Source organism: Rattus rattus, chromosome 5 (genome assembly GCF_011064425.1).
Source record: "Rattus rattus isolate New Zealand chromosome 5, Rrattus_CSIRO_v1, whole genome shotgun sequence".
Classification (NCBI taxonomy): Eukaryota; Metazoa; Chordata; class Mammalia; order Rodentia; family Muridae; genus Rattus; species Rattus rattus.
Window position 1 is genome coordinate 63,939,349 of NC_046158.1, and position 72,089 is coordinate 64,011,437.

At 35.8% G+C, this 72,089-nt stretch overlaps 2 protein-coding genes and 1 pseudogene across 2 annotated transcripts; all 3 read right to left on the minus strand.

Annotated features, from left to right (window-relative positions):
• Window positions 1–16,214: 16,214 nt before the first annotated feature.
• LOC116900859 (olfactory receptor 8H1-like) lies at window positions 16,215–17,927 on the minus strand. Its single transcript, XM_032902546.1, has 2 exons — window positions 17,921–17,927; window positions 16,215–17,173 (listed from the first exon to the last, which is right to left on the minus strand). Exons 1-2 carry the CDS (start codon window positions 17,925–17,927, stop codon window positions 16,215–16,217), a joined length of 966 nt encoding a protein of 321 aa, XP_032758437.1.
• Window positions 17,928–22,916: 4,989 nt separating this feature from the next.
• Window positions 22,917–38,903, minus strand: LOC116900860 (annotated as a pseudogene).
• Window positions 38,904–44,165: 5,262 nt separating this feature from the next.
• On the minus strand, window positions 44,166–45,113 carry LOC116900306 (olfactory receptor 8H1-like). The gene has a single exon (XM_032902062.1). It carries the CDS (start codon window positions 45,111–45,113, stop codon window positions 44,166–44,168), a length of 948 nt encoding a protein of 315 aa, XP_032757953.1.
• Between the last annotated feature and the right edge of the window lie 26,976 nt (window positions 45,114–72,089).

Below are 72,089 nucleotides of genomic sequence, written 5' to 3' on the forward strand. Positions count from 1 at the left end.
GAGTAAGGAGGGCTATATGGAGTATTCCAAGTATTATACTTGGAAAATTCTTTTATATAGTCAAATGTTTCTAAGGAAGAGTTTCTTTTCAACATTTTGAAGAAATTTGATATAAATCACATACGGATAAATATATTTTTTCGACCATGCAATTAATCAGTAATTAAAGGTTTCACACTATATACAATAGGCAAGAATAACATAGAAATGTTTATGGTCCAATATTGTAATCATCTTAAATGTTCTTAAAGTGAACTAAAATTTATCTTACCTGTGAAGCCAACAATTTCATGTTTATTAGCTTGAACAATATAGTAAATGTAGAATGTTTATATCTACTTAAACAAATGGTGATGAATGCCCAAGAGATTAACCAAGGGGAATATTTACTAATTACGTACTGGTTTTAAATAGCAACATAATAGAGTATTTCATCATAAAAGAACTATTATTTTCGAAATGTAATGCAGATCAATACTCTTGAAATAAATTAAACTTTTAGTTTCTCATTCTGAATTTTAAATTGTTTAATTATTAGTGAGAAAATAAACTGACATGGTAAACATTATGATATGGCTTTGAAATTTTGTTTTAAATTTCACTTCCCAGAAACTTGATTTCCTCTCAGTGGTAAAAAAAAGATGTTAAATGTTTTGTCTAGTTGGTAATTAAGGTAAGGTATAAAGAAATGCATGTACAGAAATGTCATGGTAAATATAATGATACAAAGCAGTTTCTCTCTTAATTAATATCCCAGATGCTTTTTACTATATTCAAAATTAAAAAGTAGATAATATAACATTCACATTTTATAGAAATGAAATTGTAGCTTGGCATGCTAGTATATGCTATGTTTGCAATTTGAGCAGTTGTGAGGGTAAGTCAACAAGACTCTATTGTTCAGGAGTGCAGTATATATTAGCAAATCAATTTAAAATACGAATATAAATCTTGAGGTAGTGTAATTATTAAGCATTCAGCTAAATATCTGGACTCATAAGCAAATTTGAAGTTTCTCTCTCAAAGAGATAAATATGAAGTACTGTTGAAAATAAATATTACCAGAAAGAAAAATATGAGAAAATAAAAATACATAAAAGTGTCACAGGTTTGAACATAATTTAGATTGATAGAACAATGAAATGCATATATACAAAGAGATCAATTGTTTGCCAAAGGTTAACTTGTTAGTATATAAAATTGAGAATAGTTAATAAACATCTTGATTTAATGATAAGCATACAGAAAGATTATAGAGGAATAAAGAATGTTATACATATAAACATCCATTGTAATAATTAAAAGAAAATGAATTAAAATTAATATAAAATGAAATGGAACTGAGGCAGATCTGGCAAAATGGTGTTGTTTATTAATAAACTCCCAATATTCTTTAAAACAGCTCATAAGAAACAAAAGTGTTAAAATACTCCATAAAACAATAACAAACCAAATGAGAAATTAAAATAAAATGATTATATAACATAATAAAGCTCAAGATATCCTACGATGATTTAGTAAATTAATCAATAAATGTGCTGGATAATGCATTGCACAAGGATAATAGACAAAAATCAAATGGGAATATCAATGGATGTTAAACAAACTGTTGACAAACTTAAGCATTTATTCACTGAATAAAATACAAATTTCACATATAAAGAATGTTCCTCTTCATAAGAATGGCCTTTTAATGGTAACAGTTAACACAGTGCAAGAAGTGCCAAAACCTTGTAAGATCTGAGATAATTCAAACATGCCCATATTATATTCTGTGGAATAATTTGAGAAGTATTGGTATTAGGTCTTATTTAAAAAATCTGAAAGAATTCTCCTCTAAAACCATCTGGGCTGGACTTTTTTTTGATAGGAGACCTTTTATGACTGTTCCTAATTCTTTAGGAATTATGGAACAGTTTAGATGGTTTATCTGATCCTAATTTACCTTTGGTATCTGGTTTCTGTCTAGAAAACTGTCCACTTAATCCAGACTCTCCAGTTTTCTTGAGTCTAGGCTTTTGCAATAGGATATGATGACTTTTTGATTGTCCACAGATTCTGTTGTTCTGTCTTCCTTTTCATTTCTGGTATCTGTCCAGAAAATTGTCCATTTCATCCAGATTTTCCAGTTTAGTGGAGTATAACTTTTTGTAGTAGGATCTGATAATTTTTTTAATTTCCTCAGCTTCTGCTATTATGTCTCCCTTTTCATCTCTGATATTGTTAATTTGAACAATGTCTTTGTGCCCACTAGTTAGTTTGGATAAGAGTTTATCTATTTGCTGATTTTCTCAAAGAACCAGCCCCTTGTTTTGTTGATTCTGTGCATAGTTATATTGATTCTACTTGGTTGATTTCAGCCCTGAGTCTTATTATTTCCTGCCATCTACTCTGCTTTGGTGTATTTGCTTTTGGTTGTTGTTGTTCTAGGGCTTTCAAAAATACTAGAAGTTGTATCAAGTAGTCATGAAAAGCAAGCTGTAACTGTTGGTGTGAGGATTGCATGTGTGCTTTCCCCCAGGGTCCTGTAAGTTCATGGACCTGTTCCTAGTGTTAATTACAGGAAGCTGATTCAAGCTTCAGTGCTGAGGCTCTACAGTACAAGTTCTCAGGAACCACCAGAAGCACTACCTGCAGTTTCTTCTATTCCAACCCCAAATAAATTTCTTTCCCAACCCTTAGTAAAATAGGAAGAAAGGAAAGAAAAAAGAAAGAATGAAAGAAATGGCAAGAAAGCACAAACAAGGAGACGAGAAAATGTCAATTTTTTTCCTACAGTTGGCTGAATTTTGCAGATAGGAAGCCATAAATTTTGAATAAAATAAAGAGATTCAGTAAAGGTACAAAACTCAAAACCAGTCTACACAAATCAATTACTTTGCTGTATGTAAGTACCAAATTATCAAATAGGCCAAGAAAGAATTCTCCTTCACAACTCCTCCAAAATTATAAGGAGTTATTGAGATAAAGTAATGATTTGATGATATGATGAATGCATTTTACCTAGAACATGGAACAGAAAACATTATTTTGGTGTATCTTAAATATGCTATGAACATTGCTAGTATCTGTGAGTATAAACTTTTGAGGTAGAGGGACTTCAATGATGTCTTTGAACATCATATGGCAATATTTGAGTTATGAATCAATGATCACAACACATTATATCTAAATTTCTCTGCACATATGATATCCCTGTCTATTTCTCTCTCCATCCTTTCTATTTCCTCTCTCACTCAGTTCCCTTAATGCATCCATCTCTGATATCTATTTTATTCCCCTTCTGAGAAAGATTCAAGCATCTTCATTTGGGCATCCCTGTTGTTTTGCTTCTTGGGTCTGGGGGCTCTATAATGGTTATCCGGTAAATTATTGATAATATCCACTTATAAGTGAGTACATACCTTACATGACATTTTGGGTCAGGGTTACTTCATTCAGAAAGTTATTTTCTCATTCCATGCATTTGCCTGCATAATTTATAATTTCCTTGTATTTAATACCTGAGTAGTAATCCAGTGCGTAAACGAACCACATTTTCTATAGCTATCCATCACTTGAGAGACATCTAGATTACTTCTAGCTTCTGGATATGGCAAATATAGCTGCTGTGAGTATAGCTGATCTTGTGGTATGGTGAGTGTCATTTGGGTATATGCCCAGAAGAGATATAGCTGGGCCTGGAAGTAGAACTGTTCTCAGTTCTCTAAAAAATTACCAAATTTATTTCCAGGGTGGTTGCAGAAGATTTATCTTTCAACTGCAGTGGAGGCATGCTCCATTTGCTCCACATCTTTGGCATCATGCCTTGAAGTTCTGTCATAGAGGCCATTTCTTGCCTGATTAAAGTTATGCATAGATTTTTAATAATGTTTACATCTATGGTGAAGCATGTTTTCTCCCTAACTTCTCAGACAATTTACCGTTTGTGTAAACAGGGCTATTGATCTCCTTGAGATTATTTTGTGTCCAGGAACTTTGCTAAAGTGTTTATCAGCTGTAGGAGTCTTCTGGTAGAATTTTAGAGGCCACATGTGTATACTATTGTATCATTTTCACATAGAGACTAAGATTTATTCCTGTATCTCCCTGATTTCTTTTAGTTGACTTTTATTGATTTAGCTAGAACTTCAAGTACTGTATTGAAGCAATATGGAGACAGCCTTGTTTTGTCCCTGATTTTAGTGGAATTCCATTAAGTTTTTCTCCATTTAATTTGATGTTGGCTAGTGGCTTACTCTATATTTCCTATTTTCTTAAAATTTTCTCTGATTCTTCACTGTATCTGCCATTGAATTACATATTTCTTTTAAAAGTATGTGCTACATTTTTGAAAACTAACTTTACATTTATTGTTTGGAATTAAAGATGTAAATTAAAGTCATGACTATATTCCAGCAAGAAAGATTAAAGTTATGTTCTAAGGACTGAGCCACATCACTAGAAACAGATTTTCTCCATAAATAACAAAATCTCTGGATTCACAGTGTGAACAGATATCATGGAAGAAGTGATACTAACTCTGTGTTTTAAATGAATTGCTAATTATTTAAAATATAGACTTAATTGTAAATATAATAATTCTATTTGTGTTCATCTTTTTCTTTGCTTAGAGTATCTATGCTTGTTTATTTGAAAACAAACATACTCATGAAAAAAAGTTCGTAATTAAAACATTCCCTCCATGAAGGAGTGGTTTAATATATGAAAATCTTACTCCACCACATGAATAAACTTAAAAATATTATTCTCTCAAGTGCTGTTTAATAAGCCATAGATAAAACTAACACTCTACATGTTAAAAGTTTTGAAGAGATCATGGATACAAGGCAAATGCCTAAGATTCCAATAGCCTGGGTTCACTCTAGTTTCTCCTGGGAAACACACACTAGACTTTTTTACTTAAATCTCTCTTATCCCAATCGCATTAAGTGGTTTTATATATAAAGTTCCTTGAATGTTGAATAAACATATACAAGATGGACAGACTGCATATATATTTAATGTATATATGCCTTTGACCTTAACAAAGCAGCTGCATGCGCTATATATTCAACACCCGATATTCATGCATACAAGATATTTCATCAGTATTATTTTAATGAATATCATAATTAAAGAACTATGACAGTGATTTCCAAAGGCAAAAAAAGAATATTTATCAATACTTTTTCTAATATTTTTTTCCTTTTTTTGCCTCCATCTTTATTAACGTGTATTTCTTATTTACATTTCAATTGTAATTCCCTTTCCCGGTTTCCAGGCCAACATCCCCATAACCCCTCCCCATCCACATCTATATGGGTGTTCCCCTCCTCATCCTGTCCCCATTACCGCCCTTCCCCCCAAAATCACTTTCACTAGGGGTTCAGTCTTGGCAGGACCAAGGGCTTCCCCTCCAACTGGTGCTCTTACTAGGCTATTCATTGCTACCTATGTAGTTGGAGCCCAGGGCAGGTCATGTATAGTCTTTGGGTAGTGGCTTAGTCCCTGGAAGCTCTGGTTGGTTGGCAATGTTTTTCATATGGGGTCTCCAGCCCCTTCAAGCTCTTTCAGTCCTTTCTCTGATTCCTTCAATGGGGGTCCCGTTCTCAGTACAGTGGTTTGCTGCTGAAATACGCTTATGCATTTGCCATATTCTGACTGTGTCCCTCAGAAGACATCTACATCCGGTTCCTGTCAACCTGCACTTCTTTGCTTCATCCATCTTATCTAGTTTGGTGGCTGTATATGTATGGGCCACATGTGGAGAAGGCTCTGAATGGGTGTTCCTTCAGCCTCTGTTCTAAACTTTGTCTCCCTATTTCCTCGCAAGGGCATTCTTGTTCCCCTTTTAAAGAAGGAGTGAAACATTCACATTTTGGTCATCCTTCTTGAGTTTCATGTGTTCTGTGCATCTAGGGTAATTCAAGGATTTGGGCTAATATCCACTTATCAATGAGTGCATACCATGTGTGTTTTTCTGTGATTGTGTTACCTCACACAGGATGAAATTTTCCAGTTCCATCCATTTGCCTATGATTTCATAAAGTCATTGTTTTTGATAGCTGAGTAATATTCCATTGTGTAGATGTACCACATTTTCTGTATTCATTCCTCTGTTGAAGGGCATCTGGGTTTTTTCCAGCTTCTGGCTATTGTAAATAAGGCTGTCATGAACATAGTGGAGCATGTGTCTTTGTTATATGTTGGGCCATCTTCATGGTATATGCCCAAGAGAGGTATAGCTGGGTCCTCACTTAGTTCAATGTCCAATTTTCTGAAAAACCTCCAAACTGATTTCCAGAATGGTTGTACCAGTCTGCAATCCCACCAACAATGGAGGAGTGTTCCTCTTTCTCCACATCCTCGCCAGCATCTGCTGTCACCTGAATTTTTGCTCTTAGCCATTCTGAATGAATGAAACTCAGGGTTGTTTTGATTTGCATTTCCCGTATGACTAAAGATGTTGAACATTTTGTAGGTGTTTCTCAGCCATTTGGCCTTCCTCAGCTGTGAATTCTGAACCCCATTTTTGAATAGGGGTTTTTGTCTCCCTGCAATTTAACTTCGTGAGTTCTTTGTATATTTTGGATATAAGCCCTCTATAAGTTGTAGGATTGGTAAAGATCTTTTCCCAATGTGTTGGTTGCCCTTTTGTCCTAAGAACAGTTTCCTTTGCCTTTCACAAGCTTTGCAGCTTTGTGAGATCCCATTTGTCAATTCTTGATCTTAGAGCATAAGCCATTGATGTTTTATTCAGGAAATTTTCTCCACTGCCCATGTATTCGAGATGCTTTCCCACATTTTCTTCTATTAGTTTGAGTATATCTGATTTGATGTGGAGGTCTGTGATCCACTTGGACTTAAACTTTGTACAGGGTGATAAGAATGGATCGATCTGCATTCTTCTTCATGCTGACCTCCAGTTGAACCAACACCATTTGCTGTAATTGCTATCTTTTTTCCTTTGGATGGTTTTGACCCCTTTGTCATAAATCAAGTGACCATAGCGGTTTGGATTCATTTCTGGGTCTTCACTTTTATTCCACTAGTCTATCTGTCTGTCTCTGTACAGTTTTCATCATTACTGCTCTATAATACTGCTTGAGTTCAGGGATGGTAATTCCCCTGGACGTCTCTTTATTGTTGAGGATAATTTTAACTCTCCTGGGTTTTTTGTTATTCCAGATGAATTTGCAAATTCTTCTGTCTAACCCTCTGGCGAATTGGGTTCGAATTTTGATGTGGATTGCATTGAATCTTTAGATTGCTTTTGGTAAAATGGTCATTTTTACTATATTAATCCTGACAATCCATGAGCATGGGAGATCTTTCCATCTTCTGAGATCTTCTTCAGTTTCTTCCTTCAGAGGCTTGAAGTTCTTATTGTACAGATTTTTTACTTACTTGGTTAAAGTCACACCGAGGTACTTTATATTATTTGGGTCTATTATGAAGGGTGTCGTTTCCCTAAATTCTTTCTTGGTTTGTTTCTCTTTTCTGTAGAGGAAGGCTACTGATTTATTTGAGTTAATTTTATACCCAGCCACTCTGCTGAAGGTGTTCATCCGGTTTAGTAGTTCTCTGGTGGATCTTTTGGGATTACTTAAATATACTATCATATCATCTGCAAATAGTGATATTTTGACTTCTTCTTTTCCAATCTGTATCCCTTTAATCTCCCTTTGTTGTCTGATTGCTCTGGCTAGAACTTGAAGAACTATATTGAATAAGTAGGGAGAGAATGGGCAGACTTGTCTAGTCCCTGATTTTAGTGGGATTGCTTCAAGTTTCTCTCCATTTAGTTTAATATTAGCTACGTGTTTGCTATATGTGGCTTTTACTATGTTTAGGTATGGGCCTTGAATTCCTATTCTTTCTAGAACTTTTATCATGAAGGGGTGTTGAATTTTGTCAAATGTTTTCTCTGTATCTACTGAAATGATCATGTGGTTTTTATCTTTCAGTTTGTTTAGATAGTACATTACATTGGTGGTTTTCCATATATTAAACCATCCTTTCATCCCTGGCATGAAGCCTACTTGATCATGATGGGTGATTGTTTTGATGTGCTCTTGGATTCGGTTTGCAAGAATTTTATTGAGTATCTTTGCCTTGATATTCATAAGGGAAATTGGTCTGAAGTTCTCTTTCTTTGTTGGGCCTTTGTGTGGTTTAGGTATAAGAGTGATTTTGGCTTCATAGAAGGAATTTGGCAGTGTTCTATCTATTTCAATTTTGTGGAATAGTTTGGATAGTATTGGTATGACGTGTTCTATGAAGGTCTGATAGAATTCTGCACTGAACCCATCTGGACCTGGGCTCTTTTTTGTTGGGAGAATTTTAATAACTGCTTCTATTTATTTAGGAGTTATGGGGTTTTTAAATGGTTTATTTGTTCCTGATTTAACTTTGGTACCTGGTATCTGTCTAGGAAATTGTCCATTTCCTCCAGATTTTCAAGTTTTGTTGAATATAGGCTTTGATCTGATGATTTTTTAAAATTTACTCTGACTCTGTTGTTTTGCTTCCTTTTCATTTCTGATTTTGTTAATTTGGACACACTGTCTGTGCCCTCTGGTTAGTCTGGCTAAGGGTTTATCTATCTTGTTGATTTTCTGAAAGAACCAGCTTTTCATTCTGTTGATTCTTTGTATAGTCCTTTCTGTTTCTACTTGGTTGATTTCAGCTCTGAGGTTGATTATTTCCTGCCTTCTACTCTTCCTGGGTGTGTTTGCTTCTTTTTGTTCTAGAGCTTTTAGTTGTGCTGTCAAGCTGCTGATATATGCTCTCTCCCTTTTGTTTCAGCAGGCACCAATAGCTATGAGTTTTACTCTTAGCACAGCTTTCATTGTGTCCCATAAGTTTGGGTATCTTGTACCTTCATTTTCATTAAATTCTAAGAAGTCTTTAATTTCTTTCTTTATTTCTTCATTGACCAGATTATCATTGAGTAGAGCGTTTTTCAATTTCCATGTATACGTGGGCATTCTTCCCTTATTGTTATTGAAGACTAGCTTTAGCCCGTGGTCGTCTGATAGGACGCATGGGATAATTTCTATCATTCTGTATCTCCTGAGGCCTATTTCATGACTGATTATATGGTCAATTTTGGAGAAAGTACCATGAGGTGGTGAGAAGAAGGTATATAATTTTGGTTTAGATAGAATGTTCTATTAATATCTGTTAAATCTATTTGGTTGATGACTTCTCTTAGTCTGTCTATGTGTCTGTTTAATTTCTGTTTCCATTATCTGTCCATTGATGAGAGTGGGGTGTTGAATTCTCCTACTATTATTGTGTGACGTGCAATGTGTGCTTTGAGCTTTAGTAAGGTTTCTTTTATGTATGTAGGTGCCCTTGTATTTAGAGTATAGATGTTTAGGATTGAGAGTTCATCTTGGTGGATTTTTCCTTTGATGAATATGAAGTGTCCTTCCTTATCTTTTTTTGATGACTTTTAGTTGAAAATCAATTTTATTTGGTATTAGAATGGGTACACCAGCTTACTTTTCAGACCATTTGCTTAAAAATTTGTTTTCCAGCATTTTACTCTGAGGTAGTGTCTGTCTTTGTCTCTGAGGTGTGTTTCCTGTAGGCAGCAAAATGTTGGGTCCTCATTGCATTTCCAGTTTGTTAATCTGTGTCTTTTCATTGCGGAATTGAGTCCACTGATGTTGAGAGATATTAAGGAAAGCGGTTGTTGCTTCCTGTTATATTCGTGATTGGATGTGAGATTATGTTTGTGCTTGTATTCTCTTTGTTTTGTGGCAAAACGATTAGTTTCTTGCTTTGTCTAGGGTGTAGCTTGCCTCCTTATGTTGGGCTTTACCATTTATTATCCTTTGTAGGGCTGGATTTGTAGAAAGATATTGTGTAATTTTTTTTTTTTGTCATTGAATATCTTGGTTTCTCCATCTATGTTAATTGAGAGGTTTGCAGGATACAGTAACCTAGGCTGGCATTTGTGTTCTCTTAGAGTCTGTATGACATCTGTCCAGGATCTTCTGGCTTTCATAGTCTCTGGTGAGAAGTCTGGTGTGTTTCTGATAGGTCTGCCTTTATATGTTTCCTGATTTTTTTCCCTTTCTGCTTTTAATATTCTTTCTTTGTCGTGTACATATGGTGTTTTGACTATTATGTGACGGGAGGATTTTCTTTTCTGTTCCAATCTATTTGGAGTTCTGTAGGCTTCTTGTATGTTTATGGGCATCCTTTTCTTTATGTTAGGGAAGTTTTCTTCTCTGATTTTGTTGAAGATATTTATTGGTCCTTTGAGTTGGGAGTCTTCACTCTATTCTGTATGTATTATCCATAGGTTTGATCTATTCATTATTTCCTGGATTTCCTGCATGTTTTGGGCCAGTAGCTTTTCCTGTTCTACATTATCTTTGACCATTGTGTCAATGATTCCTATGGAATCTTCTGCTCCTGAGATTCTTTCTTCTATCTCTTGAATTCTGTTGGTGATTCTTGTATCTGCAGCTCCTTTTCTCTTCCTTTGGTTTTCTATACCCAGGGTTGTCCCCCTTTGTGCTTTCTTTATTGCTTCTATTTCCATTTTTAATTCCTTCACCTGTTTGATTGTTTATTCCTGTAATTCTTTCTGGGATTTTTGCATTTCCTCTATACAGATTTCTGCTTGTTCATTTGTGTTTTCCTGCATTTCTCTAATGGAGTTATTTATGTCTTTCTTGAAGTCCTCCATCATCATGATCAAATGTGATTTTAAATCTAGATCTTGCTTTTCTGGTGTGTTTGGATATTCAGTGTTTGCTTTGGTGGGAGAATTGGCCTCCAATGATGCCATGTAGTCTTGGTTTCTGTTGTTTGGGTTCCTGTGCTTGCCTCTTGCCATCAAGTTGTCTCTGGTTACCTTGTTCTGCTATTTCTGACAGTGATTAGACCGTCCTATAGGCCTGTATGTCAGGAGTGCTGTAGACCTGTTTTCCTGTTTTCTTTCAGCCAGTTATGGGAACAGAGTGTTCTTCTTTCAGGCGTGTAGTCATTCCTGTTTACTAGTCTTCAGTTGTTCCTTGGGCATGTGGCAGGACACTTGGAGCAGAAAAGTTGGTCTGACCTCTGGTCTGAGGCCTGGAGTTGCTTCTCAGAGCAGGGTTTCAGTTCTTCATGAGGGAAGCAACCAGAAGGGCCTGCCCCACCTTTGCTTGGTACCCTGTGCACAGGGGGCCCAGATGGCTCTAGGCATTTTCCTCTAGAGTCAGAAATGTGGGCAGAGGGTAGTCTCCTCTGGCTTCCCAGGCATGTCTGCTCCTTTGAAGGTCTAGCTCTTCCTTCCCTTCCTTCCATGGAATTTGGGTGCAGGGAGCTGTTTGATCAGGTCCCTTCAGATCCGGGTGGTGTCTGGACTGCAGCATTGAGTGCCCGTATCTTCCTGTTCCCAGAGGCCCTATACATTTTCTTCTTGGTCCAGGGATATGGGCCGGCATGGGCAGTACTGACGGTCTCTCCTGCCCTGCAGTCTCAGGAATGCCCATCTGTTTGGGCAGTGAGCTCTCTCTCCCTTGGTGTTTGGGCTGTTATTATTATTATTATTATTATTATTATTATTATTATTATTAACATCATCATCATTATTAAATCTTTTTTACAGTCGAATCCATTTCTCCTCACAGTCTGCCATCTGACTGTTCTTCATTCCTTTCCTACTCCCCTTTCTCGAAGATATCCCCACCTTATCCCTTTATTCTCCTGGTGGTTTTTCAGAACATTTTTCTTTTTTTCCACATAAGCCTTGTGCTGCATATTATGGCCTCTGAATTTCTGGGGGAATGAATGTGTGTGTGTCTGCATAGATGTGTTTTTTGTTCTTTTTCTTTAGCTCATTTTATGTACTTTGTCCTAGTCTGTTTTTCTAATTGTTTGAGTTTACTGTTTTTTTTTTCCTAATGAGGGAGAGAAAAAAGGATATGGATTTAGATGGGTAGGGAAGTAAAGTGATAAGCAAAAATTTGAAATAGAAAAAAGTAATAAGATTATTTTTATCAAAACATTTCAATATGTAGTATGCAAAAATGCATTTGTGCAACAGGAAAAAAGGAAAATAAAAAAAATATTTTCCATTTTACTAGATTACATATTTTAAATTATATCCTTATGATTAAAAACAAACAGATCAAAAACTCAAGGCCTATACCTAAACATAGTAAACATAATAGATAGTAAATCAGTAGCCAACATCAAAATAGAGAAAAACTTGAAGAAATCCCATTAATGTCAGGAATTAGACAAAGCTGAACACTCTCTGCCTACTTATTCAATATAGTACTCAAAATCCAAGCCAGAACAATCAGTCAACAGAGGTCAAAGTGATAGAAATTGGAAAGGAAGTAGTCAAAATATCACCATTTGCAGATAATATGGTAGTATACTTAAGTGACCCCAAAAGTTCCACCAGGGAACTGCTAAGCCTGATAAACAACTTCCACGAAGTAGCATAAAATTAACTCAAACAAATCAGTAATCTTCATCTACTCAAAGAATAAATAATCTGAGAAAGAAATAATGGAAATGACACCCTTCACAATAGTAACAAATAACATAAAATACCTTGGTGTGATTCTAACCAAGCAAGTGAAAGATCTGTATGACAAGAACTTCAAGTCTCTGAAGAAAGAAATTGAAGAAAGATCTCAGAATATGGAAAGATTTCTCATGATCACAGGTTGGCAGGATTAATGTAGTAAAAATGTCCATCTTGCCACTCCTGGGCATATATACAAATGATGCTCCACTATACAACAAAGGCACATGTTCCACTATATTCACTGCAGCCTTATTTACAACAGCAAGAAGCTGGAAAGAACCGAGATGTTCTCAATAAAAGAATGGATACAGAAAATGTGGTACATTTACACAATGTAGTACTACTCAGCTATCTGACTTCATGAAATTCATAGAAAAATGGATGGAACTGGAATATATCATCCTGAGTGTGGTAAGCCAATCACAAAAAGAAACAAAACAAAACAAAACATGGTATGCACTCACTGATAAGTAGATATTAGCCCAAAAGCTCGAATTATCCAAGATACAGTCTACAGACTGCATGGCACTTAACAAAAAGTTGACCAAATTGTGGATGCTTCAGTCCTTCTTAAAAGGGGGAACAAAAATTTTCATAGGAGGAGATATGGAGACAAAGTTGTTGGAGCAGAGACTGAAAGAATGGCCCTTCAGAGCCTGCCCCATTTGGGGATCCAGTTCATATACAGAGAGAGCCACCAAAACTAGACAATAATGATGAAGCCAAAGAGTGCATGTTGACAGGATCCTGATATAGCCATCTCCTGAGAGGCTCAGCAAGAGTGTGGCAAATACAGAGATGAATGCTACACAGCAAAGCATTGAATTGATAATGGGTTTCTTGTTGGAGGAGTTAGAGAAAGGATTGAAACAGCCAAAGGGCTTGCAATCCTATAAGAGCAACAGTACCAATGAACCAGAACTCCCAGGGACTAAACCACTATTAAAGACTATACACATGGACAGACCCATGGCTCCAGCTGGATATGTAGCAGAGGATGACCTTGTTGGGCACAAATGGGAGGAGAAGCCCTTTGTCCTGCCAAGGCTTGACACCAAGGGTAGGGGAATGTCTGGACGGGGAGGTAGGAAGTAGGGGTGTTTGGGGAGGTTGAACACCTTTATAGAAGAAGGTGGAGAGAGATGGGATAGAAACCTTTGAATGGAAAACTGCAAAAGGGAATATCATTTGAAATGTAAACAAAATATATCCAATAAAAACAATGCTGAAAATAAGAAAAAAAAACAAATTGTATGGATTAATATGTTAACTTATTTTTCATCAGGAAAAATATTTTGCATAGTACATTGCAGTCTTTAAAACTTATATTTAGGGATGGGGGAAATGAAAAACTATAAACGAATGCATTATATGAAAAATTATTTTCAGTAAAAACTCAGTTTTTTCAATATTTGAATACATGTAGATACGGCATAAAGAATTTTAGCTTCAACTAGTTCACAAATTGACCTATATGAATTGTAGTATATATGGCTATAAATAAATGTAGTAGACAAGGCAAGCATTTTATATTTATTGGAAGTTGCAGCTATATAGCCACATATAATCTCTTCTAGGTGACCAGTATTTTGTAGAAGATTCCTAGTTTTATATTTATATTAATTGAAATGTAAGTTTCTTTTCAATTCAGAAGCTATTTACAATGTAACATATATTACTGACCTATGTGATCAAGAAAAAAATGTACTAGAAATTTTCTAAATTGTGGAAAGAAGCATATGGGTAAAGAAAAAAGGAAAACCACATGTTAAATGAATGGAAAATAAGAGAAAACCTGAAATTGCACAATCAGGGTTAGAAATGACAAAATCCAATTAATGTATGAATTACAAATGTTTTAAAAGCATTACTTTGGGCTGGAGAGATGGCTTAGCCGTTAAAGGCTAGGCTCACAACCAAAAGTAAAATCATTACTTTAAGAAAAAAATTGAATAATAGGAATATAAAAATAGAGTCTAGAAAACACAGATACTAGATAAATCATAAATCCTTTCTAAAATATTGATGTATAATATTGTCAGTTTGTAAAGCAGCTTCTTATTAAAATGTGACTATATACATATTACACAATTTGAAGTAAAAATAATCTTGATCCTATGTCTGATAGATTTTATTTCAGTCAAGAAAACATAAATTTATTATCAGTTAAATAATATAGACCAATAGAAGGGACCACCATGTAGGCACATAACAAGACCCCTTGTGTAGGGTAACAGAGATACTTGTATTCATGGAATCCCTGACCAGCAAGCATAGGCAATAAATTCATCCTGGGTTCAATAAGACAAGCATTCTCAAAAACTAATGTGCAGAACAATACATAAGGACACCTTACATCAATTATCCTTTTTCTCTTCCTCATGCATCTTCAAGCACATATGTATGTTCAAGCACACATGCATCCGAAGGAAAAAAAGCACATACATAGGACATGGATACATACACACACACGCACGTTATACAATTTATTTTAAAACAATTTAACATACACAATTCATAGTATAAATGAATACAAAGAGTATTACAATTAAGTAAGTCTAAGAATTGTATGTCTGTTATGGGTTAAATAGGTATACACCAAAGGGACAGTAATGCATGTAGATATTGAATGTGATAGATTTACAGTAGGTCATGTCTAAAGCAGCATGCGATAGAACTGTTGATCTGCCCCAGTCACTAAGTAGATATTTGTTCACAGTTTGCTATGATAAAGAGATAATCAAATGGTAAAATTTCAAGTGAAAGAAAAATGATATTAATGAGTACAGAGAAAAATGACAAGCATTCAGCTTTTGACTGAAAAGAACATGCGTTCGAGTGTCAATACTTTTTAACTTTTCACCTTCTGAGTTATAAATGTTTTCAAAATTGTCACTAGCATGTTATGATTTACAAAAAAGTATGATTTTCCTATAACTTAATGCTACAGCAGACTTTTAGGTAAAATTCAAATTTGGAAATAATTGAGTATATTCTTTAAGGTAATCACATACTTGTGAATTAAATTATCCAAAAGTAACTTATAAAACACCTCAGAATATTCTTGAAGAAATGATAACCCTTGAAAATATTTCAGGAGTTGAATTTATTAATCACAATAATCACATTTTATTAGTTTCTAAAATATATTAATTCTATCGTTTTATCACATATATGTGGAATTATTGTTTATGTTGTACTGCTGAAGTAACCTAATACTAAATTTAGTTCCTTGTGAAAAACTACTAAAGAAATAGACTTCAAATTATATGGTGAGTAATTTCTAAAAATATAGTCATTGCCCCTGAAAATAATCATTGACTAAATTAACTTCTCATTATATTTAATCAAAAATTTAACATTTGAAATTTTATATGATCTGATTCTAAGAATTTTAAAAATGTTTTCTTAAGTTACAAATGAGTATTCTTTAAAACAAAACACTCACACAAAACAAAAACAAAACACAAACAAACAAAAAAAACAAAGCAAAGACAAGCTTTACTATATAAAATTCAGGCAGGGAAACTGACATCTAAAACTGCATTCCGGGAAATTACCAATCTATGCTCGTATAAGAGAAGACCCAAAGAAATAGAAAAAATATAAACAATTGTACTTGTCTGTAGAGACTCACCAAGGAACATGGAAGTATAAACAATGTGACTGATGATATATATCACTGTTATCTTATCTTCCTAGATCCTTGTCTTTTCTTCACTAATCTAACAACAGCACTTTTGACTTCTTTGTTTCTGAGACTATAAATAAGAGGATTTAGCATGGGGATCACAATTGTATAGAAAATAGAAGCTACTTGATCCTTTCCTAAAGAATAGGACTTACTTGGCTTTAAATAAGTAAAAATCAGAGTGCTGTAAAACACAGTCACTCCGAGGAGATGAGAAGCACAAGTGGAAAAAGCTTTTTGCTTTCCTGAAGTGGAATTTATCTTCAAAATAGTAGAAAGAATGGATACATAGGATACAGATATTGTGATAAGGGACCCCAGGATTGTGGAACCTGCAAAAATGAATATAATGATTTTAACTACATGTGTGTCACTGAAAGACAGAGATAGAAGAGGAGATGTGTCACAGTAAAAATGATGGATGATGTTGGACTTGCAGAAATGCAGGTTAACCATGCCAAACACAGTGACAGAGGAATCCACAGCTCCAATTACATAGGAACCAGTGAGGAGAGCAAGGCAGCACTGTGAAGACATAATAACTGGGTACTGTAAAGGGTTACAAATGGCTATGTAGCGGTCATAGGCCATTGAGGAGAGCAGAAAACATTCAGTAGCTGCTAAGAGGATAAAAATGTACAGTTGGGTGAAACAATCTGTGTAGGAAATGCTCTTGTTTGTTGTTAGCAGGCTCTCTAAGGTTTTTGGTGTGATGGCAGTTGAGTAACTGAGGTCAAGAAATGACAGATGTGTGAGGAAGAAATACATTGGAGTGTGAAGCTGAGTATCTAGACGAATGATCAGTATCATGCCTATGTTCCCCAGGACAGTGGCCAGGTATATCAGGAAAAATAGTACAGAGAGAACCAGCTGGATTTTTTTGGAATCTGTCAATCCCATGAGGATGAAGTCTGGTTTATTTGTGTGATTCCAGGTGTACGTAGTCAACGATCCTAAAAGTTGAAAAATCAAAGGTAATGCATTTGTTGTATGGTGACAGCGATGTTTGTGGACATGTTTGTAATTGTACTTTAATAATGACCAAATAAACTAGAAAATTTAGATTTCCAAATAGGAGTGTTAAGCATAATATGATTATAATATTATAAGTGTGATTATGTACTGTAAAACCAAGAAAACTAATGCTAATCTAAATAACTTCTTTTTAAAAATTTAAACTGCATGAAATGTTATGTATGTGCTGATATTATTTCCATTTTTTTACTAGAAGATGGAAAACAATCAGTTAATGTATGAATTCATTGAACACAACACAAATTCACATTGAGTCCATGATCATGTTAAAATTGTGAGACATAAAAAGATCTTAGTCACAATCTTAGTCCAATAAATTTAAATAAAATGTCACACAGTTAATTGACAAAGATAGAAAACAACTTCATTATTTTCCAACTCTTATCAATATCAATTAACTCTTACTATATTTTTGAAAGTTAATAGACTATATTAAGACAAACAAGTATTTAAAACTGAGTTATCTTCTGACAATTCCAAACAAATCTTAACTAAAATTATTTTATCAAGTTATGAATGATCACCAGTATAATCTCCTTCCATCCACTCTAAGTTTGCCACAATCCTGTTACTTTTGTACATGCAAATTATATGTGTACACCTATACTTTAAAATATAATCTTTATTTTATTTGCTTCAACCTTCACAATTTTAAAAATACTTACTCTCCATGCCAAAGTTGCCAGAGAAAATACAGGGAAAATATTTCCAAAATCATGTGTCTGAAAACATTCAACTCCCAAATTTTTCCACAATTGAAATAGAAAGTTTACTTAAAGATCTGAACACATCAGCCCTAGATTTTTGGTTTTCCTTGGTATTTCTTTTTACATTCTTTTGTGTAATCATTTTTTTTTAAAAATCAGGTCTTTGTCAAAATCAATTTTTAAAGGAAATTTATCATTTGAATGTATTCCATGTGTGAGTATATATATAAGGACCGAAGTCTGTGATTTTCTCTCTAGGTTACGACTGTGGGAATTATCATGTAATGTCATGAGCATCATGCAACATGGTCATTCTCAGGAGGCAGTTTCCAAGCCAAGTTTATTGGCAAGCTTTCAAGGACTAGGGTCAAAGGACTAATTCACCAATCATTTTGCTTATTCCTGACAACCTTATAAAAACAACATAATAACTGTTTATTTTGATGAGCTACATTTATTCAGTCTCATTAATTCATTTAATTTATAACATCATATTAATACAACATTCTACTCATATTATGACAGTTTTAAGTAGTGTGGATAGAAGGGAAATTTATTTTTTAAATTTAAAATGCTTACTTTGTTAAGATCATTGTTGTATAATATAAATATTTTTAGAAAAGTATTAAATTAAATGATTTTGCTAGAGTTAAAATATGTTGATTAAAAACAATAAAATCTGTGGTCTTATCACTGGTAAATGTATTTCTCACCTCTCATCAAGGAACTTCCCTTTGCAGCAGTAAGATAACACTACAGGAAATTACAACCTATGTAATTGTACTGTTCAGGAGCCCAGTCCAAACTAATAAATTTACAAAACAATTCAAGGCTAAGGTTCATGAATTATTTCCAAAAGACAGGATAGAAATATTAGAAGGGTCAAAGAAATCAGGGACTTGTTATGAGAATTGTGTCCTTAAGGTATTGCAAGCTAAACTTCAAAAGGTCTGCTTAACATGAGCTGAACAAAATAATATACCATCTTGGATATGGGAAGCCATTCCACTCTTTGACATGTAGCCCAATGACTGCACATGATACAATACAACAGTCTACCAGCCATGCTCATTCTTGCTCTATTGAAAATATCTAGGAAATTAAAAACCAACAAAGAAAAGAAAACAAAAATCTGTGTGTTCTTCAACTGATGAATGGATAATGAAAATTTGACACATATTCACTAGCGATGTTACTCAATTCTAAGAAAGTAAAATCACAAACCTTCCAAGAAAATGAATGGAACTATCAAAAATCATGTTGAATCAGGTACACTATTAATTTATATCTAGAAAGATATATGCCTCATGCTCATGTTCTTTCTCATCTGAGCCTCCTAATTTCAGATCATAAGATGTTACTATATATCCATGATTAACTGAAGAACCTGGGAAAAAATGGGAACATTGAGATTCTGGAGGAATAGGGAGCAAAGGAGAAGGAAATGACAGTGTACAAGTGATCTGTTGGGAGAAACAAGCTTCAATTGCAAAAGAGCTAAAATAAATATAGAAGGTTAGGAAGATAAAAAAGGGTAGAATGATAGGAGGAAGGAAGGATGTCTGATAATATTATAAGAAAATGCCAACCAACCAGAGCTTCCAGGGACTAAGCCACTACCCAAAGACTATACATGGACTGACCTTGGGCTCCAACGGCCTAGGTAGCAATGAATAGCCTAGTAAGAGCACCAGTGGAAGGGGAAGCCCTTGGTCCTGCCAAGATTGAACCCCCAGTGAACGTGATTGTTGTGGGGAGGGCGGTAATAGGGGGGGATGGGAAGGGGAACACCTATATAGAAGGGGAAGGGGAAGGGTTGGGGGATGTTGGCCTGGAAACTGGCCAACTGAAATTACATTACTGAAATGTAAATAAGAAATACCCAAGTTAATGAAGATGGAGAAACAAAAAGATTTTGGCTGGGCAATAAACTCAGATCTACTCCCCCCCGAAAAAAGGAAATAATACATTTAAATATTTACCTAAAAAATACTTATAATACATATAAACTTATATGTAAATAAAGCACCTCCACATCAAACCAGATACGCTCAAACTAATGGAAGAAAAAGTGGGGCAGAATTTAGAACACATGGGCACTGGGGAAAATTTCCTGAACAAAACACCAATGGCTTGTGCTCTAAGATCAAGAATTGAAATGCAGGACCTCATAAAACTGCAAAGCTTCTTAAGGCAAAAGACTGTCATTAGGACAAAGGGGCAACCAGCAGATTGGGAAAAGATCTTTACCAATCCTACTTCTGATAGAGGGCTAATATTCAAAATATACAAAGAAATCAAGAAGTTAGACTACAGAGAGCCAAATAACCTTATTAAAAATGAGGTACAGAGCTAAACAAAGCATTCTCAGCTGAGGATTTTCAAATGGCTGAAAAGGAGCTAAAGAAATGTTCAACATTCATCAGGGAAATGCATATCAAAACAACCCTGAGATTCCACCTCACACCTGTCAGAATGGCTAAGATCAAAAACTCAGGTGACAGAAGATCCTGTGAGGATGTGGAGAAAGAGGGACACTCCTCCATTGTTGATGGGATTGCAAACTGGAACAACCACTCTGGAAATCAGTCTGGAGGTTCCTCAGAAAATTGGACATTACATTACCTGAGGACCCAGCTGTACCTCTCCTGGGCATGTACCCAAAAGATACTCCAACATACAATAAATACACATACTCCACTATGTTCATAGCAGCCTTATTTATAATAGCCAGACACTGGAAAGAACCCAGATGCCCTTCCACAGAGGAATGGATTAAAAAAATGTGGTACATCTACACAGTGGAGTACTACTCACCTATCAAAAACAATAACTTCATGAAAGTCATAGGCAAATGAAATGAACTAGAAAATATCATCCTGAGTGAGATTGCTTAATCACAGAAAAACACACTTGATGTGCACTCATTGATAAGTGGATATTAGCTAAAAAGCTCGAATTATCCAAGATGCAATTCACAGACCACAGACCACAGGTAGCTCAAGAAGAAGGATGACCAAAATGCCCATGCTTCCACTCCTTAAAAAGGGAAAAATAAATAATAGGAGCATGGTATGGAAGCTAAGTTTAGAGCAGTGACTCAAGGAATGGCCATTCAGAGCCTGACCCACATGTGACCCCATATATACACATACACACGCACACACACACACACATACACACACACACATACACACACACACACACACACACACACACACACAGAGCCACCAAAACTAGATAAGATTGATGAAGCTAAAAATTGCATGCTGGAAGGAACCATATATAGATCTCTCCTGAGAGTCACATCCAGAGCATGTCTAATAAAAAGGTCAATGCTAGCAGCAGACCAGTGTACTGAGAGAAGGACCCCCTTGGGGGGGAATTAGAGGAAGTATTGAAAGAATTGAAGGAGCTTGCAACCCCATAAAAACAAAAATGCCAACCAACCAGAGCTTCCAGGAACTAGACCACTACTGAAAGACTATATATGGACTTATCCAGGGTTCCAACTGCATAGGTAGCAGAGAATAGACTTACTGGGACAACAGTGGAAGGGGACCAACTGCTATGGTTGGATCCCAGTGCAGAGTAATATGGGCAGGGCAGTAAGGGCACTTATGGGGGGAATACCCATATGGGGGAGGGTGAAGGGAGGGGATGGGAGCTTATGGACAGGAAACAGGGAAGGGGAATAACATTTGAAATGTCAGTAAAGAAATATATCTAAGCAAAAAATTAAAAAAATAAGGTCTTGTATTTCTTTAGGAGTCATGGGACTGTTTAGAATATTTTTCTGGTCCTGATTTAACTTTGATACCTGGTTTCTCACTAGGAAATTGTCCATTTCATCTATATTTTCTAGTTTTGTGAATATAGGCTTTTGTAGTAGGATCTGATCATTTTTGGATGGTTCTCAGAGTCTGTTTTATGTCTCTCTTTTCATTTCTGATTTTGTTAATTTGGAGACTGTCTCATGCTCTTTGGTTAATCTAGCTAAGGGTTTATCTATCTTGTTGATTTTCTCAAAGAAACAGCTCTGGGTTTTGTTAATTCTTTGTATAGTTTTTTTTTCTTTCTGCTTGGTTGATTTCAGCCCTGAGTTTGATAATTTCCTGCAGTCTATTCCTCTTGGGTGTATTTGGTTCTTTTGTTTTAGAGATTATTTTTTTATGTTTATGCCAGTATTTTATTAAGACAGGGTGTCTCATTGTGTAGCCCCGTCTGGCTTCACACTGCTTCCTGAGTGGGCTTCCACATCCAGCATACATGCCAACATGTTATTAGTTCCTCCCCATGTTTAATTTGTTCAACCTTTTAGCCAATGTTGCGGTTTTACCTCTATTTACAAACCTGATGGTACAGTCATAGTCCTTGAGCTACTACCATACTCAAAGGAGATCAAGAGGCTTTCAGAATTTTATTTAAAAATAAATGATCCAGAATTGATGAAAAAGGAACAATCATCAAGAATATAGATGTCAGACATTGGCCACCCAAGAGGGTAGCTGGAGAAGCATGCCTTAGGCCCATGAGAGGCTTGTATAATTCTCGATAGATCACTTTAAGTTATGGCTAACACAGCTGTTATCCATTGACCTAGCTTCTGCACCTATAGAACATGGCACAGAGAGTTTAGTCTTGCAAGGCATCGGTTGAAGGAGCAAATGTACACACAGGTCATTTATAGCAGTGCTCTTGGTCAACAAGCATCTGCATATGATCTCAATTCAAGGTCCATGACAGATCACCTCTACTGCATGTGAAATGGGCTTCCATCTTGAAAATGTAGCTACTTCAGCACAAACCAGATTTACCTAATAATGATTGGTACACAGCCCCATCCCACCCCTTTATGTGCAGCTGAAAACAGCAGGCTAGTTACATAACAGCGAACTGCTATTGCTGACTTTATTACCATATATAGAGTTATAGCTATTGTCACTGGATTTATATATTAAGGAAATTATATATAGAATACTGCAAAGATACATTAAAAAGACTGAAGTTTGCCCCTTTTCTGCTCAGGAGGTTCCTTTACTCCCAAGCTTCAGAGTATGTCCTCCTGGCTCCACAATGCACTGCCACTATTACTGTTTCTCCTCCTTCTGATCTTCCTTCTGTTCCCCAGTGCTAGAACTTCCAGAACCTTCCCGTTCAGATGCCACCTTTTTATATGCCATTTCTAAGAGTGTCAATGATGCCTTCTGAAAGGAAGATGCCACCTGCCTAATGTTTTCTCCTGTTTCACTGTCCTTTCGAGCAAGGAGTTCTCTCATTTTGGAAGTCTCTTCCTTTAGCTTGTTGCACTCGTCAGCAGGCAACTGGACCTTGAATTCTTCCATCTTCGTTTCTGTGTCATGAATAATTCCTTCAGCCATATTAACTGCTTCAACACGTTCCTTCTTTCTCCAGTCTTCTTCAGCATACTTCTCTGCATTTTTAACCATATTTTCAATATCATCTTTGCTTAATCCACCAGAAGAGCAACAATCTGTTGCTCTCGTCTTGTTCCTTTATCTTTGGCAGAAACGTGCACAATCCCATTTGCATCAATGTCAAATGGATCTTCAATCTGAGGCACTCCACGAGGGGCTGGGGGAATTCCAATCAAAGTGAACTGTCCTAGAAGTTTGTTGTCTCCGGCCATCTCTCTTTCCCCTGACACACTTTAATCTCTACTTGAGTTTGTCCATCAGCAGCAGTAGAAAACACCTGGCTCTTTTTGGTTGGAATAGTGGTGTTCCTATTAATAAGCTTGGTAAAGACACCTCCCAGTGTCTCAATACCTAGAGAGAGGGGAGTTACATCCAAGAGTAGCATATCTGTAATATCACCAGCCAACACACCCCCTTGAATGGCAGCTCCAATGGTTACAGCCTCATCAGGATTAACAGCTTTATTCGGGGCTCTGCCACAAAGATCTTGCACAGTCTGCTGAACTTGGGCATCTTCGTCATGCCACCAACCAGAATCACTTCTCCTATGTCACTCTTGCTGACTTCTGCATCCTGCATAGCTTTCTGACACGGAGCAATAGTTCTCTTGATTAGATCTGTGACAATGCCTTCAAACTGAGCTCGCGTCAACTTCATATTCAAATGCTTTGGTCCAGAAGCATCCATTGCATCCATTGTAAGGTATGGCAAGTTGATGTCAGTCTGTACAGATGAGGAGAGCTCACATTTAGCCTTCTCAGCAGCTTCCCGAACTCTCTGAAGAGCCATGTCGTCTTTGATCAAATCAACCCCTGTCTCCCTCTTGAACTCCTTGACAATGTGCCGTACAAAGCTTGGTTAAAGTCTTCACCTCCTAAGAAAGTGTCCCCATTGGTGGATTTCACCTCAAACACTCCTTTCTGAATTTCCAGGATAGAAATATCAAAGGTTCCTCCACCGAAATCATACACAGCAATGACTTTGTCTTCGGATTTGTCCAGACCGTGAGGCAGAGCAGCATCTGTAGGCTCGTTGATCACTCAGAGCATGTTTAGCCCAGATATCTGGCCAGCATCCTTAGTGGCCTGTCACTGTGAGTCAAGCAGCTATTGTATGCTCTCTCCAGTTTCATTTTGGAGGCACTCACAGCTGTGTGTTTTCCTCCTTAGTACTGCTTTCTTTGTATCCTATGATTTTGGGTATGTTGTGACTTCATTATCATTAAACTCTAAAGTTTTTAATTTCTTTCTTCATTTCTACCTTGACCAAGTTATCATTGAATTGAGTGTTGTTCAGCTTCCTTGTGAATGTGGGCTTTGTGTCATTTTTTTGTTATTGAAGGCAAGCCGTTGCCCATGGTGATCTGATAGGATGCATGGGGTTATTTCAGCATTCTTGTATCTGTTGAGGCCTTTTTTGTGACCAATTATATCATCGGTTTTGGAGAAGATACCATGAGGTGCTGAGAAAAAGGTATACTCTTTTGTTTTAGGATGAAATATTCTATAGATATCTGTTAAAGCCATTTGGTTCATAACTTCTGTTAGTTTCTCTGTGTCTGTATTTAATTTCTATTTCCATGATCTGTCCATTGTTAAGATTGGGGTATTGAAGTCACCTACTACTATTGTGTGAGGTGCATTGTATTGTTTGAGCTTTAGTAATGTTTCCTTTATCAATGTAGGGGCCTTGCATGTTGATCATATATAATCAGGATTGAAAATTCATCTTGGTGGATTTTTTCTTTCGTGAATATGAAGTGTCTTCTTTATTTTTTGATAAGTTTTGATGGAAAATATAACATTTATGTTTGTACCAATCTACATTTTTTATTCACTGGAGGGAATTTCTCAACATAAATATCGCTACTGAATTGAATGTTGAATTTACTGAATTTTACACTATAATTTAAAAATTATTCAATTTTAAGGAATTGGAATTAAGTAGGAAAATTAATGAAGACATTACTCATATTCAAGAAGAAAAGCAAGCAAGCCAGTCATCACATATTTTGGAAAACAGTTAATATTTTAAAGAATAGTAGCGGGGAATAGATGTGGAATGATATTTGTCTAGGTGTGGAGTAGGCATTCAGTTAACATATATATATATATATATATACTAAAAGGAAATATTTATGTATTCCTAGTGAGTTGAATATAAACTTCTATTTTTTAATTTAAAGAGATTTTATTTCTATCTGTATTTGAGACGAGGTTTCTTTATGTAGCCCAGGTTGTCCTGGAACTGGATATATTGATAATTCTTGACCTTAAACTCACAGAATCCCACCTGCCTCTTATTTCCTGGATTTAAAGGTGTGTACCTTTATATTTTTCTTTTATTTACTCCTTTGCATATTATTGTTTCCCCTTCTAAGAAGCTCTGAAGCAGTCAAATTTAGGTGTTACTTCTTCATCTTCATGTGGTCAGTGAATTGTATCTTGAATATTTCAAGTGTTTGGGCTAATGTCAACTTATCAGTGAGTACATGCCATGTATGTACTTTTGTGATTGGGTTACCTCACACAGTATGATATTTTTTTAGTTCCTTCCACTTGCCTAAGAATTTCATGAAGTCATTGCTTTTAATAGCTGAGTAATATTCCATTGTGCAAATGTACTACAGTTTCTTTATCCATTCCTCTGTTCAAGGACATCTGGGTTCTTTCCTGGCTATTATAAATAAGGTGCTATGAATATAGTGGAACATGTGTCCTTGTTATATGTTGGAGCTTCTTTCAGGTATATGTGCAGGAGTGGTATAGTTGGGTATACAGGTAGTATTTTGTCCACTTTTCTGAAGAACTGCCAGACTACTTTCCAGAGCACTTATACCAGCTTCCACTCCAACCAACAATGGAGGAATGTTCCTCTTTATCTAGAACCTTGCTAGTATTTTCTGTCAGGAGTTTTTGTCCATTTTGATTGATGTGAGGTGGAATCACAGAGTTGTTTTGATTTACATTTCCCTGATGACTAAGTATGTTGAACAATTTTTTAGGTATTTCTGAGCCGTTCCATATTCCTCAGTTGAGAATTCTTTGCTTAACTCTGTAACCCTTTTTTTAATAGGATTATTTGATTCTCTGGAGTCTAACCTTTAGAGTTCTTTATATGTATACATTGGATATTAGCCCTCTATCAGATGTAGGATTGATAAAGAACTTTTCCCAATCTGTTGGTTGCCATTTTGTCCTAATGACAGTGCCATTGGCTTAAAGAACCCTGCAGTTTTATGAGGTCCCATTTGTAGAATCTTGATCTTAGAACACAAGCTTTTGTTATTCTGTTCAGGAAATTTGCCTTGGGTAATTTGCCATAAGTGTAATTTGTCTGTTGTTCTCTTTCTTTGTTGGATCTTTGTGTGTTTTAGTTTTATCTAGATTTTCCAGTTTTGTTGAGTATAGGCTTTTGTAGTAGGAACTGATGATTTCTTGGATACCCTCAGTTTCTCTTGTTATGTCTCCCTTTTCATTTCTGATTTTAATTTGTTGCCTGTCTCTGTGTCCTCTGGTTAGTCTAAGGGTTTATCCATCTTGTGATTTAGTCAAAGGAAAAGCTCCTGGATTTGTTGATTCTTTGTATAGTTCATTTGTTTCTAGTTGGTTGATTTCAGCCCTTATTTTGAAAATTTCCTGCCTTCTACTCCTCTTTGGTGTATTTGCTTCTTTTTGTTCTGGAGCTTGCAGGTGTGCTTTCAAGCTCCTAGTGTATGCTCTCTCTCTCTCTCTCAGGTTTCTTTTTGGAGGTGCTTAGAGCTATGAGTTTTCCTCTTAGTACTGTTTTCATTGTGTCCCATAAGTTTGGGCATATTGTAACTTAATTCTCATTAAATTCTAAAAAGTCTTTAATTTCTTTCTCTTTTTCTTGACCAAATTATTATTGAGTAGAGTGTTGTTCAGCTTCTATGTGTATGTGGGCTTTGTGTCATTTCTGTTGTTATTGAAGGCAAACCTTTATCCATAGTAATATGATAGGATGCATGGTATTATTTCTATCTTCTTATATCTGTTGAGGCCTGTTTTATGACCAATCATATTGTCAATTTTGGAGATGGTATGATGAGAGGCTAAGAAGAGAGTATATTCTTTTGTGTTAGGATAAAATGTTTTACACATATATGTGAAATCTATTTGGTTCATAATTTCTATTAGGTTTACTATGTGTCTGTTTAGTTTCTGTTTCCAGGATCTTTCCATTGCTGAAAGTGGGGTTTTGAAGTCTCATACTATTGTTCTATGAGGTGCAATGTGTGCTTTGAGCTTTAGTAATATTTCTTTTATGAATGTGGGTGCACTTGCATTTGGAGAATAGATATTCAGAATTGAGAATTCATCTTGGTTGATATTTTTCTTTGATGAATGTGATGTGTCCTTGCTTATTTATTTATCTTTTTTTCTTTCTTTTTTTTTTTTCAGGGCCTTGCGCTTACTAGGCAAGTGCTCTACCATTGGGTTAAATCCCCAACCCCTGCTTATTTTTTTTTTTGATAACTTTTACTTGAAAGTCAATTTTAGTCAGTATTAGAATCGTTATTCCAGCATGTTTCTTTGGAACACTTGCTTGGAAAGCTGTTTTCCAGCCTTTTACTCTAAGATGTGTTTCCCGTATGTAGCAAAATCCGGGTTGTCTTTACATATCCAGTCTGTTAGTCTATGTCTTTCTATTGGGTCATTGAATCCATTTATGTTAAGGAATAGTGATTGTTGCTTCCTGTCATTTATATTTTTGCAGTTTCTAGGGTTTAGATTCCTTCCTTATGTCAGAGTTTTCCATGTTTTTTTTTTTTTTTTTTTTTTTTGGTAAGGCTAGATTTGTGGAAAGATACTGTGTGCATTTGGTTTTGTCATGTAATATCTTGATTTCTTCATCTAAAGTAATTGAGAGTTTTGCTGGGAATAGTAGCCTGGCTGGCATTTGTTTTTTCTTAGGGTCAATATGACATCTGACCATGATCTTCTAGCTTTCATATTTTCTGGTGAGAAGTCTGGTGTAATTCTTATAGGACTGCCTTTATATGATATTTACCTTTTGTTTTGTGCATTTGGTGTTTTGATTATTCTGTGAAAGGAGAAATTTCTTTCCTGGTTCAGTCTATTTGGAATTTCGTGGGCTTCTTGTATTTTCATAGGCAACTCTTTCTTTAGGTTAGGGAACATTTCTTTTATAATGTTATTGAAGATATTAACTGGCCCTTTAAGTTGGGAACTTTTGCAGACTTCTATACCTATTATCCTTAGATTTGATCTCCTCATTGTGTCCTGGATTATTTGCATTTCACATTTTTCTATGACTGTTGTTTTCAAAATTTTCTGTGGTATCCTCCTTTTAAATGGATATTTTATTTATTTAAATTTCAACCACCCACTCACTCCTGATATCTCCTGCACCTGAGATTCTATTGGTGATGCTTGCATCTATGACTCCTAATAGCTTTCTTAGGTTTTCTATTTCCTGGGTTCATTCCCTTTGTGATTTTTATATCCATTTTTGCTGTATGTTTTGTAGTTATCTTGAATTTCTTCCAGTATTATGTGGCTATCTTTGGAATCACTTTTATTCTCTTTTAATTTTCTTTGTATTCAATATTTATGTGTCTGTGACCACGGTAAAACATATTTTACTCTTATTATAATTGCTTTAATTGATGGCTTTACTCCATGAACTTACATTCTCTACATGATAAACACGTTTAATGCATCCTAGGGATGGATTATATTTCATTCTGCTCTGAATTTTACTATGCTAGCATGGGACATTTCTGAAACTTGCTAATTCTTTATATAGTGAAAAATAAAAGGTAAATCTGAAATTAATAAACCTTTTAAAGTTAGCTTAGCAGTGAAAGCTAAGTTCATATGACAAAATCAGATTAACCTGTTTAAATATTAACTGAACAAGGATAACAATAGACATACTTAAATGAACAGGGTAAATACCTCATGGGCTTAACTACTAAATAACTCAAGAACTTTGAACTGGAGAAATAGTCTTCCATAGGTAAGAACACACCAATTGGTTATCCAATATGAAATGTTTAACTCTAAAAATAATAAGTATAACTATCATAATATAAAATCAACTAGTTGTATATAGGAGTATTTACATATATATGGGAAGAAAGGAAAGAAAAGTCAATGGAGTAAATAGGTCATGAATTTAAAATTGAGCAAGGAGAAGTATGTGGGAGAATTTTATAGAGATCAACTGCAACGTATAAGTAAAGATATTATATTATAATATCAAAAATAAAAAATGGAAGGAATAAGATGAACTTAAACCATGGTGCCACGCCCAACCTCGACCAGCAAGAGAGATACGACCACAGGAGATCTTCTTCAAGCAGTTTTACTCAGGAACCTTGATACAATCTTTTGACCTCTATCTCTTCTGACTCTCTCTCCCCGACTCTCTCTCTTCTGACTCTCACTCTTCTGACTCTCTCTCCCTGGGGAACGCCCTGCACCATACTTAAATAGCTAGCACTGGCCAGTCCTAGCAAGCCACGTGGGTCATGTAGATAGGCTGTCACTATGCGGAAGCTACCAGGCCAGGCAGACATAGCCAAATAAGGACTTGTTTACTGCAAGGAGCGCTCACCGTTGGGAGGGTGGAAGGCGGAAACCAGCGCCATCTTTGAGGCGCAGCACTTCGCAGCTCTCTACAGCATGGTTTTATAAAAGGTGCAATATTTCATTTAATATCATTTTCTAGAATTCAGCATAAGTAGATGAGAAACAAGAATAAGACATTCTTATGAATCTTGATTTATTTCATTTTGAAATTAATTTTCCTATAATTTCCTTAACAAGAATAATTATATCAAAATCTTAGTATATAGTTTAAAGGTGTAAAGGGGATTTTTAATGCATAAGTACATACACATTTATTTTCTATTTTGCAATTTTCTCTTTTGTTATCAGATATTTTCTTTTTTTTTTTCTATTTCAAATGTTGTCTCCTTTCCTGGTTTCCCCTCTAGAAACCCCATATGTGATCCCACTTCCCCCTGCTTCTATGAGGGTACACAAACACACATCTACCCACTCCTGCCTCCCTGCCCTAGCATTTCCCTAAACTGGAACATCTAACCATACTGGACCAAAGGGCTCTCCTCCACATTGATGCCAGACTCTCCATGTCTACACTTTGTTTTGTGGTTTACTCTCTAGGAGCTCTGGAGGGTCTGGTTGGTTCATATTGTGCTTCTTCCTGTGGAGTGGCACAGGACGTGTGTGGGGTGTTTACCTTTAGCTCCTTCAATCATTGCCCTAACTAACTTCTCCATTGGTGAACACATACTTAGTTCAATGGTTGGCTACAAACATCTGCCTCTATATTTGTCAGATTCTGGAATAGCCTTTCAGGAGAAGGCTATATCTGACTTCTGCCAGCAAATACTTCTTGTCATCCCAGTTGTATCTGGGTTTGTTATCTATAAATGGGATAGGTTCTAAGGTGAATGGTCTTTCCTATACTCTCTTATCTACACTTTGTCTCCATATATCCTTTTGAGTGGATCAATTCAGGGTTAAAAATTTGGGGATGAGTGGGTGGCTCCATCCCCAACCAGGGGCTTGCCTAAACTCTGAATATGATCTCTAGAGGTTCTCCCTCCCCTTTGTTGGTCAATTCAGCTAATCTTAATCCTGTTGCGTTCTGGGAGCCTCTTGCTTTCGTTGCATATTGGACTTGCTTGTGGCTACCCCAAGTTTCCCCTGCTCCATTGATATATACCTCTGTTCAAATTCCTGACTGCCTGAATATCATCTCCTACCATACCTGATCTAGGCCCCTGCATTTGTCCCCTGTTGCCTATACTCTTCCTCCCAAGTTCCTCTCACACTCTATGTTCTTTGAGTATTTCGTTCTCCCTTTTAAGATGGGCTGAAACAACCACATATTGATCTTCCTTCTTTTTGAGCTTCATAGGGTCTGTAAATTGAATCTTGGGTGTTCTATGTAGGATGATTTCATTATGTAACAAGGAAGGTCCAGCATAAGATAAAGCCTATCATTGGATGAGAAAGAAGGCTAGGCAGGGGAAAAGTCTAGGAAGGAGAGAGGAGGATGGAAGTGAGGAAATCAGAATAGAGATGACAGAACAAGATGATCAAGATCCACGTATACTAGGTCAATTTTACCTTGTCTATGTGGACAGTTTTAACTTTATTAATTGGCAGTGAATTCATTCTGTGAATGTATTATGGATTAAAAATTAAACATAGACATGTGATTGTTAGTTTACAGTATGTTGAGTCTTGAGTTTACCAGGGAGCTGTGACCAGAGTTCTCAGTTGGCCAGGGCTGACCACGGCAACAAGTAATGGAAGCTGAGAAACCATTGGGGCAAGAAGATTGCTAGGCTAAGGTGGCATGCTGCCACACTGAAACCATCTGCCACTAATATAAATTAATGTTAGTTCTATATGGCACTACAGTGCAAGAACTAATGGCAGGGAGTGACCACCTGGAAAAAAAGAGAACCAGTGGGCCAACATGGAGCTGTGACTTGTAGGAACCAGTCGTGCTCCTTTTTTATTTTTACCACAACAGTTCTGAGCTTTTGGGATAATATCCAGTTATCAGTGAGTACATACCATATGTGTTCTTTTGGAACTGGGCAACCTCACTAAGGATGACATCTGCTAGTTCAGTCCATTTGTCTAAGAATTTCATGAAGTTGTTGTTTTTAGTAGCTAAGTAGTACTCCATTGTGTAAATGTACCACATTTTTTAAAAATCCATTCCTCTGTTGAAGGGCATCTGGATTCTTTCCAGCTTCTGGCTATTATAAATAATGCTGCTATGAACATAGTAGACATGTTTCCTTGTTATATCTTGGAGAATCTTTTGGGTATGGGCCCGGGAGTGGTATAGCTGGGTCATCAGGTAGTAGTATGTCCTATTTTCAGAAAAAACACCAGACTGATTTCCAGAGTGGAAGTACCAGTCTGCAATCCCAGCAACAATGGACTAGTGTTCCTCTTTCTCCACATCCTTGCCAGCATCTGCTATCACCTTAGTTTTTAATGTTAGCCATTTTGCCAGGTGTTTTCATATGCATTTCCCTGATGACTAAAGATGTTAAACATTTCTTTAGGTGATTCTAGACCATTTGATATTCTTCAGTTGAGAATTCTTTGTTTAGCACTGTACACCATTTTTAATAGTTTTATTTGGATCTCTGGGGTCTAACTTCTTGAGTTCTTTGTATATGTTGAATATTAGCCATCAATAAGATATAGGATTGAAAAGATCCTTTCCCATTCTGTGGGTGGCTGTTTTGTCCTATTGACAGTGTCCTTTAAAAGCCTTATAGAAGCTCTAAAATTTTTTGAGGTCCCATTTGTTGATTGTGGATGTTAAAGCATAAGCCCTTGGTGTTCTGTTAAGGAAATTTACTCTGTGTCTATGTTTTTGAGGTCTTTCCCCACTTTCTCTTCTATTAGATTTAGTGTTTCTGGTTTTATGTTGAGGTCTTTAATCCACTTAGAATTCAGCTTTGGATATGTAGATAAGAATGGACTGAATTGCATTTTTCTATTTGTTGACCACCAGTTGAACCAGCACCATTTGTTTAAAGTGATGTCTTTTTTCCACTGATATTTTTTTTACCTCCTTTGTAAAAAGATCAAGTACTGAAAAAGCATTTGATGCAATTCAGCACCATTTTATGGTAAAACTCTTGGACAGATCAGGAACCCAAGGAACATACATAGTACAAGCAATATACACAAAACCAGTAGTCAACATCAAACTAAATGGAAAGAAACTTGAAACAATCCCACTAAAATCAGAAACTAGACAAGGCTGTCCACTCTCTCCCTATGTCTTTAATATAATATTCAAAGTCCTAACCAAAGGAATCAGACAATGAGAGGAGGTCAAAGTGATACAAATTAGAAAGGAAGAAGTCAAAATGTCACTATTTGCAGATGATATGATAGTATAATTAATTAACCCCAAAATTTCACCAGATAACTCCTACATCTGATAAACTACTTCAGCAAAGTGACTGGTTATAAAATTTATTCAAATAAATCAGCAGTCTTCTTCTATTCAAAGGGTAAACAGGCTGAGAAAAAAATTAATGAACTGGCACATTTCACTATATTCATAAGTAATGTAAAATACCTTGGTGTGACACTAACCAAGCAAGTGAAAGCTCTGTATAAAAAAAATTAAAGTCTCCGAAGAAAAAATTAAGGTCTCGGGATGCAAAGATCTTCTATGCTCATGGATTGGCAGGATTAATATAGTAATAGGCCATCTTGCCAAAAGCAATGCATAGATTCATGCAATCCCCATCAAAATTCTATCTCAACTTTTCATAAAGTTAGAAAGAAGAATTTTAATTGTTTTTGGAATAACAAAAAACACAGGATAGTGAAAACTATTCTCTGGCTCAGTGGTTAAGGGCACTGATTGCTCTTCCAGAGGTCCTGAGTTCAATTCCCAGCAATTACATGGTGACTCACAACAATCTTTATTGGGATCCTATAGCCTTTTCTCGTCTGTCTGAAGACAGCTACAGCATACTCATATTCTCAACAATAAAAGAACTTCTCGGGGACTCACTATCCATAACCTCAAGTTGTATTACAGAGCATCAGTAATAAAACTTGCAGGGTATTGGTACAGGTATAGTTAATAGTGTTAGTTTCACATAAGTCATACACTTGAGAATCACACATGTGATCAACTTTTTTGAGAATAATGCAATTTATGAGAAAATTATAGTTGATAATCATCAGGCAAGATAATTAACCGATTTAAAAACAACATGCAAATTGTGATAAACAAAGCAACTGCTTTATACCCAACCCAAAGGAGAAAAGTTACAGGCTCAAAGACATGGAGATATTATTCTCATAGTTTAGCTAACAAGTTGTTCAACATCCTTAGCCATCCAGGAAATGTGGAACATCTTTGATATTCAATTTTTCACCAGTCAATGACTATGACCAAAAACAAACATGACAGCTAGTGAGGCTGTGTAGCATGGGAACACTCTGCCAATGCTGATGGGAGTTCAAACTTGTACAGCCACTTGGAAAAAATGTCACTTTATCATTTAATTTGGAAACAATTCTATTTCAAAAGTGAATCTTATCACTCCTGAGCATTTACACAAAGGATGCTCCATCCTACAATGAGAACACTGTCTCAACTATGTTAAAGCTGCTTTTTTTTCTAACCCTAACCCTAACCCTAACCCTAGCCCTAACCCTAACCCTAACCCTAACCCTAACCCTAACCCTAACCCTAACCCTAACCCTAACCCTAACCCTAACCCTAACCCTAACCCTAACCCTAATACAGCTGCTTTTTTTTCATGACAGCCAGAACCTGAAAGTAACTAGATGCCCTTCTATTAAACAAAGACTGGGTTTTTTAAAAATAGTAGATTCATATAATGGACAGAACTAAAAAGAAATATCCTGAGTGAGGTAACAAAACCCAGAAAGACAAACATGGTATGTACTCAATTATAAGTGGATATTAGAGGTAAAGCAACGAAAAAAATCACACTATAATCCACAGACCCAGAGGCAATAAGTAACAAGGAAGCAATCAAGGGGAAAGCAATGATCTTCCTTGGAAAGGAAAATATACTACATTTTGCTAGTAAACTGCGGGTGGGTGGGAATAAGAACAGGAGGATCACATGTGTCAAAGGTATGAATAATAGTATAGACAACTGGGATAGGTGGGCATTTCTGGACTGAGGTAGAAATCTAGTACAATGGAAACTCCGTGGAATCTATGAGGGTTACACTAGTGAAAACTTGCAGCAATGGAGGATATAAAGCTTGAACCAACAATCATCGATACCCAGAGAAGGCCTCTAGTAGAGGGATTGGAATACCAGCACAGTTACAAAACCTCTCACCTGCAGGACATACTGGGACTGAAACATAACGGATATCAACAGAGACACCAGAGAGACAGAAAAGTGAGAATGGGAACCCTGTTGGAGGAATTAGAAAAAGGATGGAAAGAGCTGAAGGGGCTTGCAGCCCTAAAGAACAACAATGCCAACCAACCAGAGCTCTCAGGGACTAAAGCACTCCCCAAAGACTATATATGTACTCACCCATGGCTCCAGCTGCATATGTAGCAAAGGATGGCCTTGTTGGGCACCAATGGAAGGAGAAGCCCTTGGCCCTGCTAAGGCTGGACCTGCCCAGTGTAATGGGATGTCGGGGCCTGGGTGGGAAGGGTGACGGTTGGGGAGGCAAATAGCTTTATAGAAGAAGAGGAGGGAGGATGAAAGGAGGCTTACAGTTGGAAAAACTGGAAGGGGAATAACATTGGAAATGTAAATAAAAAATATCCAATTAAAAAAAAAAAGAACGTGGCTCATAGAATCAATTGACCTGTACTATCAAGGAGTCTGTATGGTCCTGAACTAGGTCTGGAGATAAGTTGTGATTGTGTCATCCAGTGTTCTTGTGGGGTTCGTAACAATGGGATCAGTGGCTGTCTCATATTCTTGTATGCTTTATTTTTGAGACCCTTTTCATCCAACTTTTTTGACTCATCTAACCTTGCTGTGATAATATGTGTCTGGTCTTATTCCAGCTTCTTATTGCATATTTAGTTGATATCCCTAGAAAGGCTTTTTTTGTCCTGAGAGGAGGTAAAGGTAAATGGATCAAGAGGAAAGAGAACATGGTGTAAGAAGGGACTGGAGGGAAGGGAAACTGTATTTTAGATGTACTACCTGGGAGAAAAATATATAAAAAGGAAAACAACATGGATCTTCTACGTAAATTTAACTCTGGAAGACTGGAATCGTCTGCTCACGTGAGCAAGAATTATTAGGTCAACTTTTCTAATACATCTCAATGTTGATCATATTTAAGTTACTTCATGTTGACAAGCCATATATCTTACTAGTAGTGTCAACAGAAATTTAAGTTTATTTAGGGATCGTTGTGAATTGCAACAATAATAAACCCCATACCTCAGCATATTTAAACTGTTACTTACAATTTGTTTCTGTAATGAGATTAAAGGCAATTTCTTTGTTGAGAATTCTGTTTAGCTGTTTTTTATTGGTTATTTTATTTATTGACTTTTTAAATGTTATTTCCCTTCCAAGTTTCCCCTCTACAAACCCCCATCCTCCTCCCCTATTCCCTGGCTCCATGAGGGTGCTCTGCCACCTGCCTACACACTCCTGCCTCAGTGCCATACTATTTCCTTAACCTGTGTCATCAAACCTCCCCAGGATGAAGGAGCTCTACTTCCAGCGATGCCTGATAAGGCAATCCTCTGCTACATATCCAGCTGGAGCTATGGGTACCCAAATGTGAACTCTTTGGTTGGTGGTTTAGTCCTTGGGAGTGTTGGGGGCTCTGGTTGGTAGATTTTGTTGTTCTTCAGCTCCTTCTGTCCTTGAGGTAACTTCTCCATTGGGGTCTCCTTGCTTATTCCATTGTTGGGCTGCATGCACTCACATCTGTATTTCTCAGGCTCTGGCAGAGCCTCTCAGGAGACAGCTATATAAGGTTCCCGTCAGCAAGTACTTCTTGGTATCAGTAATAGTGTCTGGGTTTGGTTTCTGCAGATGGAATGGATCCCTAGGTGGGGCAGTCTCTAAATGACCTTTCCTTATAACTCACTTTAACCGTCTGTCTCTTTCTGTGCCTTTGTCTCTCTGTATGTCATCACTATCTTCATCTATCATCTCTCTCTCTCTCTCTCTGCACACACACACACACACACACACACACATATATATGTGTGTTTCTTATATAATTTGTCTTTTTTCTTCCTCTTCTCCAGAATTATGTTTACTATTAAGTTTAAATTTCTTTTTCTGTCACTCCTTAGGAAGTAGAAAATTTTCCTTTTCTTTTATTTAGTTTTCACTTAATTCATCATTATTTTTACAGTGGTCTGTATTTTATTCTGATAATATTATCTTTCTACTTTTCGGTCTCACTCTCATTCCTCAACCTGGATTATCTTGTTCCTTTTTCCAGATAATAAATCCTGAAACTCTTTTTTTCAGATTTCATATGTAAGTAAAAACATATGACACTTGCTTTTTTTGTCTGGTTATTTTCACTTAATTTAATGATCTTCATTCCCACAACTTTTAAAACAATCTTCAGTATTTGTCCATTAAATTTCTGAAGATTATTGCACACTGTATATGAGGCATATTTTATTTACTCACACCTCTTCATGGGTACCTAGGCTGCTTCCAATCCTTGGTTATTGTGATGTGTTAAATGAGTGTGATTCTCTCTAAGGTATGTTCTACTTTTACTTGGGTATATTTCGGTGTCTATTTTAGGATCACAATGCTGACCTTCTCTTCTTGTCATTCGAGGAAGTTACAGAGAAAGTATTAAAGTATCTTCACTGCTGTACATTTCAAACATGCGCGCGCGCGCACACACACACACACACACACACACACACACACACACACACACAAACACAAACACAAGCAATCAAAAGTATTGGCCTTAATCCTTCCCAGCTTTCTTTGATGTTTCATTTCTTAGTTAAAGTTTGTGACCAATAAATAACACTGGGTCTCAGTATAGATTTTATTTGCATTTTGCTCTTGTACAATGATCTTAACATAAGCACATGCTCTTAGGTTAGTTGACCTTATGATAAAAGTTTGAGAAATGTCTATTTTGCTCCAATGCTCAGTTAATAATAATTGTTCATACATAACTACAGATATAGAAGTTTGGTCTCACATAAAGCCATAAAAAGTAGTAATATCCTTTCCTATCAAAATAATACAGGAACTAATTGACATAAGTAAATTCTGAGTGCACAATTGTCATACGGAAATGTTCTTTTCTACTTCCTGAAAAGGTTTCCTTTGAGTTCCCATTAAAATCCTTGCTTCTCCTCAAGAAAACTCCTTTAACAAAGGCATGCAAATATCTGAGCATATAGACATTGTTATATGTCCATCTTCTGCTAACCATCATTTGATTACAATTCCTAGTGTAATCATAAGCACTTTTCCTGTCCCATTCTTCATCAAATACCAAGCAAAATATGTAAGTACCCATATCATGCAAAATATAAAGGGATGTTGGAGTTTTTGTCCAGTTAAAGTTGTCTTTGCAATTTAATTTTCAAATTACTCAATACCCAATGGACATAGAAGAAATATTCCTCCTACATAATAAATAATACATACTTATGTGTATTATACTAGGGAATTGAGCACATTCAGTTGCATGTATAATTATATTTAGGTCTCATAAACTTTTCAGTAAATATCTGTAGTATCACAATTTTTAAGGAAAACAAATCAGCAATACATGAGAGATAAAGGGATGGCTGTTTTAATGTGTTTTTTTTTTTGTGGCTAGAAATAGCTCTGTAGTCAAGAGCTGCTCTTCCTGAAAACTAAAATAGCTCCAAGTACATACGTGGCAGCCTACAATCATCTGTAGCGTCAAATTCCAGTTGTCTAATTCCGTCTTCTTATCTCCTTCATTTCCAGGCATGTATAGTACAAACATACATGCAGGCAAAATATTCATATATTTAAAATAGAAAAAAATACAAATAAATGTTCAGTCTCTTGCATCAGGACTATATATAACTCAAAATTCTCAAGTTGTTAAGATGATGGAAATGAAATCCCAAGCGAACCTGTGGCAATTAATCATGATTTGGCTCAAGATAAAAGAAAAATAGCTGAATAGTATTCCACTATGTAAATGAACTTGGAATACTACTCAGCTATTAAGAACAAGGACATCCTGAGTTTTTTCAGGCAAATGGATGGAACTAATAAATATCATCCTGAGCGAGGCAACTAACACCCAACTAACATATGCATGCACGTACTCACTAAATAGTGGATATTAGCCAAAGAGAGAAAAAAGTACAGAATACCAAGATTCAGTCCACAGAACCCAAAAAGATGGATAGATCAAGGGCCCAAGTGAGGACACCTCAATTCCAATTGTGAGGGGAAAGGCAGTAATCACAGGGTGGGAGGGAGGGAGAGACAGGGGACAAGGTGGGGTGGATTAGAGAGGAACACATGATCTGGTATTGAGTGCGGAAGAATGACCAATTGAAGGCCAGCAGAAAGAATAGAAACAGGCTACACTGGGGAAAAATAGGTTGGGAGGACCCTCCAGAATATACCAGATATCTGGGAGATGAGGGACTCTCAGGATTCAAAGGGAGGTTGTCTAGAGGAAATACCGTATAGTGCGGAGAAGGAACTTGTTGAGCCCACCTCCAGCAGAAAGACAGGTCATCAAGTGAGTGATGGGATTGCTATCCTACAGTCAAAATTCTGATCAATAATTGTTACTATCTGAAAGAAATTTAGGGATTGAAAAGGAGAAGAGCCTGAGGGAAAGAAAGTCCAGCAACAGGTTGAAAAGGGGATATTGCTCAAAGGGCGGCCCAGGACATGACATCATTACTGAGTCTATGGGGTGCTCACTAACTGCATGATAAAGCAGTCCTAACATTACTGCTCTCCAAAAGACTCAACAAGCAACTTAACGGGTCAGAAGTGTATGAACAGCAACTACTGACCCCTTTGTGATTGAATTATGGAAAAGCTGGAGGAAACTGAGGAGAAAGTTGACCCTATAGGAGGACCAGCAAAGTCAATTAACCTAGACCCCGAGATTTCTCAAACACTGGATCACCAACCAGGCAGCAAAAACCAGCTGATATGAGGTCCCCAACACATATACAGCAGAGGACTCCCAGATCTCAGTTCAATCAGAGAAGATACACCTAACCCTCAAGAGACTGAAGGCCCCAGGAAGTTTAGAGGTTTGGTGAGGTGGGTGTGGTGAGGACATCCTGTGGAGACAAGGTGAAGGAGTACGTATGAGATGTGGAACAGTTGGAGGGTGGACTGGAGAGGAATTAAATCTGGAGTGTAAATAAATAAATAAATAAATAAATAAATAAATAAATAAATGAATAAATAAATAATAAAAAATATTAAGTCAAAGGCAGAGCATCTTCCATATATTTCCAAGACCCCCTATGGAAATCCCTACTTAAAAAATGAAAAAAAATGAAACTATATGTTATTTTTATATGAAAATATAGCATAAATATGGGAAAAGGGCATTATAGAGGGTTTTTTTTATACCTGAGTATTGGAATAAATAACTTGAATCCCAGCTTTTGAGATCAACAGCCTTCATAAAAATAGGTAATCTGTTTATTTCACATAATATGACTTGATTTGTAGATTCAATTCAATCTATATTTTTAAAAATTTTATGACATAAAATTATCATTACAGTTTCAAAATTCTCCTGTGTTTTAACTTTCTTATGAAACACAATTTGATTAGAATCAAGAGAAAATGTTGGTTGCTTCCTCAGTTTACTATCTGATCATATTTCTGCTGAATTGGCTAAGGTATTCAAGAATTTATCCATGGAAGATATAATATGTAAGCATATACAGATTAAATTAAATAGCACATATAAACTACATAAATATAGTATAGATTTCCTTCTGCAATCTTATTATATAAATGTTCCAAATATTTATTATAAAATAGATGACAGCTCAACTGTCTACTTTAAGATTGAATTATAACATTTTATTTATTAATTAAGTCATGCCATATGCCTTTATTAGAAAAGAAACAAGATACAACAACACATGTAATTGTTCATCCTTTATGGTCTCATCTCTTCCATTTCTTAAAGTTAATATTATCTGTTGCTTAAAGATTGATATTTCAAATCAACTATCTCAGGACTTCCATCACTTAAATCTGCAGTGGATCCCTGAGAAAATACTGAGGTTACTATGAGCTCTGGTGCGAAATTATTTGTAACAGTCTTTTTTCCCATTAATTTATTTGTTTGTTTGCATTTCATCCATATTACAGAGCACAACTACTCCACCTGAGTACCAACTTTTCCTGGAACATCAAGTCAAATCAGGACAAGGTGCAATTTTAGGGAACCACATGAAGAAGAAGCTCCACATCTGTTTCATATTCACAAATAATAGTATTAAAAATAGGGGTCACAAAGTTGCAAATTTTTTGACTACTTTTGCTATCACATACAGTGTAAGTTTCCTAGCCATAGTAATACATATAATTCAAGTAAAGTAAATTCATAAAATAAAATATGACAGGACACCTGCCTTCCAGATGTGTATGATTACACACATATTTTAGTGCCACTTTCAGCTTTTATCAAAGAAGCTTCTTATTCCAGTAGGTGACAGTTAATGCAGAGATTCTAAACTATAAAATGGTAAGAGTGACTGCTGAATACCAAGACATCAATATCACTTGCAACATGGCCCAAGTAAAAGACAGGCAGCTATGGGAATTAGAAGAGTAATATAAAACATATGTTTGGTTGTGTTGTGGGTGTCACAATCATGAGCACAGAGTAGCTGTGGCAACTTGTGGAAAACTGTAAACATACAAACACATATACACACAGGGACTGGACACTAGTAGGAAAGTGGTCTAAGCAGGGATTGGAGAAAGAGGAGGAAATTACAAGGGGCAGTGGGGAAGACCATCACAATCTCAGTAAGCTGTACAGAATGTAGATGTGCACTTTAGGGAGGAGCATGCTGCAGTTACTTACTCTCTGCATTAACTGTTGTCCCACTGAGGACAGAGATTTCTCTGGCCAAATCTGAGAGCAGCACTATTTTATGAGTAAAAATATAAACTGAACACATGAATAAAATCGGGAGAATTTAATTTAAAGTTGAATGTTGTATTATAATCACATTCCTCTAAATATGTTATACTACAAAACATCAAGTTAGATCTGCATGCATAATATATTAATAATATTTTATTCAAAAAATGAATTCATAGTAAATACCAATAATAAAAGTTAACTGTATATGATTGAAATATGAGTCATACTCAAAATTGCAAATAAAATATAAAAATGTTATAAATAATTAGTAGCTGTTATTACTAAGCGCAAATATAAATTAATAAGAATAACAAAATATTGAGTGCAGACAGTATAGTCCCTAGAGAAATGAACTGTTAACATATTTGTTTGCCACTCTTTAAAAAATTAAAATGAAGATATATGTCTTCAATATTTGAATAAACTGGTTTGTAAAAATAAACATACTTGAATATATATGATAGTATAGTTTCAAATTAATAAAATATATTTAAGTAAAGGTATATACAAATGTATAATTCGTATTTATATAATTATAAGAAATAAAAAATAGATAAATGCTTAGAGAATGGAATTCAATTTTCATTAATCCTCCTTTTTAAACTTTTATTTTTATTTTTATTTAGTGTGTGACAGTGTCAGGTTACCTAGAATGTGAGTCACAGTTTTGAGTGGCCATATGATGTGCTATGAATTAAACTTGTGTCCTTTGGAAAAGTAGATAATGCTCTTAACCACTGAATAATCTCTCCAGACCTGGAACTACATTTTTAAAACTGAAGTTTAAATAATAGAAAGATACATTAAACAAATTATATGATATATTCATATAAGTATACAAATAAAATAAATTTATTACTTTATATAATGTGCAAAAAACATTAATTCATTGTTAGTATCATGCCTTAGATAATTTAGTTTTTATAATACACTTAAATCTCTGCCAATTTTTTTAATTCACAAAGTTATTTTGATCACTTTACAAATGCAAATTAACAAGATAAAGACAGTGCAGCAGCATACAGAAAAAACACTACTTGCTGTATCCCAAATGATCTGTTGTAAGTTTAACAGGTACATATAGGAGTTATTGCTGCATTCAGACTTCTAACTTGATGTGTTAATAAGATACGAGCTCTAATACAATGTAAGGTACCAAGTAAAGTCCTGTCTACACACTGAGAATACATTCAGCTCAGAACTTAAAATGACAAAGATGGTCAACTATGAGACTTTTAAGTAAGTGAAGAAAGTTGAAAAAGAAAATGGAGGGGAAATGCACTTAGTGCTTTGTCAGACATTTTCAGGTGTACACTAAAACTGTTCAGAAGAACATAGGAACAGATATTAATAATTATGACAGTTTATTTTATTTAATGACTATTTTCCATATTGTCATCAATATTACAATATACCATTTTCCTATCATTTAGGTTTCTTCACTAATTTAACACAAATTTGAACTTCAGAACTATTGATATTATTTCATACAAGTTATTTAATTGTGATTAAACTAAAAGTAGTTAAATATTTGTGAATATCCTATAAGCATATTATGCCTAAAGATTTAGCAATATATTTAAATTATAATCAGCAAAGACTTAAATATATTCGATATGTTATATCAATTTTGTTATCATATTGACAAGGACTTATTTACTTTGTGAAATGAGCAAACTGACATTTATATTTTACCCACTTGCTACAGATAGGACATATAATGAACTACTTCGTATTATAAAAAGGGTGATTTATACATGTTAATGTGACACCATTATATATCCCAACACAAATAACTGGCATTTCATATTACATTAAATTCTATATTATCTTAATAATTACACAGAGTTATGTTTGATGTTACTTGCTATTTGTCCTGATGAACACAAATATTTAAAGCAAGAATTTAAGGTGCATGTCTTAATTTCCAATTATGACATAGACTTTTAAAGTTCCATTCTGAAATATGCCCAAACTACATTTTTGTAAGTAAGTTCCACACAAGTAAAAAGGAGAAACAAGTCTGTCAGTTTTGTGCCAAGAGAGAAGCAGAACAAACAATAGAAAAAAGAATTTAAATATTTAGCAACAATATTATTTTAATTTCTGGGTGTACTCTCTCTTCTTCACGACTCTAATGGCAGCACTTTTCACTTCTTTGTTTCTGAGACTATAAATAAGTGGGTTCAGCATGGGGATCACAACAGTATAGAAAACAGAAGCTACTTGATCCTTTCCCAAAGAGTAGGACTTACTTGGCTTTAAATAAGTAAAGATCATTGTACCATAAAAAACAGTGACCCCTAGGAGATGTGAGGCGCAAGTGGAGAATGCTTTGTTCTTACCTGAAGAAGAATTTATCTTCAAAATTGTAGAGAGAACAGACACATAGGATGAGGATATTATGATGAGGGACAGCAATAAAGTAGCACCAGCTAAATAGAATATAGTAGCTTCTGCACCATAGGTATCACTGCAGGACAGAGCTAAAATGGGGAATGTGTCACAAAAGAAATGATGAATTACTTTGGAATTGCAAAAATCCAGTGTGCTTAAGCAAAATACAGTGACAGAGGAATCCATTATTCCAATCATGTAGGACACAGTGATGAGAGAATGGGAGAGCCTTGGGGACATAATAGCTGGGTAGTGTAGAGGGTTGCAGATAGCTACATAGCGGTCATAAGCCATTGAGGAGAGTATAAAACATTCAGTAGCTACCAAGAGGGCAAAGAAAAACAATTGGGTAAAGCATCCCATGAAGGAAATATTCTTTATGGAGGTCAACAGGTTCTGCAAGGTTTTAGGTGTGATGACAGTTGAGTAACAGAGATCAAGGAAAGACAAGTGGGTGAGGAAAAAGTACATTGGAGTGTGAAGTTGAACATCTAGAGGAATAATCAGCATCATGCCTATGTTCCCCAGGACAGTGAGCATGTATATCAGGAGAAACAGCACAGAGAGAACCAGCTGGACCTCCTTGGAACCTGTCAGTCCCAAAAGGATGAATTCAGTTTCAGTTGTATGATTCCAGGCATTCATAGTGAACAGTCCTAAAATAAGGAGTTAAAAACAATATTTAGCCTGAATTTCAGAAAAGTATTTATTTATATGTGTTTATAGGTCTTGTTTAATTGTTTAATATCTTAAACTTCCTATTATTTTATGGTATGCAGTTGTAAGAAATTTACTTGACCAAAGAGATGAATTCATAAAGCATCACTTGGGTTTGATCTCATATTGATTAGCATACTTCATAGTGTTAGTGAATTTTGTAGCATCCTGAATAAATTCCTTAAGACTCTAGGAAATATTATACTGTATAAATAATATACTGTATATTTCTTTCAGATTAGGCAAATAGCACAAAAAGAACAAAGCAGTTAAGAATAATTAACACAATTGAACCTCTAAGTACCTAATAAGATTTTGACCCTAGAGTCTATTTATAATTCTGTAATTATTGATTTTTATTAATTGAGCAAACCTAATTGAAATATTTGACATATTGCAAATAAAAACATTGAAAATAAACAATTTACCTTCAATTACTTATTCTTTAATTTCAATAGACTATGATTACAAATAAATGTTTCATTTTAAGAATATAATAGGCTTTTCTATGATACATAACTGAAGTGTGACAAGATGTTTTTTACTTCCTGAAGATTGAAAATCAATGTCTTCTAAGACTATAATCTCAAATTATGATGATTTATTTTATAATATCTTTCCATCAATCGCAGTAGGAAACCTTCTGAATTACTTGTAAAATTTTCAGATGACATAGGTTCACAGATACATTTTCATAGGACCTATAATTCCCTCCAAACTTTAAGAATACTTACTGTGCGCCAGAGTTCAGAATTAGCAAACAAAATCACTTTTAAGAATTTATGCCTAAAAATTTTCAACTGCTAATTTTTCTAAAGAAATATAAGAGATCCACTTAAGCATATGAAAATATCTATTATTGCAGCATTTTTTCTTTACACATTTATTATTGCATGTTGGTGAATTCATTATTTTTACTTGGAAAGTGAATTCAATCACCATAATAATTTTACTCAGGTTTCAGTCAAATGACATTTTGGCTCGAAGATTCCTAAAATTATTGTGGCATAAACAAGCCAGTTTATGCCTTCCCTTCATGATGTATTATTCAAAGGTTCCTCATATAAGGACATATAGAATCACTCAATATGATGTCATCTGAAGGAGCCAATTTACAAGCACAATTACTTGGCATACTTTCAGAAACAAAGTTCAAGATCAAATTAAGCCAGGAAAAGAACAGTTTTTTTTTCTGGTTCATCAAATTCAAAATATGTGAATGTATTTATATATACTATGTGTATTAAATGGACTGAATTGCTGAATAAGCTCATGATTCATAATTTGCATATTTCAGTGATCTAGTAGTTATATTTTATCTCCTATAGAAAGAACTGTTCTGTGATATGTTTGCTATTTTAACAATAATACTATAGTTTTTTTACAGTTTGTCAGGATTGATAAGGCATAGAAATTTTCAAAATTCCTATGCATTATTGAACATTGTGGTGTTATTGCAGTAACCCAAAACTGAACAGTCATTTATGTTTAAACACATTATTTTGAATACATAATGTATTATGTATTATGTACAATGTATTATGAATACATTATTTATTATCTTGCCATTTTTTATTAGATATATTTCTTTACTCACATTTCAAATGTTATTCCCTTTCCCAGTTTCCTGTCCATAAGGCTCCCCTCCCCTCGCCTTCCCCATATGGGTATTCCCCTCATTCAACTCCCCCTGCCCCCCCATTTTCCCCTGCAATGGGGGTAAAACCTTGGCAAGACCAAGGGCTTCCCCTTCCACTGGTGCCCCAACAAGTCTATTCTCTACTACATATGCAGTTGGAGCCCTGGGTCAGTCCATGTATAGTCTTTAGGTAGTGGTTTAGTCCCTGGAAGCTCTGGTTCATTGGCATTGTTGTTCTTATGGGGTTGCAAGCTCTTTTAACTCTTTCAATCCTTCTTCTCATTCCCCCCAAGGGGGTCCTGTTCTAAGTTCAACGGTTTGCTGCAAGCATTGACCTCTGTATTGTTCATGCTCTGGATGTGTTTCTCAGAGAGCTCTATATCCGGTCCCTTTCAGCATGCCTTTTTTAGCCTCACCAATTTTATTAATTTTGGTGACTGTATATATATGGGCCACATGTGGGGCAGGCACATGTGAATGGCCATTCCTTTGGTTGCTGCTCTAAACTTTGCTTCCATGTCCCCTCCTATGGATATTTCCCCCTTTTAAGAAGGAGTAGGAGCATCCACATTTTGGTCATCTTTGTTGAGCTTCCTGTGGTCTGTAGATTACATCTTGGGTAGTTCCAATTTTTGGGCTAATATTCACTTATCAGTGAGTGCATAGCAAATGTGTTTTCTGTGATTGGGTTACCTCACTCAGGATGATATTTTCTTGTTCATTCCATTTCACTTGCCATGTTTTAAAGTTAGAATTTACAGCTTTATTCTCTCTCTCTCTCTCTCTCTCTCTCTCTCTCTCCTCTCTGTCATTTATAGAGTTCATCTTATTCCCTCTCCTTTTTCTCTCTGACTTTATCCTGTCCTTAATCTTTCTACTGTTTTATTGTTCTTTTGTTTTATTTAGTTGACATTTAATTTTATTAGTACATATTTATTGTATATAATGAGATATTTTCACACATGTGTATAAAGTATTTTGATCCTGTTAGCACATATTTTTATGTCTTAGTAGACATTCTGCTCCTTTATCATAGTTACCTTGAAACTTATTTTTTATATTTATTTATTTATTTGAATATTTTATGTATTTACGTTTCAAATGTTACCCTTTTTCCCCCTGTCCTACCCTGTTTCCCTGGCTTTTATGAAGATGCTTCAAGTCACCCACTCCCACCTCAACACTCTGGCATTCTCCTACACTGGAGAAAGGAGCCTTCATAGGACCAAGGGCTTCTCCTCCTATTGAGGCCAGACATTGCCAACTTCTGCTACATATGCTGCTAGAGCCATGGGTGCCCCCATGTGTACTCTTTGGTTGGTGGTTTAGTCCCTGGGAGCTCTATTGGGTCTGGTTATTCTTCTTATGGGGTGGCAAACCTCTTCTGCTCCTTCAGTCTTTTCCCTAAATCCTCCATTGGAGCAATTAAAGACTAGGCTCACCACCAAAAATAGCATCCAAATTGTATTCATTCTACATTCTACATCTGATAAAAAGTGATATTCTATGTTGTAGTCACATACATTATGACTTTTTATTTGATTTTCACCCATCTCCAACAGTTTTGGTCCATCTAGTATCTAGTTAGTAGGGTGCAACATGTACCAGATTTACTTTACTCTCTAATCTATAGCTAGACACTGAAATTAGTTTCATGGCATTATTATTTGATTAGCACATATGTGTAATACTCTCTCTAAAGTATAATGTTTGTGGTCTTTTTCTGTGTTTAGAGTAGTAAAATTGATAATGGGGTAACTATTTTTTATAAGGAAACTAAATATCACCACCTACCATCTCTGAACTAATTGACATTCCAACCTTCTGTTCCTTAGGTTCCCTATTTTTCCCATTCAGCAGCATGTTGTTTAATTTTTTGATAACAGCCAATATGACCAAGAAAGAATGATTCATAATATAGATTTAATTTGGATTTCCTACATATCTGGATGTGTTATTTGCCTGAAGTAAAGCTACTTATTTATCTATGTATAGAATTAATACCTACCAAAAGAAAGTAAAATGTGTTAGATTTACCAAGATTTTCAGGGAAAAAATGTCATTTTTGTTCCCAAAATGACCTATAGTTCTTCATTATATAGGATTAAGTTTTATAAATTATTGATATACAACTTTATTAAATTATACAGTAAATATGGTTAGTTATGCTTTTGAGGCTTGGTCAGAGAAACTTCTTTTACACTTAATGGTGAGACTCCTATCTGGTAGAATTACCATGAGTAAGTGACTGTTGAGTGATCAGCCCCAGACTAGACATCTATAATAACAACCTTTAGGTCTCAGAAAACACTCCAAAAACTTGGCAGAAAGAATGTAAGAGATTTAAATAAGGAATAATGGCATAAGAAGTTGTCTGTTCAATATGATCTGACTATAAAAGTCATATAATCAGAGCATATACAGAAAGATTACATGATTAAGTATAAGAAATTCAGGATCAAAGATGATCCAAAAATGTCAATGTGTATATTATTAACAAATTTTAAATTCTTATTTATAATCACAAATGTAAAAATAAGAATACCAGGGCTGGAGAGATACTCAATGGTTAAGAACAATATTGCCTCTAAGGGTACAATTTCAAATCCAAGAGACCATGTGGCAGATGGCAACCATATGTAACTTGTAGTTATGGAGTTTTGGTTTCTTCTAAACACACAGAAATATTTTAAGATTATGTTTTTGTTTTAATGTCATGTGGGGGAACATGTGGCTGCTTTGGAATAGCTGACTCTGATTTGCCTTGTACTCCAAGAGAGGCACGGTTTTGCCAGCTGCAGATAGCTTCTGCCATTGTGTGACATTTGGGAATTTTTTGGAGTGTTTTTAAATTCTAGACCCCAAATAAATATTGTTGTTTGTTGTTGGTTGTTTGGAAGGGTTTAGTCATGGTGTGATAACGATTGTGATAAAGAAAAAGAAAGGAAAAGAAATTAGATTCAGGAATCTCTACCTCTCTATTCTCTATCTGTTCTCTTCTATCTGTGTTAGGATGTGAAACAGGGGAGAGAAAAGGGGAAAGGGTAGGAAAAGGAAGAATCTGCATATTAGCAACATTCTGGTAACTCACCTTAAAAGGAATGTTTTGTTTTCCCCTATAAGGTGGTACAGATGTAAGCAAAATTTTAATCAACATAAAAGAGTGCATAATTAAATATAATTAAATGTTATGTTATTATTTTTGTTTGCTTGATTGATCGATTTGGTACAAAGGGCCTTTCAGTGTTTAAGAAATATGCTCCAAAAGTCAGCATCACATCACAACAAATGACAGTGTGCTTGCCAGCATGTGTAGCAGGGCATCAAAGAAACATTCGGAGTAGTTCACAAAACCAGATTATCCAAGACCTCTTGTCCTACTCCCACTGCTTCCAATCCAGTGAAGTTCCTCTTCTTTGAAAATAGATAGGCTTCCTCTCTCTGAAGTCTGAAAGGTCTCCAGCTGGTACCCACACCAGATTACTTCATCTGCTGGAGTTTCAGTGAAGTATTTTTTTCTTTCTTAATAGCTCAGTCAAACGAGAATAATTACCTTTTCAGTAAATTATTGTTGTTTTCATGGGTTATTTTTTTAATTTTAAATGCTATCTCCCTTCCTGGTTTCCCCTCAGCAAATCCCCCTCCTCATGCCCCTCCATCTACTTCCCTTATTCTAAAAGCCCAACCAAACACCTAATCAAACAAAAAAAAAAAAAAAAACCAACCAGTTTGAAGTAGAAAATGATACAGATGGCATTAATGATTAATCATGTCTCTAGACCCTGTCATCAAATACTGTTGGGTATAAAGCAAATATGGAGAAGAAAGGGTTTTGAGTACAGGGCTAAAAACTGAAGAATCAAGCAGTCTCCAAGAACTCTACTTTCTATGACACTCCCAATTTGGGCGCAAGAATGGAACATATCACATATTCACCAGCAGAAGTCAATTCTGCTGTGGTGGTGGTAGCTGATCTAGAATTCACATACATTTGACAGCAATTAAAAGTACAAATCTATGTAAATTCATAGAATTTGTAGGCTAAATACATAAAGTAAGTGAAATCCAGAAACCCAAAACAAAACAAACAAAACAAACCAACCAACAAACAGAAAAACCCCAAAAGACCCAGCAATAAGCATCTTGGGAATATACCCAAAAGTTGTCCCACCATGCCATAGAGGCACATATTCCACTATGTTCATAGCAGCCTTATTTGTGATATCCAGAAGCTGGCAACAACTGAGATGTTCCAGGACAGAACAATGGATAAAGAAAATTTAGTTCATTTACATAGTGGAACACTTCTCACCTACCAGGAACGAGGACATCCTGAATTTTGCAGGCAAATGGATGAAAATAGAACGTATCATCCTGAGTGAGGTAACTCAGGCCCAAAAGGACATGGACAGTATGTTCTCACTAATAAGTGGCTATTAGTCTCTCTCTCGCTCTCTCACTCTCTCTCTCACACACACACACACACACACACACACACACACACACACACACACACACACACCACAAATGAAGAATACCTAAGACAAAGTCCACAGAACTCAAAATGTTCAACAAGATGAAGAGTAACGATGCCTCAGTCGCACTTGGGAGGGAGAAGAAAGCATCCACAAGCAGGAAGGTAAGGAGGGACAAGGGAGGTAAACTCGATCAGGGATCAGGGTAGGGGGAGAGGGGAACATGATCCTGTAGTGGGTGGGGAGAAATGACTGAAGCCCTTAGGGCTAGCAGAAAGATTGGGAAAATGTGACCTTGAGAGGATGGAGGTTGGAAGGATGCTCTGGAATGCTCCAGAGAGCTGAGAAGTGAGAGATCCTCAGTACTCAAAGGAGAGGAACCTAGACAAAATGCACTACAGTGGGTAGAGAGAACTTATTGAACCCACCACCAGCAGAAAGACAGGGTATCAAGTGAGGGATGGTTGCTATCCCTCAGTCAAAGCTCTAACCCATAATACTTCACATCTGAAAGAAATGCAGCAATGGCAATTGGGAGGAGCCTGAGGAAAACAAGATCAAACAACAGGCCCAAAGTGGGAACTAGGGGATGCCCCAAGACCTGACATTATTACTGATTCTATGGAGTGCTCACAAAAAGGGACCTATCAGGACTGCCCTCCAGAAGACCCAACAAGCAACTGAGAGAGTCAGATGAAGATATGTGCATCCAATCAATGAACAGAAGTGCTAACCCCACTGGTTGAATTAGAGAAAAGCTGGAGGAACCTGAGGAGAAGGGCAGCTCTGTAGGAGAACCAGCATTCTCAATTAACTTGGACACCTGAGATCTCTCAGACAATGGATGACCAACCACTCAACATACACCAGCTGAAATGAGGTTTCTAACACATACACAGAAGAGTACTCCTGTGTCTGGGTTCAGTCAGAAAAGTTGCACCTAAACCTCAAGCAACTGGAGGACCCAGGAAGTTTAGAGGCTGATGGGGTGGGTAGGGTGGTAACATCCTTGTGGAGATTGCGGTAGGGGGATGGAGGATGTATGTGATGTGGAACATTTGGGTGGTGGACCAGGAGTGTATACACACTCCTGGTGTATCTGAAGTGTATACACACATACATACACACACACACACACAATATATATATATATTCCCTTTCAATTTGTATCCCTTTTTACCACCTTTGGTGATGGAGAATGGGCAGACTTTGTATGATTCCTTGGGATTGCTTCAAGTTTCTGTCCATTATTGGCTTGGTATATACTGCTTTCATCATTATGATTGAGTATGGGCCTTAAATTACTTATATTTCCAAAACTCTTTTCATGAGAAGGTGTTGTACTTTGTCCACAGATTTTCCAGCATCTAATGAGATTATCATGTGTTTCTTTCTTTGAGTTTGTTTTTATAGTGGGTTATGATGGTTAATGATTGAAGCATCCTGCCATCCCTGGGATGAAGCCTACTTAATTATTGGGGATTTTATTTTTGATGTGTTTTTTAATTTGGTTTGCAAGAATTTTGTTGAGTGTTTGCACAGCGATATTCATAAGGGAAATTGCTCTGAACTTCTCTTTCTTCATTGGGTCTTTGTGTGGTGTAGGTATTAGCATTAATGCAGTTTCACAGAACAAATTGACCAGTGTTCCTTCTGTTTCTATTGTGTGGAATAGTTTGAGAACTATTACTATTAGGTCTTCTTTGAAGGTTTTGTAGAATTTTGCACTCAACCTTTCTGCCCTGTTTTTGTTTTGTTTTAGTTTTTGTCTTCGTGTTTGTTTTTTGTTTTGTTTTATTTTGTTTTTTGTTTTGTTTTGTTTTTGTTATGTCTTTTTTGTATTGTGCTTTGTTTTTTGTTTTGCTTTTGTCTTTTGTTTTTTTTTGTTTTGTTTTGTTTGTTTTTGTTTTTGTTTTTGTTTTTTTGGGGGGGGCGGGGGGACTTTGAATGACTGCATCTATTTCCTCAGGGTTTATGGGACGGTTCACATGTTTATTAGACCTGATTTACCTTTGGTAGGTTCTGGTTCAACTGGTGGTTTGCATGAAGAAGAATGCAAATTGATCTGTATTTTTCTCCTTATCCAAAGTTCAATTCCAAGTGGATCAAGGACATCCACATAAAACCAGATATACTGGTTTTGTTTATCTACTAGAATACTGAATCTTTGCGTCGATATTCATAAGGGAAATTGGTCTGAAGTTCACTTTCTTTGTTGGGTCTTTGTGTGGTTTAGGTAAAAGAGTAATTGTGGCTTCATAGAAGGTATTCGGTAGCACTCCATCGATTTTGTGGAATAGTTTAGATAGTATTGGTATGAGGTCTTCTATGAAGTTCTGATAGAATTCTGCACTGAACCCATCTGGACCTGGGCTCTTTTTGGTTGGGAGACCTTTAATGATTGCTTCTGTTTCTTTAGGATTTATAGGGTTGTTTAACTGGTTTATCTGTTCCTGATTTACTTTGGTACCTGGTATCTGTCTAGGAAATTGTCCATTTCCTCCAGAAATGTTGAATATAGGCTTTTGTAGTAGGATCTGATGATTTTTTGAATTTCCTTTGATTCTGTAGTTATGTGTCCCTTTTCATTTCTGATTTTGTTAATTTGGACACACTCTTTGTGTCCCCTGGTTAGTCTGGGTAAGAGTTTGTCTATCTTGCTGATTTTCCTCAAAGAACCAGCTTTTGGTTCTGTTGATTCTTTGTATAGTCCTTTCTGTTTCTACTTGGTTGATTTCAGCTCTGAGTTTGATTATTTCCTGCCTTCTACTCCTCCTGGATGTATTTTCTTCTTTTTGTTCTAGAGCTTTTAGGTGTGCTGTCAAGCTGCTGATACCTGTTCTCTCCTGTTTCTTTCTGCAGGCACTCAGAGCTATGAGTTTTCCTCTTATCACAGCTTTCATTGTTTCCCATAAGTTTGGATATGTTGTACTTACATTTTCATTAAAATCTAAGATGTCTTTAATTTCTTTCTTTATTTCTTCCTTGACCAGGTTATCACTGAGATGGTACATAACTATAGCATTTACTCTTATTGACTAGTGATCATAGTACTGCAAGGTACTCCACATGAGAAAGATAACCAACAACTCAACTGCAAATCCTGTGATCTACAGACGTAATCTCTCTATATAACACAGTGGTATTACAGTGGCATAATGTATAAACAGTGGAAGTAAATGAGTACTCTATTATTGGACTCAACCTCCACTCCACTGGATAGAACTCATGTCTGACACTATTTGAGTTTGCATGGAACAGAGAATAGACAGGTCACAGGCCTAGGATATTGGTCATCAATCTTGCTAATATTGTAATGCTTTAATACAGTTCTTCATATTGTAGTAGCCCCCACACATAAAAAATTGTCCCTACTTCATAACTGTAATTTTGCTACTGTTATGAATTATAATTTAAATATTTGTTATTTAGGATATTTGATATTCAACCCCTGTGAAATGCTTGTTCAACCTCAATGGAGTTGTTCATCACAGGTTAAGAAATGCTGACCTAGTGGCAGGACACATGCTATTTTTTATTGCAACAGGAATGAAGCACTTAAATAATAACTAATGATATTCTGCTATAAGCATAGATAAGTTTCTCATTCAGTGAACCTCAGAGAAAGTTTCTCTTAATGGATATACCAACTAGCATAGAAAATCACATCTCTGAAATGTGAAGAGAATGGGAGACCATGGAACATTCAAAACAAAATGCCATAACCTCATTGAATTCCTCCCCCAGGACTCAGGGTATTCTGAGAAAGAAGAGACAGAAGAGACAGTGGGGATTTATGACACCAAAGAAATGTTGACTTCTAGACACAGACTGACGATAACTATGACCTCAGAGAGGCATGAACAGAACCCTCACAGTTTCAAAGCAGAGTCCCACTAGAGAAAGGGGGATTTGATATGTTTTATCCCTAACCAAGAAGATATCTTGAACTGAGATCCAATGAAAAAGAATTAAAAACAATTTAGAGTTTTCCATACCTACTAGATGGTCAGCAAAAAAGGAATCCAATGATATTTTTGTACATTTTGTAGATTTTTTTTTCTCATGCTACTTTCTCAGGGCATTGCTTGTCTTACTACTCTTTTGATGCAAATCATTGTTTTTGATTTTGTGTTTTCTAAGTTTTGTACTTTTGTCTGCTTGGGCTTTTTTATTATCATTATTTTTTATTCTTATTTGCTTGCTTTTCCTTTCCTGTATATTTATTTTTAGAGAGAAATAAAGGCTTGGAGTTCTGTGAGTAGTAAAGTGGGTCTGGTAAAATTATGGGGAGAAGAAGCCTTGATCAGAATATATTACATGAGTAAATTTTTCAATAAAAACTAATTTCCAGCACTGACAAATATGAGAACAGAGGGAAATCCACCACATCTGCTTCAAGGGACCTACCTGAAACACTCAGGACAAAGGAACCAAAAAGTAGCCTAGGGTAGGATCCTTCAAGTTTCTGCCTTTGCCTGGAGAAGAACCTGTGACAGACATCTTTGTACCCAGATCCCTCTGGGAGAAAGCCTGTGTCCATAAGTGCTTTCAAACAGGCTTACAGGAGGTTAAAGCCACTGTCAGAGACAGCAAGACCAGATAAAACCAGAGACAACCAGATGCTGAGATGTAAGCACAGGAACCTAAGCAACAGAAACTAAGAATACTTGGCATCAGGAAAACCCAGTTCTTCCACCAAAGCAAATAATGGAAATCCTAACAATCCAGAATATTTGGATTTAAAACATCATCTCATGACGATGGTGATAGAAAACTTGAAGAAGGACATAAAGTACTCCTTAAAGAAATAGAGACAACACAGGTAAACAAGTGAGGACTTGAAGGACATAAATAAACCCCTGAAAGAATTACAGGACAGCACAGGTAAATAAGTAGAAGCTGTTGAAAAGGAACCACAAACATCCCTTTTTAAAAAATACAAAAAAACCACAAACAGGTAAAGGAATAGAATAAAACCAACCAGCATCTAAAATTGGGAATAAAAACATTAAAGAAATCACAAGAGGAGACAACCATTGAGATAGAAAACCTAGGAAAGAGATTAGGAGTCATAGATACAAGAATCACCAATAGAATACAAGAGATAGAATAGAGAATCTCAGAGGCAGAAGATACCATAGAAAACATTGACACAATTGTGAAAGAAATCGTAAAGGCAAAAAACTCCTAACATAAAACATCCAGGAAACCCAGGACAAAATGAGAAGGTAAGTATTGAAGAGCGCAGAGATTCCCAATTTAAAGGACCAGTAAATATCTTCAACAAAATTATAAAAGAAAACTTCCCTAACCTAAAGAAAGAGATGCCCATGAACTACAAGAAGCTCAAAGAACTCAGAAGAGATTGGACCAGAAAAGAAATTCCTCCCTGTCACATAATAAGCAAAACATCAAAGGCACAAAAGATTCAAAGAATATTAAAAAGCAGTAAAGGAAAAAGGAAAAGTAATACGTAAAGGGAGACCTATCAGAATTACACAAAACTTCTCATCAGAGACTGTGAAAGCCAGAATATGCTGGGCAGATGTCATACAGAACTTAAGAGTACACAAAGGCCAACCCATGCTACTATATTCAGCAAAACTCTCAATTAACAAAGATGAAGAAACCAGGATATTCCATAAGAAATCCATATTTAGACAATAACTTTTAACAAATACAGCCCTAAAAAAGAAAATAGACAGAAAACTTCAACAGAGGGAGGAAAAGTACACTGTAGAAGAAGCAAGGAAGAAATCTTTCACCAAAACCCAAAGCAAGAGAGTCACACAAACATAATACTACCTCGAATAACAAAAATAACAGGAAACAACAATCACTAGTCCTTAATATCTCTTAAAATCAATGGACTCAATTCCACAATGAGAAGACACAGACTCAGAAACTGGATACATAAAGAGGACCCAGCATTTTGCTGCATACAGGAAAAGCACCTCAGTGACAAGACCTAAGAGTAAAAGGCTGGGAAATAATTTTCCAAAATATTGTGCTAAGAAACAAACTGGATTAGCCATTCTAGTAGCCGATAAAATTGATTTCAACCAAGTTATCAAAAAAATAAAGAAGAGTACTTCATATACATCAAAAAATAAATCCACCAAGGTGAACCCTCAATCCTAAATATCTATGCTGATAATGCAAGGGCACCTACATTAACTTCAACACCACACTCACATCAAGGAATAGACCATGGAAACAGAAACTAAACAAAGACACAGAGAAACTAACAGAAGTTATGAACCAAGTGAATTAAACAGATATCTATAGAACATTTCATTGTAAAACAAAAGAATATACCTTTTTCTCTGCACCTCACGGTACCTTCTTCAAAATTGACCATATAATCATTCAGAAAGCAGGCCTCAACAGACACAAGATGATTGAAATTATCCCATGTATCCTCTCAGATCACCATAGGCTAAGGCTGGTCTTAAATAAAAATAAAAATGACAGAAAGCACACATACACATGGAATTTGGACAACACTCTACTCAATTAAAGTTTGGTGAAGGAAAAAATAGAGAAACATGTTAAAAACTTTTTAGAATTTAATGAAAATGAAGGCACAACATACCCAATCTTATGGGACACATGAAAGCTGTGCTAAGAGGAATGCTCATAGGTATGAGTGCCTCCAAAAAGAAACTGGAGAGAGGAGAGCATACACTAGCACCTTGACAACACATCTGAAAGCTCTAGAACAAAAAAGAAGCAAATACACCCAAGAAGAGTAGACCACGGGAAATAATCACATTCAGGGTTGAAATCAACCAAGTTGAGACAAAAAGAACTATACAAATAATCAACAAAACCAGGAGCTGGTTCTTTCAGAAAATCGGTAAGATAGAAAAACCCTTAGCTAGACTGACCAGAGAGCACAGGGATAGTATACAAATTAACAAAATCAGAAAAGAAAAGAGAAACATAACTACAGAATTCGAGGAAATTAAAAAAAAAAGTTCAGATCCTACTACAAAACCTTATATTCAAATGAACTGGAAAATCTAGATAAAATGGACAATTTTTCTAGAAAGATACCAGGTACTAAAATTAAATCTGAATCAGATAAACCATATAAACAGTCCCAGAATTCATAAAGAAATAGAAGCAGTTCTTAAAAGTCTCCTGGTCAAAAAAAAAAAAAAAAAAAAAAAAAAAAAAAAAGCCCAGGACCAGATGGGTTTAGTGCAGAATTCTATAAGACCTTCATAGCAGACCTAATACCAATACTGTCAAAACTATTCCACCAAATAGAAACAGAAGAAACTACTCAATTCGTTCTACCACAGTTAAGTTTATATCTACACCACACAAAGATCCAACAAAGAAAGAGAACTTCAGACTAATTTACCTTATGAATATTGACGCCACAATACTCAATAAATTTCTTGCAAACATAACCCAAGAACACATCAATATAAACATTCATCATGATCAATTAAGTCATCCAAGGAATGCAGGGATGGTTCACTATATGGAAATACACCAATGTAATACATTATAAAAACAAACTCAAAGAAATAAACCATATCATCATTTCATTATATGCTGAGAAAGCATTTTACAAAATTCAATGTCACTTCATATTAAAGATCAAGGGCTATTCCTAAACATAATAAAAGAAATATACAGCAAACTAGCAACCAACATCAAACTAAGTGGAGGGAAACTAGACAAAATCCAACTAAAATAAGGGATCATCAGAACTTCAAGTCTCTGAAGAAAGAAACTGAAGATCTCAGAAGATGGAAAGATACCCCATGCTCATGGATTTTTAGAATTAATATTTTCATTTGGAATAACATAATATATTCATTTGGAATAACAAAAGAACCCAAGATAACTAAAATTATCTTCAACAATAAAAGAATTTCTTTGGCGAATCCTCATCCCTGACCTCAAACTGTATGAAAGAGCAATAGTGATTAAAAACTATATGGTATTGGTATAGAGACAGGCAGGTAGATCAATGGAATAGAATTGAAGGCCCAGTAATGAACACACATACCTATGGTCACTTGATTTTGACAAAGGATCTAAAACCATCCGGTGGAAAAAAGATAGCATTTTCAAAAAACAGTGCTTGTTCAACTGGAGGTCAGCCTGAGGAAGAATTCAAATTGATCCATTCTTATTGACCTGTACAAAGTTCAAGTCCAAGTGGATCAAGGACCTCCACATAAATTCAGATACACTGAAACTAATAGAAGAGAATGTGGGTAAGATCCTCAAACACAAGGGCACTGGGGAATATTTCCTGAACAGAACACCAATGGCTTATGCTCTAAGACCAAGAATTGACAAATGGGACCTCATAAGACTACAAAACTTATATAAGTCAAAGGACCCTGTCATTAGTACAAAACGGCAACCAACAGATTGGGAAAAGATCTTTCCCAGTCCTACATCCAACAAAGGACTTAGGTACAATTTATACAAAGAACTGAATAAGTTTGACTCCAGAGAATCAAATAACCTTAGAAAAAATGGGGCACGGAGCTAAACAAAGAATTCTTAGGTGAGCAATATCAAATGGCTGAGTAGTACCCAAAGAAATGTTGAACATCCTTAGTCATCAGGGAAATGCAAATCTAAACAACCCTGTAATTCCACTTCACACCAGTCAGAATGGCTAAGATCTAAAACTCGTTGACAACAGATACTGGTGGGGATGTGCAGAAAGAGAAACACTCCTCCATTGCTGGTGGGATTGCAAGCTACTTAGAACCATTCCAGAAATCATTATGGAGGTTCCTCAGAAAATTGGACATAGCGCCACCTGAGGACCCATACTTACCACTCCTGGGCATATACCGAAAAGATGCTCCAACATATAACAAGAGCACATGTTCTATTATGTTGAAAGAAGCCTTATTTATAATAGTCAGAAGTTGGAAAGAACCCATATGTCCTTAAACAGAGGAATGGATACAGAAAATGTGGTACATCTACACAATGGAGTACTACTCAGTTATTTAAAACAATGACTTCATGAAATTCATACGGACATGGATGGAACTAGAAAGTTTCATCCTGAGTGAGGCAACCATAAACACAGGCACACACACACACACACACACACACACACACACACACACACACACTCACTCACTCACACACAGTATGTACTCTTTGATAAGAGTATATTAGCCCAAAAGCTTGGATTACCCAAGATAAAATCCACCGACCACATGAAACTCCAGAAGGATGACCAAACTGCCGATGCTTCAGTCATTCCTAAAAGGGTAAACAAAAATATTCATAGGAGTAGATATGGAGACAAAGTTTGGAGCATCGACTGAAGGAATTGGCATTATGAGCTGCCCCATCTGGGGATCCAGCCCATATAGACAGCCGCCCTCCATAGACAATATTTCTGAGATCAAGAAGTGCAAGCTGAAAGGAGTCTGATACAGCTGTCTCCAGAAAGGCTCTGCCATACAATGACAAATACAAAAGTGAATGCTTATAGCCAATCATTAAACTGAAAACGGTTCCCATTGGAGAAGTTAGAGAAAGGATTGAAATTGCTGAAGGGCTTTGCAACGCCATAAGAATAGTACCAACCACCCAGAGCTTCCAGGGACTGAACCATCATCTAAAGAATACACATGGACAGACTCATGGCTACAGATGTGTATGTAGAAGGGGATGGATTTTGGGGGCACCATTGGGAAGATAACCCCTTTTTTCTGCCAAGGCTGGATGCCCCAGTGTAGGGAATGTCATGGTGGGGAGGACTGGATGAGTGGTTTGGTGAGGAAACACCCTCATAAAATAAATGGGGTGGTTGGATGGGAAAGGGCATTTTTGCATGGGAAACCTGGAAAGGAGAGAAAATTTGACATGTAAAATTAAAAAATCCAATAAAAAAGAAATTCAATTTTTTCATCTTTATTAAATTTGGTATTTCATATTTACATTTCAAATGTTATTCCCTTTCCCGGTTTCCATGCCAACATCCCCCTAACTCCTCCCCCTCCCATTCTATATGGGTGTTCCTCTCCCAATCCTACCCCCATTACTGCCCTTCCCACAAGAATCCCGTTCACTGGGGGTCCAGCCTTGGCAGGACCAAGGGCTTCCCCTTACACTGGTGCCCTTACTAGGATATTTATTGCTACCTATGCAGTTGGAGCCCAGGGTCAGTCCATGTATAGTGTTTGGGTAGTGGTTTAGTCCCTGGAAGCTCTGGTTGGTTGGCACTGTTGTTCATATGGGATCTCAAGCCCCTTCAGCTCTTTCAGTCCTTTCTCTGATTCCTTCAACGGGGTTCCCATTCTAAGTTCAGTGGTTTGCTGCTGGCATTCGCCTATGTATTTGCCATATTCTGCCTGTCTGTCTCAGGAGAGATCTACATCCGGTTCATTTAAGCACCTAAACATACAGGTTTAGTAACCTATATCTGCATGGAATTTCTGATATACATCTTTGATTAATAGTCTCTTGCTCATGTGTAGCCTAAGCTGCACCTTTTTCTGGAAAAACTTTGTATTCATGAATAAAGGTGTCTTAATATTCTATAAAAAGAAAGAAACCTAATTTTCTAATGACTTTATTTCTTTAAATTCCCTTCATGTATGTAGTAGATGGGATGCATTGGCTGATTCAGAACTTGTGCAAACAAATGTAAAATGTTTAAAGCTCTTCCACCAAACTAATGTCTTTATATTTTATAACAGATAAAGGAAGCTGGGTAATCTTCAGTCTTTCAGACACATAGGTTAAATCTGGCAATGCCTCTTTAAATGATTTTCCTGTTTGTCTTCTTACTCCAGTAATGGTAAACATGCCTTATTTTCCTAACTACCTATTCATTAGGATTTGTACCTGCTGTAATAGTTCACATTTTCTATGCTGTAGATGCTACCTATTCTCATAACACATTCTCTGAGTTATACCTTTATCACATGTGTTGTAAAGGTATATCACATCTATAAAGTGTTACCATAGCCCTTTATATGGAACCTCTTTAAAAAGCAATTTAACTGCTACACTCTGTACATTTCTCCTTTTGTCAATTTTTAGAAGTTGTCCCAAGCCTTTAAAAGTTCTATGGATGAACTGTGAAAGTGGAAGTAATGGGACACTCAACTCATCTGCTCACTTTCAGTTCTGAGTATTTTTCTAGGACTAAGAAAATTGAACTGAAATGTTGCTCTCTCTAATAACACAAGACAGGTACCATGGCCAATGTGGTCGTCTTCTAGTACCATGAGGACATAAAGTTTCATTCTGCATAAAAATACTATCTTTGGTAGGAAAAGGAAAAAGAAAGGATTTGTTGCAAGTGAGAGGAAGATTTAGCGATAAAGCAAAAATGACAATAAGATTCAATGCAAGTGATATATAATCTGCAGTGCTTAATTGGCAAATTCTAGAGAACACTGGGTATCCATGAATTAGGTTAAATATTATTAGCTATAATATTAGCCTCATTTATATTGTATTTTTGCTTTCCAGTTTGTAATCATCCAAGCCAATCATTAACATGTAGATATTCATATAGGACAAGAAGCATCCCATTCCTATTATTCCTCTATAAGATAACATTTATTACATAATCAAATATATATACCATGTCAATTCTATGTAAAAAATCTCTTAACTAAATGTAATAGAAGGTGTATCAATCATTGTATTACATTTTTGCAGTTTTCAGATTTTTCAATTTTAAAAATTTTCTTTGAAACACACACACAAATGTGTGCATATACATATACATATACATATATCCAATTTTCTTTAATTAAGGTCATGTCATGAAGCTAGATTGGGGCAATACATTGGAGTTTTGTGGGTTTACAATTGTGTATTTAATTTAAGGCATTGTATCTCCTCTTCCTGACTTTATCAGAAGCAAATTCTTTAGCAGTGAAAGTTAGGGCTCTTTTGGCAATTCCTTTCTTCATATCTGGAGTTTGTCAGTGACAGACCCAGGACAGACAAATAGTGTTGTTATTATTTTGTAGTTTCACAAACTGTATTTTGTCTATACAATTGCATTTCACAGATCTCTTATCTCAAATTATTCCTTTAAATAACTAAAAATTAATCAGATCAAGGACAATGAGAAAGTAAACTTTTGCTATTTATCAAAATGATTTTGTTTATAAAACACCAGAAATATATATGCAGAAGAATATTGGATTATACAAATTTCTGACTTGAAAAATGTACAATATATCATATTCGAAGAAATGCAAGATGAAGTATGCACTGATTACACATTTACTGATAATGTGAATTACCTAAGAGATTACAAAAATTTGTGTAAAATTGAGTATGACATATAATAGTTCATAAATCACTATGAAAGAGGTGAAGCAGAGTATGGAGACAATAGGAAGAACTTTTTTTCTTTTCTTTTTTTTTTTATTAACTTGAATATTTCTTATATTTTAAGTTATTCCCTTTCCGGTTTTCGACATCCCCCTTCCCCTTAATGGGTGTTCCCCTCCCATCCTATTGCCGCCTCCCCCAACAGTCTAGTTCACTGGGGTTATCTAGGGCTTCCCTTTGGTGCAATTCTTACTAGGATATTCATGCCACCTACCGAGGTCAGAGTCCAGGGTCAGTCCATTATAATAGTCTTTAGGTAGTGGCTTAGTCCCTAACTGGTTGCTTGCATTGTTGTACATATAGGGTCAATAGGAAGAACTTTTATCTTTGTTACAAGTGTATATATTCATATTATTTGACTAGGAACATGACCTAGAGTATCAATATTTATTATAGAATAACTACGTGTTAAAATGTCAGTTTTTTAGTTGCAAATAATATTTGACTACAACTTAATTCTATTTTAATAATTTAGTTTTAATTTAAACTTAAGAAGTACTAAATATTTTTTCAGATAATTGTGTTTGTTAATTACCTTAACTGAAAGTAATTTCTAAAACATCAATCAGTAGCTTTCATATATAAGCAATGATTGTTCCATGTAAAGCAATATGCATTAGTATTTGGGAAGAATGTAACTTTTGCAATATTAACTGATGACATTTATTATTATTTCCTCAAATATTTTTATACATTATCTTACCACATTGTTCTGGAATTCATATTCCCTGTTGATGGAGAATTGGAGATTAAACACTCTGTGAATGTTGTTATTTCATAATATAAGATCCTATCTGACATAGTGGTCACTTTGATCATAATCAAATGGATATTTTATTATGTGGACTATACAGATTCATTTATAATAATTTCAATTCAGTGTTGTGTATTTAAAACTTGCTAAATATAAGAAGATGCAAGTGTTTTCTTATTTTTAAGGTAGAGAAGCCAAGTTTATAATGGAAAGAAAAGGAAAATCAACCTTTGCTATAATTGTTGCCTTAATAGTTCAGATCTTTCTCTCTTTTCTTTATAATTCTACCAATACCACATTTTACTTCTTTGTTTTTGCGACTATAAATAAGTAGGTTCAGCATGGGAATCACAATGGTATAAAACATGGAAGCAACTTGATCCTTTCCCAAGGAGAAAGACTTATGTGATTTTTTTTTTTGGTTCTTTTTTTCAGAGCTGGGGATCGAACCCAGGGCCTTGCGCTTCCTAGGCAAGTGCTCTACCACTGAGCTAAATCCCCAACCCGACTTATGTGATTTTAAATGAGTGAAGATCATGGTACCATAAAATATAGTAACTGCCAGAATCTGAGAGGCACAAGTTGATAAGGCCTTTTCATTTCCTGAGATGGATTTGATCTTCAAAATAGTAGAGAAAATTGACACATAAGATGTGAAGAATCAAAAGTAGAAAAAGGCATTTCCACAGAGAAAATTTGACTAATGTACTCCTGGTAACCTTTTATCAATTTCTGATGAGATAAATTACCTGTTCATACACTAGGATTTCTTTCATAAGGGAATCCACATACCCTAGAATTTTAAGATATTATTTACTATTTTGGATAAAGTTGCTTATTTTGCATCTATTGCATCTTCAAAGGTCTTTGTGTGTCTCTTGTTATTTGCCAAGTGACTCTTAGTTATTAGTGAAAGACAAGTGTTTTTTAGAAATGAATGACTATTTGACAAATAGATCACCTTGATGATTTCAAATAACTGAGAAGTTAGGTAGGCTTTCTTTATGAATCTCCCCTCAGTATGCATTCTTATTGCCAGATCATCTTAGAAACATTTTACTTAGACATTTTTATTGACATTTATGCCAGTAGTGATGGAAAGCGTTCCAGATCTTTTGAGCAAGGCCAATATCATGTCAATGTTTTCATAGTTTATGCCATTTCAGTTTACATAATAATACTATTTGCTAAGCCCCATGTCTACCACTTCCTTTTTCTTTTACTTGTATTATTTTAATTGTATTTTCTTTATATTTTGGTCACTAGAAGATAAGCTTTATTTTTTCACATTTTACTTACTTTTTCAATTAATTGTATTAGTGAATATTATATAAACAATGATTTGCATTATGATGTGATGGTTTGTATATGATGTGATTATCTTAACTTTTTCTTCTTACATACTTTGTGCTCCTCTCCACTTTCCCTGTTGCTGGTTAGTATTCTTATTTAAGTCTCTTTGTGTTTTTCTCTCAATTTTACATATGTGTGTAAAAATGATACTTGACTTTCTGAATTTGGCTTATTTCACTTGACAAGTTGATCTTCCTTCCAATGTACTTTATATTAGCAATAAGCAAGAAGTCTGGGTTTGCCTAATACCCATAGAATAGCTTATTATGCATCAATGTCAGACTTTCTCTTTCAATTTATCTGTTGTTGAGAGCCAGCATGATTCAAGGCTTCATTATAAGTTAAGTTTATGTCATAAGTGTTTAGCTATTTCTTATGGATAGTACCTGTGATTTTCACAAGTGTACATTTGCGATGTTATTGCTTGATAGGATGGTAATTTTTTATTATTTATACATTCTTATACAAATATTTTTAATTATTCTTTTACATTTTATTACAGGCACACAACATACTTTGATTGTATTATCCTTTATTATGCTCTCTTTTCTCACTCTCTAATAAGCATTTGTTCTTAGCATGCCCTTCTTCTGTTTGCATCCCTATCTGATTGGTTTTGTTGTGATTCAGCATATTTAATTAGAATTACATTCAAGAGCATGGATAGGGCTTACTTATTTGAGCAAGGTCAATTTCTTGATGACTACTACTGAGGAATATGATTCCCCAATCTCAATCAAATATACATTTTCTGTAGACCTTTAGTGAGGGATGGGGTCTCATGGACACTTTCCAACTTTCATGATTAGGTAGATATTGATGGGCTCAGTCTTGTGAAGATAGTCACTATCAGAGTGAGTTTTTGAGTGCAAGAGCCATGTCCTGTTCAAATTTCCATAGGACTCCTTTCCATTCTTTGGCCCTTACATGTTCCATCCTCTTTCACAACATTCTCTGAACCTTGGAGGATATTATATAGAAATTTCATTTGTGTCTGAGGACCGAAAACTCATTTATTCTCAGTATTTTATTTTCTATAACTCTGTACTTCAATAAGTTGTCACTTTAAAGAAAGATTTTTTTAAGGAAGAATGAGAGTAAGACAACCATATTTTTATAAAAATAAACACTCATAGCTTAACAATTATTCTTTTATTTTTATTATTAATTTTTTATACACCAGATTTTATTCCCCTCCCTGTCCACCCTCCAACTCTTCCACATCCTATACCAACTCCCCATGCCTCTATCTCCATAAGGGTGTCCCCACCCCATCCACCCTCCCAGACATCTAATCTCTCTGGGGCATCCACCCTCCTGAGGGTGTGGTACATCTTCTCTGACTGAACCCCGACCTTCCTCTACTGTATATGTGTTGTGGGCCCATTGTCCAGCTGGTATATGCTTCCTGGAGTGTCTGAAAACAGGATCACCTTCCTCCTTTCTTCTAACTTTTCTCTAATTGTCCAGCACATTTCTGTTTAGAGTGCAAATATCTGCATCTAACTCTTTGTAGCTGTCTCTTGGGTCTCTTTGACAGTCATGATATGTCCTTATTTCAATTCTGCAGGAATGGATCGCATTTTGGGCTTTTTGATGGACCTTATTTTTTCAGGGATCTTCTCGATTTCCATCCCTGCATTTTCTTTCCAAAGAAATTATGGGTCCATTTTCACTGTGGGATAAAAAATGCCCTAGATGGGTTCTGATTTCCTCTCACTCTAAGGCATTTTCATCTACACTTTTTGAAATCCTCCCAGGTCTTTTTTGGAATTCTAAATCCTGATGTCATTAGTTATAATTCTATTTTCATGTATTGTGACATTCTTGTACTTGCCTAATTGTCCAGACACAAATAGTGTTTTGATAAAATTTTTCTTTGGTGACCATTAAGATTAAGTTTTTAATATTTTATATCTGTTAAACATGTTTCATATCAATAAATATGATAAAATTTAGATTAAGTATTTACTAACTGATAGACTGAATATAATACAGATTGCTGTCCCTTTCCATTGATCTATCTTTTTAAGTTTATGTTTCAGGAAATTTGGTTATATTTTCATCACTATGAATTTTGTTGTGGTTTGCCCTGAAGTTACTGTATTTTGATGCCAATTCCACTGCCCCAAGGACAGCTGCCTAGTCAAGGACTCAGAACTCAGGTGACTTCACCAGAACCATCTCTCCATTGAATCTGTAAAGTACTGGTGAGGAGCAGGTACAGGATAGAAGGAGGCCTGTCATTGGAGGAGAAGGAAGGATGGGCAGGAGCGAAGTTTGAAGGAAGAGGAGGAGACTAGAGAAGAGGGAGAGAGGAAGAGACAGGAGGGAGAGAGGGGAGAAGCCGTTGCAGGACAAGATGGCAGGTCATGTTAAGATTCTGCTCTGTGTATTTACAGGTTGTTATTAATGTTCTCAAGGGATGGATAGTACTGGGCTTTGTATGTTTAAGCGGGCAATTATATCATACCAATTGGGTCAAAGATTATTGTGTTGTGTGTTCTTTTATGTGAGGGTTTGAGTGTAGGAAAGTGTATGGTTGGACTGTGTTTCCGCCAAGATATCTAGCAGATACCTTAGGCACCATGGTGCGGACCTAGCAGGGTAAAAGACATCGTTACTTTTATTATTATTATATTTTACAACAACAGAATTTGAAAACATTTATACTTCAGAAAGCAAGAACAAAACTCTATATTTAATGTCTTGACAAAAATAAATTAATATTAAATTTCTGGAAGAATTAAGCAAGGAAATCTAAAAGTGTCAAATTCGTAACTTGAAAATGTTTCTTTTTATGTGTCTTACTTACAATAAACAAAATATCTTAATAGTAAAATACATAAACTTTTATCTACTCAGGATTTAGTTACTAAGCACAATGTATATCAAACACTATTTTGAATTTCAAAAAATTCAATTACTTTTTTAAGAAATCTAAGTTCAATATATGGCATGAAAAATGAATGCCTTTCTCCAGCAATGATGGAGCAATGATTGTTTTATTATTATGTGATTTTTATTCAGATAACCAGTGTTGCTGTGATTCTGTGAATCCAATGTTCTTGTCAATTTCCGAAGAATGAATTTCATATCACTACCCTCTGCACACTGACTCTTTGTTTTCATCCATTCCCAGTATATTTCTTGAACTTTGCAAAATGGATATGGATGTCTCATTTAAGACTTAGTAATTACATTCATTTTATTCTCAATATTTTGATTAGTTATGTATCCCAGTATAAATTCCTACTCACTGTAAATGACCTAATTTGCTCATCAGAGCTGGCAGAAGAGCTAATAAATGAATATTCACACAAATATTTAGAAGACAGGTAGGAAATATACAATTGGCAAAACAAATGCAGTAGGTATATGACTTTTAGGGCCAAGAACTATTAACATGAATAGTCATTATTTCTCTCAGGAGGAGTTAATCCTGAATACAATCAGAATATGACTACTTATACCAAAACAGACAAGGCACTATTACACTCATAGTTACATCTTGCCAGGCAAGAAAGTCTTGTTGGTGTAACTGGATAAAAATTACTTACAACTATTCTCATAGAAAACTTTTTTCTTTATGCACAAATGACTATAACATCTATAGTTCTACTACCTACAAAGTCATATCTCAAGGCCTGTCTTGACAATTAAATAAGCCTATTTATTAACAGAAACAAAAAGAAGAAAAAGAAAAAATACAGCAAGAAATATGTCTCAGTGTGTGTGTGTGTATGTGTGTGTGTGTGTATATATATATATATATATATATATATATATATATATACTCTGAAACACATGCTCTCTATCATCTATCTATCTATATATATATAATATATATATATATATACACACACACATATATATATATATATATATATTGCTGTTTTGTCCTATAGACAGTGTCCTTTGCCTTACAGAAGCTGTGCAATTTTATGAGGTTCCATGTATCCATTCTGGATCTTAAAGCAAAAGCCATTGGTGTTCTGTCCAGGAAAATTTCCCCTGTGCCCATGTGTTTGAGGCTCTTACCTACTGTCTCTTCTATTACTTTCAATGCATTTGGCTAAACGTGGAGGTCCAAGATCCACTTGGACTTGATCTTTGTGCAAGGAGATAAGAATGGATCAACTTGCATTCATCTACATGCTGATGGACAGTGGAACTAGCACCATTTACTGAAAATGCTATCTTTTTTCCACTGGATGGTTTTAGCTCCTTTATCAAAGATCAAGTTACCATAGGTGCCACAGCCAGTTGTTCCATCCTGCAGGACAGTCAACAAGGGTGCAGAGGGTACCTGGAAGAGAATGGGGGACAAGAGACACGAAGAAGGATGCCAAGACAAGAGTCTGATCAAGGTAACAATTTTATTTCTTCTCATAGTTGAAATTTTACCATAACAGGGGTAACAGAAAGAGTGGAAAAGTGGAAAACATCACAGGCCAAGGATACAGTCAGTACTCATGTGGTCAGCTAATGTCAACAGGATGTTGGTTTTTTCAGAAGTGTTACAGGTTTATCATATAATCAGTCAGAAGGATGTTGGTTTCTCATAAAGGTTACAGGTTTGTCATACCACTAGTCAGAATTATGTTGGTTTCTCAGGAAAGTCACAGTTTTGTCTATCATTAGGTTTCCTGATCACCAGATTAGCCATCTGCGGCTGGCTAGGTATTTTCCATGAACCCAATCATACTTACCTCTAACCATATGTCAATAAAGGGCATCGCTCCCAACAAATAGGTAACTAACAGATTGGGAAAAGACCTTTACCATTCTACATCTGACAGAGGGCTAATATTCAATATATACAAAGAAATCAAAAGTTAAACTCCAGAGAATCAAGTAACTCTTTTTTAAAAAATGGGCTAAAGAGCTAAACAAAGATTTCTCAAATGAGGAATATAGAATGGCCAAGAAGCACATAAAGAAATGATCAACATCCATAGTCATTAGGGAAATGCAAATCAAAACAACCCTGAGATTCCACCTCACACCAGCTACAATGGCTAAGATCAAAAACTTAGGTGACAAGGATGCTGGCAAGGATTTAAAGAAAGAGGAACATTACTCCAGTGTTGGTGGGATTTCAAGCTGGTACAACCACTCTGGAAATCAGTCTGTAAGTTCCTCATAAAATTGGATATAGTACTATGAGTGAAACCAGCTATACCACTCCTGGACAAATACTCAAAATATGCTCTAACGTATAACAAGAACACGTGCTCCACTATGTTCATAGCAGCCTTAATTATAATAGCCCTAAGCTGTAAAGAGCCCAGATATCCTTCAACAAAGAAATGGATACAAAAAATGTAGTACATTTACAGAATAGAGTACTACTCAGCTATTAAGAACAATGACTTCATAAAATTAGGCAAATACATGGAATCTGAAACATCATCCTAAGTGAGGTAACCCAATCACAGAAGAATATACATGGTATGCACTCACCGATAAGCAGAAGAACAATGTTTTAAAAAGTGGGCTACAGAGCTAAATGAAGAATTCTCAAATGAGGAATATAGAACCATTAGAAGAACAACCATATTATTCAACCAGAACCCCCCCCCCAGAGTTCTCATGGACTAATTCACCATCCAAAGAGAACAAAGGGAAGTACCTATGGCTCCATCCTCATATGTAGCAGAGGATGGCCTCAATGGCTGGAGAGTTTTTTGGTTCTTTCAAGGCTTGATGCCCCTGGGTAGGGCAATGTCAAGCACGAAGGTGGGAGGGAGGTAGTGGGTGGATGGGTGGGTAGGTGAGGGACAACCTTCATAAAAGCAGGGGATGAGTGGGAGAGGATGCTTCAGTCCTTCTTAGAAGGGGGAATAAAAATAGTAATTGGAGGAAATACAGGAACAAAGTTAGAAGCAGAGACTGAAGGAATGGCCATTCAGAGCCTGTCCACTTTGGGATCCAACCCCTATACAGCCACCAAATCAGACAATATTTCTGATGCCAATAAATTCATGCTGACAGGAGCCTAATATAGCTGTATCATAAGAGGCTTTGCCAGAGCATGACAAATAGAGGCAAATGCTCACAGTCAACCACGGAACTGAGAACAAGGTCCCCTGTAGAGGAGTTAGAGAAAAGATTGAAGGAGCTGAAGGGGTTTGCAGCCTTATAAGTAAGACAGAACCAACAAACCAGAGCTCCCAGGGACTAAACCACCATCCAAATAGTACACATGTACAGACCCATGACTCCAGATGCATATGTAGCAGAGGATGGCCTTGTTGACTATCAGTGGGAGGAGAAGAAATTGGTCTTGCCAAGGCTCAATACCCCAGAGTAGG

What these genes read in the sequence shown, in the direction of transcription:
- LOC116900306 (XM_032902062.1), bottom strand. Translation starts at nt 45,113, where the DNA reads ATGAATGCCTGGAATCATACAACTGAAACTGAATTCATCCTTTTGGGA.